General features: G+C 36.2%; 8 protein-coding genes and 1 long non-coding RNA gene across 10 annotated transcripts; 4 read left to right on the forward strand and 5 right to left on the reverse strand.

Moving 5' to 3' along the window:
- Positions 1–2,013: 2,013 nt before the first annotated feature.
- On the reverse strand, positions 2,014–4,606 carry LOC129746915 (uncharacterized). Its single transcript, XR_008737409.1, has 5 exons — positions 3,603–4,606; positions 3,356–3,530; positions 2,999–3,238; positions 2,181–2,254; positions 2,014–2,125 (listed from the first exon to the last, which is right to left on the reverse strand). It is a non-coding gene; the product is annotated as an uncharacterized LOC129746915 (long non-coding RNA).
- Positions 4,607–10,544: 5,938 nt separating this feature from the next.
- Positions 10,545–19,604, forward strand: LOC129742070 (leukotriene A-4 hydrolase-like). Its single transcript, XM_055733916.1, has 12 exons — positions 10,545–10,707; positions 10,796–10,919; positions 10,973–11,127; positions 11,180–11,401; positions 13,378–13,525; positions 17,236–17,313; positions 17,397–17,512; positions 17,577–17,903; positions 17,988–18,139; positions 18,203–18,608; positions 18,668–18,999; positions 19,060–19,604. Exons 1-12 carry the CDS (start codon positions 10,684–10,686, stop codon positions 19,529–19,531), a joined length of 2,556 nt encoding a protein of 851 aa, XP_055589891.1. The 5' UTR covers positions 10,545–10,683; the 3' UTR covers positions 19,532–19,604.
- Positions 19,561–20,497, reverse strand: LOC129746913 (uncharacterized). Its single transcript, XM_055740849.1, has 4 exons — positions 20,238–20,497; positions 20,100–20,164; positions 19,823–20,042; positions 19,561–19,757 (listed from the first exon to the last, which is right to left on the reverse strand). The coding sequence occupies exons 1-4, from the start codon at positions 20,295–20,297 to the stop codon at positions 19,581–19,583; spliced, it is 522 nt and encodes a 173-aa protein (XP_055596824.1). The 5' UTR covers positions 20,298–20,497; the 3' UTR covers positions 19,561–19,580.
- A 7,383-nt stretch (positions 20,498–27,880) lies between these two features.
- LOC129747336 (actin-binding protein IPP) lies at positions 27,881–34,331 on the forward strand. The gene is made up of 5 exons (XM_055741492.1): positions 27,881–28,767; positions 28,955–29,808; positions 29,869–29,987; positions 30,059–30,119; positions 30,177–34,331. The coding sequence occupies exons 1-5, from the start codon at positions 28,369–28,371 to the stop codon at positions 30,565–30,567; spliced, it is 1,824 nt and encodes a 607-aa protein (XP_055597467.1). The 5' UTR covers positions 27,881–28,368; the 3' UTR covers positions 30,568–34,331.
- A 611-nt stretch (positions 34,332–34,942) lies between these two features.
- LOC129747197 (PHD finger-like domain-containing protein 5A) lies at positions 34,943–36,009 on the reverse strand. The gene is made up of 3 exons (XM_055741244.1): positions 35,837–36,009; positions 35,200–35,390; positions 34,943–35,132 (listed from the first exon to the last, which is right to left on the reverse strand). Exons 1-3 carry the CDS (start codon positions 35,886–35,888, stop codon positions 35,043–35,045), a joined length of 333 nt encoding a protein of 110 aa, XP_055597219.1. The 5' UTR covers positions 35,889–36,009; the 3' UTR covers positions 34,943–35,042.
- A 1,754-nt stretch (positions 36,010–37,763) lies between these two features.
- Positions 37,764–39,765, forward strand: LOC129748255 (tRNA pseudouridine synthase-like 1). The gene is made up of 5 exons (XM_055742792.1): positions 37,764–37,881; positions 37,935–38,072; positions 38,360–38,668; positions 38,734–38,989; positions 39,345–39,765. The coding sequence occupies exons 1-5, from the start codon at positions 37,835–37,837 to the stop codon at positions 39,615–39,617; spliced, it is 1,023 nt and encodes a 340-aa protein (XP_055598767.1). The 5' UTR covers positions 37,764–37,834; the 3' UTR covers positions 39,618–39,765.
- A 279-nt stretch (positions 39,766–40,044) lies between these two features.
- Positions 40,045–42,326, reverse strand: LOC129748254 (E3 ubiquitin-protein ligase RNF146-A-like). The gene is made up of 3 exons (XM_055742791.1): positions 42,033–42,326; positions 41,881–41,969; positions 40,045–41,412 (listed from the first exon to the last, which is right to left on the reverse strand). The coding sequence occupies exons 1-3, from the start codon at positions 42,244–42,246 to the stop codon at positions 40,606–40,608; spliced, it is 1,110 nt and encodes a 369-aa protein (XP_055598766.1). The 5' UTR covers positions 42,247–42,326; the 3' UTR covers positions 40,045–40,605.
- Positions 42,327–42,812: 486 nt separating this feature from the next.
- LOC129747192 (tRNA (adenine(58)-N(1))-methyltransferase non-catalytic subunit TRM6) lies at positions 42,813–45,174 on the forward strand. Its single transcript, XM_055741241.1, has 2 exons — positions 42,813–43,022; positions 43,678–45,174. The coding sequence occupies exon 2, from the start codon at positions 43,712–43,714 to the stop codon at positions 45,026–45,028; it is 1,317 nt and encodes a 438-aa protein (XP_055597216.1). The 5' UTR covers positions 42,813–43,022; positions 43,678–43,711; the 3' UTR covers positions 45,029–45,174.
- Positions 45,175–45,342: 168 nt separating this feature from the next.
- Positions 45,343–50,292, reverse strand: LOC129747193 (diphosphoinositol polyphosphate phosphohydrolase 1). 2 transcript variants are annotated; one of them, XM_055741243.1, is made up of 4 exons: positions 49,937–50,292; positions 48,127–48,448; positions 47,263–47,418; positions 45,343–47,181 (listed from the first exon to the last, which is right to left on the reverse strand). In XM_055741243.1, the coding sequence occupies exons 2-4, from the start codon at positions 48,223–48,225 to the stop codon at positions 46,807–46,809; spliced, it is 630 nt and encodes a 209-aa protein (XP_055597218.1). In that variant the 5' UTR covers positions 48,226–48,448; positions 49,937–50,292; the 3' UTR covers positions 45,343–46,806. The 2 variants fall into 2 exon arrangements, with proteins under 2 accessions (XP_055597218.1, XP_055597217.1); XM_055741242.1 differs by having other exon boundaries at positions 49,607–50,292.
- Positions 50,293–69,728: the final 19,436 nt, after the last annotated feature.

A 69,728-nucleotide genomic window follows, 5' to 3' on the forward strand; every position in this document is an offset into this window, starting at 1 on the left:
AAAATTCGACCATCGAAAAGCTGGAATCCAGACCACACCTATCAGGAGGCACGTTCCGGATTATTTTTTGCACAGGTGTGGAATCTGGACAGACTTTCCGTGCGAAGTTGAATATCCATCTATGTGAATGTTCCTCATTTTCATTTGTAGAAGATCGATTATGCATGCTTCGTGCAACTTTCCACAAGGTACTCAGAGATGTTTCCCGTGATAAACCGCCTACAAAATTCCACCAATACGCCTTCTTTTCCCCTTTGATCAATTTTTTAAACTGATTTTCGAGGGTAACATAGGTTTCAAAAAGGACGAGAGTTCCACGTTTTCGAAAATCTTTAAATGCTTTCGATTTGTCCTTATAAAGCTTGGAACATTGCTGGTCCCACCATGGATTAGGAGGCCTTCTAGGAATAGATGAATTTGGGATCGGTTTTGTTTGAGCGCAAAGTGCACTTTCATGCAGTGATTGAAATCCTCACCAATTTTCTCATCAGAGGCATTCAAAATACACACTTTGAGGCCTCGCATAGCTATACAGGAGACGATACATATACATTCATTCAAACCTCCCCCCATGAGGAGGATCTGCTCTGAGAGACACTATTCGTTTGCTGCCCCGAACGAACTCTCTCAACGTTCGGTTGCTACATGATGCATGAAGAAGACGAGGCACACATACTCATTTACGTTCTTGAATTTGAATAACTCCAGCCGATAGCTGTCGTTGAGGAGAACATCTTCAACCTCGCCGCAAAGGTTGAGGCAACAACAAAAACAACCGAACTTATTGCGTTGCACGGCCCGCAACGTATAGTGCAAAGAGGGGGGAGGAAAAAGAAACGAAAAAACTAGCTGCCTGCGTGCGGTTGCTGTGCAATAATAGCAATAGCAGAAAAACCTCACGCATTCGATCCAGACACAAACGAGGAGACTCGGGTTCGCTCTGCCTTTTGAATTCGCTTCTTTCAAGCTTGTAACAGGAGATGAAAGAGAGCCATTCGTTTGGTTTTTTGGATTCGCTGCCTCGAATGTATACTGCTTCTTGAAAGCGGGCCATATTGAGAGCGTATGCATCATCGGTTTTGTCGTTTTCGCTGCCTCAAAGCAACCTTTGCTTCCGAGTAAAGCAGTGAGCGAGAGAAGGCTGATCAACTCATGCTCAGCAAAATTCAATCACTGCTTTCATGTATCATACGTGAAAGAAAATTATACTCCTCTAAAGGGGGTAAAACATTCATAGAATCGATGGATTTTGTTATTTCGTCCGAGTACTTTTTCCAGTCGATGTGTCTTGTAAGGTCATATACCATATTTGTTGAATTTGAAGAGCTGGCCCCATTGGTGATTGTAATTTTGATTGGCAAGTGCACAGCAAAAATTATTTTCTGTAAAATTACGGCAAATATCCTGTAACAAAAAGGAGCAGGACTTTTACCGTAATTTTACAGGCCGGAAAAACATTACTTGACCTTTATTTTTCAGTGCTCAAATTATTTTACAGGCTGTTTGAAAATTACAGGACTGTAAAATTTCAGCTCACTGGATTGTTCAGTGCACTGAATGTTTTTTTTTGTTTTATTAAAAATATGAAAAATTTTTTTCGGTGAAAATATATATTACAAAATAAGGTTCAATAGCTTTATTTAACAGCATACAGTTTTCATATTAGACTTAAATTATCATGAATTCAAAAACTTCGAAAAATTATTTTTGATACGTTAACCTTCACACAAAATTTTTGAGGCCAGAAATAAGCAAAATTTTGCTCAAATTTGACCAGCTAAAAAGTTAGCAATGAAATTAGCAGTTTTTTTTACTAAAATTTAAGCAAAATAGTCAAAAAGTGTCCAGACTAAATTTTTATCAATTTTTCAGTAAATGGAATCATTTTGCTAAAATATTAGAATTTTTTTGCTTTATAATTGCTATAATTTGAGTAAAATATAAAATTTTATTATATTCAATTTATGGATTTTCTTTACCAAAAAAGGAAAAATAAAGATTTTGAGAATTGGCTCCAATTTTTAATTTTATTTTCAATTACGAAGGAATTTCTTTTTACTTCGGAAGCTTTTTCGCCGTCCATGAGTTCGAGATGACGAGATGATCGTTTGTAAACAATAAATTTCTGAAAAAAATGTGTTTATCAGTTTATGAAATAAATATGTTTGAAAAGCCATTACCATAAAGTTCAACTTTTAAAGCTACAACTGCTTTCTCATATTTTTTCCGAGCCTATCAGGACCATCACCAAAATCTGAAAAAAAACATAAATGATCAGGTTTCTTTCAAATCCTTTTTTATGTTTTGATGGAAATTATAATAGGCAGTCTCGGTTCAGTTCAAATTTAACAACAATTGTTATTACCTCATAGTTACTATTTTTTATCTATCAAACCGAGCACTGCTTTTATCATTTTGAAATATCCAAGTGTGTTGCTGTTTGTTAATTCTATTTGACAGTTTATAACTTCATTTTTATCATCGGCGATAGTTAAAGCAAAAACGTACAAGTTAAAGCCTATCGGAAATTTATATAATTATGATAGAAATTTGTTGATAATAGAATTACCTTTCGAAGTCACGGAGGTTGGTCGTCGAATTGGTCGCAATAGACATTTTCAGTTTGTCGTTTTATACTTTAAAATTAGGAAGTCAAATCTCACCTGCTTAAATTTACTAACGCCTATTTAAAAAAAATCGTATTTCTACGACTGGTTTCTACAATTCTATTTCCAATAATCCAAGATCAGTGAAGAAAATTAAAGTATACTAATCATTTACAATTTCGATAGCAGGATTGAAAATTGAATATGTACCTAACATAACATGATAAACAGTGAGATCTTATACTGCGAACTTGTGACATAACAAATGACCTTAATTTGGCGTAAGAGAAAACAATTTCCAAAATTCGAAGGCGATTTTCCCAGTTTATATTTCCCAGGGCAGCTTTTGATCACTTGCTAATCAACCAAAAAAAATATTGATAGTGACTCACCCAGCTTCCATCCCGTATCGCAGATCCACCAGCTTTAATAACCAAGGACCCTCTCTGGAACAGCCAGTCCAAAATTGGTTAACCTATGACTCGATGTCGGCTGTTGACAGGATTCGGTTCTAGAAGTTGCCCAAAATATGCATCTTGACCAGGTCCGGCAGGTTGCCATAACGATTCAGAATCCTTCTTTCAATCTCCGAAGAAGTTCTACGGACGGAAAAAAGGAATCAACTTTCAAACCTGAAACAAAATTCAAAATTAAACAGTTTTCTTTCAAATTCAATATTTGAATTCGATCGCTTCCAATTAGGGGAGACTTCTATCTGATACTAAGTTACACAATCACCTTACACTCACCGAGTAAAACATCTACCAATCTTTTTCTCCGATTAATTCCCGCACAGCCGGTGTTTCCATGGCGCAAGAACACGCTCGGCAAATCGGAATGAGAACAAGAAAAGGAAGAGTTCCCATACTTTTAACGTTCTTGTACTCCCGGAAGATTCTTTTTATTTCATTTTTGCTGGTATCTCTGAAAATATTAAAAAAAAAAAAGCAATGAATAATAAGATTCATAAATGTTATTATAACATAGTAAATTTACATCAAACTCACTATCGCTGTTCCGTTTTTATCCGCCGGAGCTATGATCAAATCCCCATGTTGAGCAAAAACACAGCCTCTGAATGATAGTCGACCAATTTGATCCGGAAAGTGTTAATTGAACTCCCACAATCTGGCGACACATCGGGAGAAGAGCCACTAACAATGGCCACGACCATTCTTCTTCCTGTGGTCAATTCGACTTGATGAATCTGTGAGAAACGGAACTCATCGAACCTGCCACAATTTGATCTGCATGCACGCACCGGAAACAAAAAACGAACACCTTTTCCGCTTCGAAATCAACGCCGACCGAATGCATTTGACCGGAAAAAAAAACAAAACAAAACACACCAACAAACCACGGTTTGAGCACGGACTAAAAGTTTGAGTCTATGCTACTAGAAATGCTGAAACTAGCAAATGGGTTTATTTTACTCAAGTTCAGCAAATTTCACGAAAATTGAGAAATTGCTAACTCAATAGTAAAATTTTTTAGATTTAACACCAGCTTCGCTGTTCGGCACAAACACCATTCTGAAGATTACCTGCGTAGCTTGATAAAAAAATGGGTCACCTTTCCCGACAGATACATCTTTATTAAACATGACACTTTTTCAGCTTTGGTGGCCAACTGTTATCGTGACGCTTCTCCACCTGATGGATTTCCGGATATTCAAGAGCAATTTAACAAAACGGACAGTTGCTGACACGAAATTTTCTTTTCTGTTTGTCTTATTTTCTTTTGTTTTGATTGTAAACCGAAAATTTTTCAGTCCTGTAATGTCAAACAAGCCTGTAAATTATGTGCTAACTTGAAAATAAATTACATCGACCTGTAAAACTACGGCAAGTATCATGCTCCTTTTTGTTACAGAGCGTTTGCTGTAAATTCAAATGATGTTTTATTTAATTTCCAAGAACTCCATTTAAAATTACTTGATTTTTGGATTCCATGCCGTTTTATTTTACAGGTAACCATTTTCAATGACACGTAATTGTCATTATTTTTTTCTGTGTGGTCACTACCATTGAGATCAGGGATTACCTTCCACTGGCAATCCAATGATAATGAATTTGAGCAGAGTGAGAGGTCAATTGCACTTGGTCTTGCAGGAGGTTTAGGTACTCGTGTTTTTTCACCCGTGTTCAAAATTGTTAAATTGAAACTGTCACAAATGTCATAAATAAGAGAAGAACGACTATCGTCAGTTTGTTCTCCCCAAACAGTTCCATGTGAATTGAAATCACCCAGGATCAACCTTGGCTCAGGAAGTACTGAGCAAAGGTCCTCTAGGTGACTTCGATCCACTGCAACTCTATGAGGCCAGTACAAACTGACAACACATAAGTCCTTACCTCTTATAGTTGTATGACATGCAACAGCTTCAATTCCTCCTGATAAAGGGAGGTGGATTCTATAAAAGGAGTGGCGCTTATTGATCCCTAAAAGCACCCCTCCATAAGAATCGTCGCGATCCAGACGGATAATGTTAAAATCGTGGAAAGAGATGTTTGATTGAGAAGAAAGCCATGTTTCAGAAAGGGCAAAAATATCGCAACTAGTTTCATAAAGAAGAAATTTGAACGGATCCAGTTTAGGGATAATACTACGACAATTCCACTGTAAAACAGTGATATCTCCGACCTCTCGGCGTAAATTAGCCATCGAGAGAGATAAACACTGAAAGAATGGGCCAAGTTTGCATCAACTGCTTTAAAAATGTCTTTACTATAGGGAGCATCGCTGAAACGATGTCTCTTATCGATTCAGATACGTTTAAAAACGATAATATTCCATTTAAGATGTCACTCAACTTAAAAATTCCCGATTGAATAGATGGATCAGTTGAGACTGCGGTAGGTTTTGGGGTTTTCGAACTCTCCGCTACTTCTGGTTTGTTCACGGGTACAAAATCCTGGCGGGACTGCTTTTTCTTTTCCTGAAGTAGATGGTTTCTGTCTACCGTTGATTGAGGAGTTAACTGTAGGTATTTTTTTTGGAATTTTGGGGATCTTTGAAGCTGGTTTAGAGCGTTTTCGGGATTTGGCTATAAAAACAATAGGATGATCTTCATCAGTCGTGTCAGTATCTCCATTGTCAACTGGCAGTACTGAAAAAATATTACTAGGCTGAGGCTGAGCCGGGGGAGAAGCGCTCTTCAAAATAGCGGCGTAAGAACGATTTGATCGTTCTTTCAAAGAGCGCCTCTCCTTATCCCAGCGACTCTTAAATGCCTCGCACACAGAGATATCATGAGGAGAGCCCCCGCAATAGATACATTTCTGCTCTAATGCTGAGCACGCTCCTTCCTCATGATTCTCTCCGCAACGAGAGCACCGTGCTTTGTTGCAACAATGGGACTCGGTATGGCCCAATTTGATGCACCTTTTGCAACTCATTGGGCGAGGCACAAAGAGTCGCACAGGAAGCCTCAACATTCCGTCAATCAAGACGTAGTGAGGGAGGGCGGTTCCCGCGAAGGTAACACGAAATGAGGCTGAAGGCGAATACCCTTTAACTCCATTTACGACGTTGGCAGTTTTAAGTTGACGACAATCCAAGATTTCGACCGAAGTCGAATCAAGGCCTTTAAACTTACCAACGCCCTTGGATTTAATGTAGTCTTCCTCCAGACTCATTTCTGTTATCACACCCTCGATCTCTACGTTACGAGACGGAATGAAAACATGGTACTCAAGCCGAAAGAAATTGCTGGCAACAATTTCATTGGCAGCTTTTCGATCAGCCACAACAACGCGCAACTTGTCTGGTCGCACCTTGGTTATGCTGGTCACGGAGGTCCACCTCGCCAGATCTCTGGTTATCTGAACCACGTTAAGTCGTTTTCCACCGGTTTTGGGCCGGATGAAAACCACCCAAGGCCCATTAAAAGTTGAACCATCTGTGTAGGTTCGGAGCCGGGTAGGTCTACTGTTAACTGTGGGTGATGCAAGATTATCATCCATCGGAGCATGGAAAGCATTTGAAGGACCAGCAACAGCTGAATCCTCCAAATGCTCCTCATCCTCGTAGGTGACACTTTCGTCATCCACAGTTAACGGGTGGGGCCCCCCGCCTTCGCTCATATTTTAAAACAGAGACACGAAGGCCTTCCGTGATAAAAATATGAGCGAAGCAAAACACGATCAAAATATAAAGGGAAAGAAGATAGAAAGTAGAAAAAGTTAAAATAGAGTAAAATAAACTTACAGGTTTTCAAGCACTTCTTAAAGATAAATTATTTTCAGTGTTTTTTCTTCTTTGTTGTAAACACAACAAAACCACGTGGTCCTCCGTTGATCGATATTGGCTTCGGCGATGACAACGGCAACAAATCTTTGGCGAGCCGTGCAATGCACCCGCTATCCGTTCACGGTAGACAAATTCGGATCCGCCGGATAAACACCCAAACGGTACACAAACCTTCTTCTTTGTTGTTGTTGTTGATCCAGTGATGATGATGTGGCTTTGTTTGGTGGCCACCCTTCGCTTAGTTGGGTTATATCAGCAGACACCAAACGATGGCCTTGACCAACCACGTGGTTTGGGAGAAACAATGCCTTCCTCGGTTGCCACTAATTGGATCAGCTCCAATGGTCCTTTGGGTAAACGGCAACAGCACGATAATCCGAACCCAATGGTTCGTCAGCAGGAATGCCCAAACGGCGCGAAAAAGTCCGGATGTGTCGGGCTGGAAACGCGACGCGTGAAAAACTAACCACACTTATTGCACTATTGTTTTGAAGAGCGGGTAAAAGTGCGACTGCACGCTACGACGTCAACGTTTCGAATGTTGAACTCTCTTTGTTGGACTGAAAACACTGAAGCGGAACAGCAACCAACGAACACGTCGCAAAATTTTGTCGCTCCGGAACAATTACCGGAAGACTATGAAGAACTTCATAATGAAATGCATGTTCACCGTGTCAGAGTAAAATTCTGTCCGTCATTGTCATCATATGGTGAGCGGCTTGGAATGTCCGGAAACTTCCGGATGTTGTTTGCTTCCCGTGGGAAGTAACATCCGGAAGTTTTCTTTGACCGGGAATGTCAAAACTTTCCACCGCTCTGTAATGGCAATGCAGTGTACCGGAACAGCAACCCCCTGGCAACTTGACGTTTCCCATACTAATCGCGTGTGCCAGTTTTTCTGGTTCTCTGGTTCTGTCAAAATCTCATTTTCACTCAACAAACATATCGAAAGGGTGGATAATGAAATGTTCGACAAATTAAGGTTTCAAACATATTTTTTATTGAAAAAAAAAGTTTTTAAAAACAATGATTAAGAATCACCTATTAAGCGGAAAATGAGTTGATATTTAAAGAAAAACACGATAATATGGTCAAAAAAGTCAGCGTGGTAAATGGCTTTTATTTATGAAATACACAAACAAATTTTAATTCAAAAATCTTGTAAATGTTTTCCCGCATAGTTTGGATATAGTTTTGGATTATTGATGTACGATTAAGGTAGTCTTTTTTCCATGGAATGGAATCGTTTGGACGCACTTTACGATACAGCGAACGGGTCGTTAAGTAGAGTAACCATTCATTTTTTTTGCTTTTTTCTACTCGTTCTAAAACGGTTTGATCATTCGTGTTATCTTTATCTAATGATCCTCTCATAAAAAGGTAACGATAGAGCATATCGTCACCCAATAATGAAAAGATTCAAACCCAATTTGGGGATTTGTTAATTTTATAAATTGCAATTGAATTTCCGCAAAAAATAAAAAAAAAGTTTAATGTACTCTTATTCATTTTATTTCACATACCTATAGTTTATTATTCCTCTAAAATGATTAATTAAAAAAAACAAACCTTCCGCGGATGTTTGCAGGAACAGCTTCCGGATGTTTCATCGCTGCAGCACTTACGAACTGCAGCCTGCTGCTGCATCACTGCCAAACCGGTCGGCGGGTAGTGATGCTTTTCCTTGCATTGGTTCTGCCTCCGGAAGAAAAAGTTTCTTCAGATTTTTCCTCCAGCTTGTGCCTGAGAATAAAAAAACAATTTCAGTTTTCCACAATGAATACAAAAACGTATTTTACTTACCCTCATATATCCTTCTTCGAAGCCTTCGTCTTCCGGTTCCAGTTTCGTAACTGGACGAGTCATAATAAAATTTGCCCGACCTGATCCGGGAGAAACTTTTTTTTACACAGTTTGACAACGCGTGTTGATGTGACAGCGAAGAAGTGTGTGCGTGTTGCTAAAATACTCAATTAATTCTGAAGACCATTAATTGTATCTTTCTTAAATAGTTCTCTATCATTTGATTGCGTTGCAAAATTAATCATTTTGTTCCTAAGAATATTCATCGTATCTTTCGGGAATAATATTTTATCCGTTCAAGCAAAGGCACATTTAGCCAAGATGCAATATCGAACGTTACTATTAATGTTATCAGAATAGAATGATACGGAAGATTCAGCGTACAGTATTGGCTCATGCGGGTTAATGCATGGTAAATTTTAAAAACAACATTTTATTCATTTCTAAACAATATTACCTTTGTTAGTTTTTTTCGAAGAGATTCTTTAGAATCATTAAGTTGCTTAGCGAAGGACTCCATCCGAAACACAATCAACACATAATTTCAACAACAAGTTTCGATGGTTAACTAAAGCATCTTGATCCAAAATGTTTTCGGCTAATCCTCTAAAAACATCCCGTGCATCATTTGAAACCTGTGTCAGAGTTCGATTCATTATGATATCATAATATAGTATACTAAGTTTATACTTTGATGATTTTGTTCTACAATTTTTACCTCCAACTCGGTTATTCTGCAGACCTTTAACACATCGGCATTAACTTCTAATCTGCCAATAAAACTATTGAAAAGTTCATTTCTGCAATCTTCACATTTGATGCTACTTACTATTTTTTTTTTGAATTAAACTTTCCGAAATTTTATCTGTACGTCACTTGTGCAAATGCAAAGCCATCACCTCAACTCGTTTCCGCTTTCATTCTCAGTGTTTACTATCTCAACATATTTGTTAAACTAATATTTCATAACATTCAGCTGGATAAAATTTTACCGTAATAAACTTAAGGAAATAGCGGAACTATTTCAAACCACGTTATGTTTAACGAAATAAACTCATAACTCTATCTGGTGACGCCTTGTAACAAAAACACAACGGATTCGCAAGGAATATTGAAAGATATTCCTTAAAATATTCCTTGACGGATTCGGATGAAAGATGGCCATTTTGTAATCTTTGCTATAAACAGAAATGTTATTAAGTTGGAACCGAGAATGGAACACAAATAGATTGAAATAAAATTACTTATTTCATTGACAACTATTATAAAATTTAATTATAAAGTTATTTATTTTTCTTTTTTGCATCACTTTTGATTATGTGCCCTTTTAAAATGGTATTTCGTCAGTTGAATTGCATCCACGGATGCCGAAACAAAATCAAGTGGTTTCAATGGAAAATGAACGTTGCCGCTGCTAGGGACGACCCAGGATACATGTAAACAAACGCGACTAGTGCGACATCTACCATTTTGAAGACGGCACAGCAAACTCGACTAAACTGTCAAGTTGCCAGGGGGTTGCGGAACAGCAACATCCGGGTACAACAAATTTTAATCATCCTTTAATTCCCTGAAAATCAGCTACCCTCGAAAAAAAGGATAAATCCGAGTTCGGCTGCCGAACTTAGTATTGAGTATGCCTATCAGAACTTAGTTTTGCTATTGCCCAGTCAAACTCAAAGTTGAGGGAAGCCACCGAAGAGCTGTTTTGAACCAAAACTACTTAATTTTGAGTTTAAAAAAAAGAGCGTGTGCTAAACTGAGCTTTGAGTAAAATTTCTTGACCGTGCAGCTACACGAAAAATTTCGCCGCACCCCATTTCTCGTTCGTAAAATTTTGTAAACAGGAGGACATGCGAACTGTCACCACAAAAGGGAAGTGCGTCATCGTGAATCGACCCATTAAAACGAAGAAGAAGTAAATCGACCCCATGGAAATGTGTTTTTAAGTCTCGTTTTTGAATTAAATTGTCCTAAGATGCTCATTTAGTTGATTATAACATTACCAGAGCGTAAAACAACCATGTCTGTTACGAAACGAGTCCAGGTAATTAGAAAATCTTAGATTATCTTACAAAAAATGTAGGCTAACATTTTTCGACATTGATTATGTAAACACCCGGTGTATTTTACAGCAATGGGCAACTTTCGCCAGAACCTGGCACATCTACGATTGTACTTGGCAAAATCCGTTTGAATCAGCTAGTCTGATAAGGAAGCATTTGATGGGCCTGCACAAACCTATATATCACCCAATGAGTACGGTTTAAATGAATGATAGATATGTTGGTACAAAAACTAAATCATTTCAGACGATTGCGGAGATCATGTAGTGGTCATTAATACTGCTGATATCGCCTTGCCTGGAGATGAATGGAAAAAACGGGCCTATTTCCATCACACGGGATATGCTGGAGGTGCCAGCTGGACTTTGGCTTGGCAGCTCCACGAAAAAGATCCAACCATGGTAAGTCATCAATGGAGGCGTAGAAAATCATTTAACACTTAATTATTTTTAGATTATGAAAAAAGCTGTTTACCGTTCCATGCATGGCAACCTTCAACGTCGTCACACCATGCAAAGACTCCATTTATTTGAGGATAATAATGTGCCACAAGAAATTTTGGAAAACATTACCAATCAAATAAGGCAACCTAGACAGGTTCCTGAACGATTGGATCATATGGATCCTAAATTAGTGAAGAGCTACCCAAAAATAATGGATTTCCCTAAAGATTATGTTCTACGATAAAATTATATATGTAGATGCGCTGGAATTCTGTATTGAGATAATGAGAAAACAAACATTTTCTTGACATAACCAAGGATTGTACTTGGAGGTTTTCATTCATTACATTACAAAATTTGTTAACAAACGTGATTCATAAATGCTAGTTTCCCCCATATCACCTCAAATCTAGAGTGATCTTCAAACTACCGGCTCCCAAACGGGTTTAACCGTTAGTCGTCATAAGGCTGCAAAAAAGAATGATATAGGGGAAACAGCCTTCATAAAACACATATGTTAATACTAGATTACATTATTTTAACGCTTTTAAGATATCATCCAAAATAGCTCGAGTCTCTGGAAACTTATCCTTACGTGGTGGTCCCTTGGATATGCCGGACCAAACCAAAGTTCTTTTAACGTCGCCCCTAGACTTAGCAATTTCGATTTCGAAAGCACCTTTTCTCGATTTTCCTTCACCGTTCAGTATCAAACTAAACGTGTATTGCGGCGCAAGTTCGCACAACTCTGCGTGAAGCTGAGTAGCCCGGCGCTTAAACACGTTTCATGATCTGCAGTGTTCAATGAAAATTGTCGGTCCTCCTTCAGCAGGCGATGTTTCTTGTTCGGTAGGGTTAGCTTTCGAATCTTTAGTCGGTTTTTTGCCAACGGTTGCCTGAACAATCGATAAATAATGCGGTTAATGCCTAGATATACTATTACATAGATTAATAAAATAAATACCGGGGCTTCACTGGTAGCAGCTCGTTTTCGACGAGATGCCATGTTTCAATTTAAGACGCTTTAAGCTTATTGAAATGCACAGAATGATTTAAACTGAAACGGTTTCCGCCCGTAAAATATTTATATAGGTAACCAAAGCAAATAAATTTTGAACCAGTTTTTGCTTTTTGGCGCCGTAAAACAGGGGTGCCATAAGAGAAAAAAGTTTTAGCACTGGTTTTAGTACATTTCTAGTGTAATATTTCAAAAGGGCGAAACTGCCAAATGTAAACAAATCGAGTAAACGGTCATTCCGAGTGTACGGGGTTACACCTTACCTAATAAACGCGATTTCATCTTAAAATCACTTGAAACTTTCAAAAAATTTAAAAAATTCAATTGGGCGCAACTTCCTATTGGTGCATTTTCGTTGGAACGTGGAGTTAAGCTTACACGCTCCTTTTTTAGACTCAAAATTAAGTAGTTCTGGTTCGAAACAGCACTTCAGTGGTGTAGTATCGACCCAAGACCACTCAGGAATTTCCTCGACTGCCTAGATTCTTCTAAAGCCTATGCCCACTTTCATATAAAACTTTTTAAAGTAGAACCAATTAATACCAACGAAATATATGTATAAGAAAGTTTATGTTACAACGATACTACATTTACTGTCTTTTTTTTGTTTTTAATTTCATCTTACTTGCGGTCTACCATTTCTAGCGTCTAAAGTGATTTCTTGTACTTAAGAATTTCTATACTCAAATTTAATAATGGCCCTTAAGGCGCCCGCACAATAGCACGTCGGTCGTTGCGTCGCGTCAGCTGTCAACGCCGTCGTTGCACGGAAAAAAATTGCATGGGTTTTTCAAATACAGGATCATGATATTTACTAATTTAGTATTTTCTACCAGAAATCTGGGCTAAAGTACTAAGACATAGTATTTTTACTATGTGAACTTTGACAGCTCATAGTAATTTCCTCGTGTCTAAATTACCATACGCATGATATTTAGATATTGCACTATTCGTGTTCTTGCAATTACTATGCGCATGGTCATCGTCTTTCGCGCGTGAAGTCCAGATTGTATCGACGACAGCCGGGCATGGCCTCAATGAGCCTTTAAACCGATACGCACCCGGAGCCGGACAACATGGTCGGAAAATATATGTTTTCAGGTAAGTGAGATTGTGTTCTTTTTTCACATTTTTTCATTCCTATATGTGTGCAAGATAGATTTACTGTTTTTTTTCTCAATTTGTTCAAGTGTCGGCGAATGCTGTTCTCGAGTTCCCCAACCGTGGGAACGTCCCTGGAAGGTGTAACCAGTAAAGATTTCGCCAATTGGCCAACGTTGGGGAACACTGGGATGAAGGATTCTAACATCTGCCGGGCCGTTGAATGCAGTCTTTCAGGTGAGTGAAATTGTGTTTTTGATTAATCAATCTACTGTTTATTGAATAAGCAACCTGAACAGTTTTTCTACAGAAAGGACCTTCTAGAACAAAAAGAACTGAGAAAGTATGTAGTTTCTGTAACTTACTTCTACGTAAAAGCAGTGATAAAAGTTTTCGATCTTCAAAATATGTACATTTTACGGTACCAGTATGTATAATTTTCTGAGCGTGTAGTTTGACTTGATTTTTTGTTATCCTTATAAGGATACTAGCAGACCCGGTAAACTTCGTCTTACCATTTGGCGTCCATTTTCTATTTTTCCTAGTTTTCTTTACATTTCCCTTCTTTCCCTTTACTCGAATAGTCCCGCTTAATTCTATCAAAATTAAACCAAAGAATTTAAACTCAACGGGTCTTTAAAAATCCAATTTTTGTAACTTGTTCAATGAATAACTATATGTTGATAATTTGTATGTTTCATTTGCTGTATTACATTCAGTAGATTTATTTCGTTTTGTTATATTGTTTTTAATATCGGGACAATTTTTGGAGTATTTGCCGAATATTTTGCTAAACGCAGCGCTTTCAGCTCCCAATTAGCTTTGGATGGTGTATTTTTTAGAACTGTAGAAATGAAACACATAAGAAAAGATTTTTTACTAACCATTTTCAAACAGCTTATTTTTCACTATCCTCATGCTTCGAAGCAGTTTGAATTAAAATCCATATTTTCATCAAAATCATTTCCAAAAAGTTTCACCTGATACTTAAGTTATAGACTTTTCACATTTCAACTTAAAGTGATTGGCATTAAATCTGGTGATTTTGTGTATTGCAAATTCCTTTTTTTTTATTCAAGCAAAAAATGCAAATTAATTCCTTTGAACTTTAACCCAATGAATCAAAGAAACGATTGGTTTTGAAAAGAGGAAAACATATGTTTAGATATATTCACCCGTTATTTTAAAGATTTTAATTGAAGCAGTTCTGATTTCAAAATTTCCTATATTATATTAGTTATGTTGACAAAAAGAAATATCGAAGTATACATTTGTCCCATTTATTGGGGCATGTGAAAACACATAGGTCTTTTTCAGATGCGTCAGTGAAAAGACTTTAAAAATAATTTAATACTTGTTCTTGTTTGTCTGTTTTATTAACTTTCATTGCTATATCCTAAGTTTTTCTCCGGAATAAATAAATGCATGGTACTTCAATTTCACTGAATGCTGTTCAACCAAAAGACCTTGATTTACAAAGACCTTTATAATAATTTTGAATATCAGCTTCAGATTCAACACTCGGGATATCCTTTCTGGCCATTTTGAAGATAAAATTCTTAAATTGTAGATGTTTCATAGCTAAATGGCGCGTTTTCACTTATTCCACCTAAGAAATTACAGGAATCAATAATATTTTGAACACTTTCAGGTCATATTAAAAGTTCATCATAAAAATCTGCTGCCCCTGGAATATCAATCACAAAAAAACTTTTCAACAAAAAAGTGAATCAAAAGTATCTTCTATATAGCCAAAATATGTAAAACAAAAACACACTTTTCATGTTAAGTTTGTACTTGATTGTGTGTAAACGAACAGTAAACGTGTAAAAAGTTTTTTGGTGAATGATTTTAAAAAAGAGTTAAGTTTATCAAATCTGAATTTATTTTTGGGCCCAACAATTTTTAGATGAAGAAATTATGTATGCATTTTTTGTAAAAGTTGGTAGTTTGCACTTGCTCTAGTCTACTTTCTTAATTGAAAATTCTTCCGGAAAATGCATATCCTCACTTTTTGTTATTAAAAAGTAAATTATTTTATTGATAACTTCAATTTAAGTTTGCAAAAAATCAAATAGTTCATTCGACCTTTTCAAACTTCAATCCAATCTAATCTATTTCAAAGAATAGACTCTTGTTGAGAGGACGAATGACCAAGTTGGTTAAAATCCTCTATAAATAAACAAAATAGAATAAAATAGACTCTTGTTCAGTTAATGTGTCTAGCGTTCTAGGCGTATTGGTTTATACGAAATGGAATGTAAAGCTTTCCAATTTCTTATTTTCAAACGTCCGCAAAGTGGCATAACATTATTTCATATTTATCTTTACCAAGTTCATATTTTTTGGACAACAATTTACTACTTACATTAATACGAATTAAAAATGGTTTTGATATTTGAAATCATTTATATGGTTTTGATTCGATCGATGAAATATCAATCCGTGTCACATCTAGGCGTCATTTATTACCATGTGATGTGTACAAATAAGCAAGAAAAGAAACACATCTAGGTTGCACATCGCACGTGCATTGCCCACGTGCATAAGAAATATATAGGTACTTGGTTGAGAAATAGGCGCCTAATTTTGAAATTTTCCAGCGATCAATGAACAGTATGCTTTGGTTACTATTATCTTGCAACGACGTTTGCTAGCGACGCCTCGCCCATGCAGACGAAAAACAAACCCTCGAAGAAAAGAAAATCTCTAATAATGGATGCCCGACTTTTCAATTTCAGATTTTGGCAAAACAAATATTATATGTTTTATTCGATCAGCAATATGTCAACCTGAGTCACATCTAGGCGTCATTCATAACCATGTGAGCTAGGAATCAAGAACAAAAAAAATCACCTCAAGGCATCATATCGCCACCACTTGCATTGAAAATATGCTTGGTTGAGAAATACGCGCCAAAATATTCTCACTGATCAGTATGCTATGCCATGGTTACTATCTTCTAACGACGTCAGGTCGCGACGCCTCGACCTTGGAGACGAAAAACAAACCGCCCAAAGGAAAAAAAAAATGTCGAAAAAATGGAAGCCATGACTTTCATTTCATTCAAAAAACTACAAATTTAATTATTACGGACAATTGATGCGACTTTGTGTTGTTTTTATTCGATATAAACCGATTCGCATGGCTACAGAATATTCTAAAAATAATTTCATTCTAATCGTTTGGGTCATTTCGGAGGAGTAGTACTACAAACACCGTTACAAGAGAATTTTATATAATAGATATAAACTGAGTTTTGAGATAAATTTCTCGACCGTGCAGCTACACGAAAAATTTCGCCGCACCCCACTTCTCGTTCGTAAAATTCTGTAAACAGGACGTGCGAACTGTCACCACAAAAGGGAACTACGTCATCGTGAATCCATCACTGGAAAGTTAACTTGGTAACTGGCAAGTCTCTGCAAGTTAGTTATTTGTGTGCTGTGTTCGTGTAAGGTGGTGCCGGAATTTTGCCAAGGTGTCGAAGCGCAGGTTAGTTGAAATAAAATAACACTATTTATTATAGTTCATTTTGAAAAAGACGTTTTATATTGCTAAATTTTTAGATATGATTGCGTTTTACGTTTTGTCTCGATCACACTGTAGATTACAATATTAGGGAGATGTAACTTACACCTTCATGGTTAACCAAAAATGTAACAGGTGATGAGATCATTGCCTTATACGATTTAACTATAGTAATCGGTGTGTAAATCGGAGGTTATCAGATCTCAGCATGTTAAATAATTATCTAAATGCTTAAACTCCATGCAATTCTTATAGAAAATATTCAGTTTCCCTATACACAATATAAACCATAGATAGATTTATCTGCCCTATCAGTTTCGATTGTTTGACCATGTTATCTGAAATGGTAACTATGTGATGATAAGTCTGTGGTTTATGTGGAAGGAATAATATACCATTGTTATTAATTTTTCTAGATCCATTCACTAGCAGTTCAATCATCAGCCTCAAGATGCGCTTAAGTCCGACCGACCCCAGCTCTTACTCGAATGCCCGTAAGTGTTATTTTATTAGAGAGACCTATATCTGGTTAAACCAGGCTTGGTAAAGTACTTATACACTTTTAATCACTTTTTAGATGAGCTGGTCATCCATCACGTAGACCTTCATTGGTCAGTGAATTTCGAAAAATCAACTATTTCTGGAATTTCAACCTTGCATTTCAAAACCTTGAAGGACGATGTTGAAGAAATTGTATGCTTAATTGTAGTATGTAACTGTTGTAAAAATATCTAATTCGGTATATTATTTTTTACAGTTTTTGGACGCAAGCGAATTAAGTATTGCTTCTGTTTCCCTCAAGGCTCCTGCTGGCGATATACCCCTTAATTGGGATGTTGGCAAGCATTTGGAAAACTTGGGATCCAAAATAACTATCTATCTGCCCACAAAAACAACGGGGGTATTCAACGTGGCTATCGAGTATGAAACCAACCCGGAAGCAAGTGCCCTACAATGGCTAACAGCGGAACAAACTTGTGGTAAAAAACATCCGTTTTTGTTTAGTCAGTGCCAAGCTATCCATGCGCGATCCATTCTACCATGCCAGGATACACCGGCTGTTAAATTTACCTACAATGCTACAGTAAGTTTTGCATGATCTTTTGAATGGGTTTATTTGCTTAATTTGACTTTATAATAATTTTGATATTTGATTTAACTGATATAGTTACACCATCCGGAGTCTGTAGTGGGCCTAATGAGTGCTATCAGAAACAAATCAGAGCCTGGTGTATCATATTTTGAGCAAAAAATTCCCATTCCTAGTTACTTGCTGGCGATTGTGGTAGGATCTCTAGTTGAAAAGCCTATAGGTCCCATGTAAGTCTAGATATAAGCGCTATTATGTACATAAAATAAATTTTTTAACCGTGTTATTATTAGTTCCAGCGTATGGGCAGAAAAAGAGCAAGTTAATGAAGCTGCCGAGGAATTTTCTCAAACGGCTGACTTCATTGCCAAGGCGGAAGAAATCTGCGGACCATACGTGTGGGGTCGCTATGATCTACTCGTAATGCCACCAAGTTTTCCCTTCGGAGGAATGGAAAATCCTTGTCTTACTTTCGTTACTCCGACCTTACTAGCGGGAGACAAATCGTTGGCCACTGTCGTGGCGCACGAGATTTCCCACAGTTGGACCGGCAATTTGGTAACGAACAAAAACTTTGAGCATTTCTGGCTCAATGAAGGCTTTACAGTTTTCGTAGAGGGGAAAATCGTGGGTCGACTGTCGGGAAATGCAGCTCGCGATTTTCATGCTCTGCATGGCATGAGTGAGCTAACTGATTGTGTGAGTATTATTTTTTCTATGTTAAAATAGTAATTCGCAAAGCAATTTTATTCTTGCAGATAAAAACACAACTAGCATCTACACCAGAACTCACGAAACTAGTTGTTGATTTGAGTGAATGCTGTCCGGATGATGCTTTCTCCACTGTGCCTTACATCAAGGGATCAACATTCCTACGCTATTTGGAAGATTTGTTAGGGGGTCCCGAAAAGTTTGAACCCTTTTTCCAATCATATTTGAACCAATTTAAGTTCAAATCTATTTTGACCAACGATTTTAAGAAGGCTTTATACGAATGGTTTCGTCAGGATCCAACGAATGAGGTACTTTTAGAACGTATCGATTGGGACAAGTGGCTATTCGGCGAGGGACTTCCACCAGTTATTCCTGAGTATAACTCATGTTAAAATATATTTTTTTTATTTATTGATAATGTTATGCTTGTTTGCAGATACGACCGTTCGTTGTTGGATGCTTGCAAAAGACATGCCACTCTGTGGGCAGAGAATGATCTTGATACCATAAAATCGTCAACTATACTATCAGAACCGCTTAGCAGTATTCAAATAATTGAATTTTTGGCACAAATTCTGGAGAGAAAGGTCATCAAAGATTTAAACAGAGACAAGGTGTCACTGCTGGATCAGACATATAAAATTCATGACACCAAGAATGCAGAAATACGTTTTCGTTTTGTACGACTCTGCATTCGTGCAAGGCTCATGGACAAGATGGATGAAATTTTAGCTTTCGCCAATAGCAATTTCCGTATGAAATTCGTTCGACCCGTTTACAAAGAACTTGGTTCCTGGCCAGAAGCAAAGCAGATAGCCATTGACAACTACAACAAAGTCAAGAACCAAATGATGTCCGTTTGTGCCTACACCGTTTCCAAGGATTTGGGAATTGAGGCATGCAAATGAGCTTTGTATTCATTGTCAAACTTTGCATTTCGTTATTCATCAATAAAAACTATACAAGAATTGATTTTCTATACGTAGTTGGATTAATAGTATGGTGGTTTGGTTGCGGTCTCACAGGTTCTGCAAAACTCATTTGTAAATGTTCTGCATTATCTCCAGAACGCCAATCCAGAAAAAGGAGTGTTGCTCCTATTGCTAACAGAATGGCACCGATAATGGTTAGTGGCTGAAAATTCATTTAAAATTGGTAGTCATCGATATCTTCGTGTATGTTTTGTGTGTTTTTCCTACCTCTGGGACGAAGTCGATGGCATATTTTTTGTTACATGAAGTCGTCATCAAGATGGAAGCAATCAGAAGTACCAAAAATACAATATAAGCGAATGTTATCTCTACCATATTCTGCACTTTCAAGCCTTCGTCGCTTTTGATCAAATTCAAGGCATACATCGTATAGGAGAAAAAAGATAGTAAGGCACTTATTGTCGTAGAACTTATGTAGAACATTGACCTAAAAAAAATTGTCTCTTTACATGATTTTCTATTTTTTGTAAAATAAATTCCTCACCAAAATGAAGAATCAGTACAATCTCCAGCAACAATAAAAATCAGGCCCCCGACAATCATACAAATCTGCATGACAGAGAAAAAACAAGTGGTTCAGTTTTCAAATGTTTCGCGTACGTATTTCACGAAATATTCCTACCAAAGAAATCAGCTTTGAAATGCCTGCTGAGGATAATATAAATTCGGCTCCACTTAACATACTTAGGTTATTCTGAAACACTTATTGAAACAAGATTACAATTGAAAATCAAGTGCTATTTTCGATAATATTTTTTCGCAGGAAACGAACCGGATGTAAGGAAGGCTCGACGGAAACAACCAACATTCAATTAAAATTCACATTGTGATTGCTAGGAGTAATACAGTGCGTTCTCCTTATCACTTGTATCTATTTCAGTGAAGATAAGAATCGGTCAACTACTTTAATAGTGAGTAGGGCTTCTTTCCTATTACAAACAAAGAGTTGACTTGCCCAATGAAAAGTTTTTCATAAACGTGGGTTGAAAGTAGTTTAAATTAATTCGATTTTACTAACATTCCAAGTAGGAGTTCACTCTCTGCTTTCGAGACGATCAGTCGCACTTTCAGAAGATTGCTTGGTTTAAATTGAAAAGGCAACTGTTTTTTCTCTATTGGACACTGAAAACCTGCGAGGATGACTATATTAGTATATTACATGTTTTTACGGGCTACACGAGGCCACACACTTCCCGAGAACACGTTCGTTATTGGAAAGTCTTCTTCTTCTTCTTCGTTTTAACACCAGAAAGTCGGTAGAGGAGTATGCGGAAATGGTGGAAGCAGGCTACAACGTAAAGCAAAAACAATGGTAAAGCTTAGTTCTTTTAGAATTGGGACACTTTCTTTTCCTGATATGTAGCTCATTTCCTATAATCGGAAATTCAAAATTATAACAGTATTTTGTTGTTTCGTCTGGCATCGCTTGTCAAGTACAGTCGCGTGTAATGTTGCTCGATCATCGCGAATTAAAAGTGCGAGACTTGTCCAATAAATCCGGGTGTTTATGCCGTTCGGACAGTAAAAACGGTGTTTTGTGCCGTGCAATTCGTTTTCCAGCCAAAGGCAAGCGAAAATTAAACACCCCAGCTCACCAAAGGGGTGCCATTATCGATCACCACGAGGCCGCCGCCATTGTTTGACCAACCAAGTTCCTCATCATCATCGTTTCCATAATCATAATCAATCTGGTCGTTCTCGCACGAGCCAAGTCGAGGCGTGGCAGCCATCCTCGAGGAAGGATCACGTGGTTTGGGCCATCGCTGAAGGAGTCGTTCTGTATGTATGTATGTATGAGAACCCACCAGTGGCTGATAGGTCTTTCGACCCGAATCGGTACGTGTAGTCTCGATCGCATATTCAAATATTGTTCATGCTTAACCTTCCCATGCCGTTCGGGTCAATATGACCCGAAGCGCACATTTAAAATCTCTTTATCATCATTCCAATATACTGAAGAACTTGGAATTTTGACAGACCAAGTATGTTCTATGAAAATAATGATCAAGTTAACGTCAAAAAATTGAAATTTGAGTTTTAAAAATCTGTTCATTGGGAAATGAAATACAGCTAAGCAAAGCAAAAATTGGATATCGTTTTTTTTAAGTTGGATTTTTTTCAACCGGAAAATCTGAGATTGCGGTCAAAACTTTCATTAGACCCCAACATATCTATACACTGTCGGATAGATGGATTCTTGACGATTTCAAACATCAATTAAAAACTTAAATACAGAAAAGCTGTCAAAAGTTATGAGCATTTTAAAAATAAAATTGATTTTTCGGACTTTTTACTTTCTGAACCAATTTCTGATAACTTGGTAATACATATCGACTTTATTTTAAAATTTTGAGTAATAAGAACAAATTACCTACACAATGAATATAATATCATCAAAATCGGTTAACATTTACAGCCAGGAGAACGAAATCAAACTACAACTCAAATTTCCCCGAAACGGATATTTTGCGAACGGCATGGGAAGGTTAACTCATCAACAATATTTTTAACACAACCAAGGGGTCCTTTGGGATAGGTTTGACTCATCACACTCCGAAACAAATAAAGAATCCTGAATAGGTACCTAAGTAACCTTCTCATGATTCTAAATTAGCCGAGATACTCCGGCTGGTTTGAACCCACAATCCATTGTATATCAGTCTTTTGATCGAATGATTACCTATCCAACCCCCCACAATTACCATTTAACCCTCATCCGCATTAGATTTCATTACCCTAATCAGCACTAGGAGTGTCAATTTGACACTCCAAGCTAAAATCGTCATAACTCTTTTTATATCTAACCGATTACAATGAAACTTATATCACTAAAAACCTTGTAATGTCAGTAAAATATGTTTAGAACATTATATATAGCTAAAGCTTCTAGTTTTCTCGTTATTCAGCATGAAAGAAAAAAAAATCCGAAAAAACATGCCTCAGGAAAACTGCTGTAGTTCATATATTACACGTCCAAAAAAATATTTGCCTGATACATATGAAAGCTGAAGTTAATGTCTACATCATGGAACAAAGAAATATTTTTTTAAATTTTTTTTAATGAAATGGTCACAAAAAGTTAAAAAAAAGTGGTCTGAAAAACCTACTTTTCATTCGATTGCTAGTAAATACTGTTTGAGCGATGGTAGAGTTTTTTAAAAAATATGACTACAAACTTTATTAAAATTCTAACATTTTGCTGTCTTTAGATTTTCGATACAACAAAAAATGAATTTACTGGAATTTTTCAAAGTTGACTACTTTGCGCGATTTTTTCACTAATTGAAATTTAATCTGTTTTTGTGGTCCACCGTCAGGTTGTACCCGGATTTTCAGTGCTTTCTCGCCGTTTGAAGCAATCAAAACTATATCCATTGAAAAGGGAATTTAATCTACAATCTAGAGAGGTGCAACAAATCACGCTGTGAGATTTCACAAAAATATAAAAATTATATACGTAAAATCATTCCTGAATTTCTAGAACTACAAGCAGCGCGTCCAGCAAAACGTGTTTGTTTGCTCTCCGAGTAGGTACGGTGGGTGGTGATTCGGGCAGAGAGCCAAGCCGACAGACGAAATAATGATGCGTGTCGTACGTTTCTTGGTTGGAAATTTTCTATTGACAGTAGTTCACGTTTGCTAGTCACGACACGCTATATATAATGTTCTAAACATATTTTACTGATATTACAAGGTTTCTATTGATATAAGTTTTATATGAAGTTCATAATAATTCAAACGACTTGAATGGATTTTATTTTTGGAGTGTCAAAATGGCACTCTAAGTCGGAAAAGGGAGTTTTTTTTGTCCAGGCTTCCAGGGTTCGTCCATAAATAAAGTAAAGATGCAAAATTAAAGAATTTTTCAATTCATTTAGGGTCCCCGAAGAAATTTTTGTTTTTTGAAGCTTCTGAAAAAAGTTACAAGCATTCAAACTTGAAATAGTGTCAAAATGACACTCTAATGCGGATGAGGGTTAATAGAGTTAGACTATTTTGAATTTGTAATCATTGAAAAAGATCGATTATATATGAGGCCCTTGGAGCCAAAGGGGTATAAGTGACAAAATGGAAAAAATCGAGATAACCATCTAGAACGAATCCTTGACTGTCAATCATCATATGCTATTTTAATCATAATTTTATTTCACTATTTTATTATGTTTAGATCTCGTTGAAAAAATCCTGCTTACTGAAATTTCCTTTTTGTTTGGAGCCAAAGGGGTATAAGTGCTGCACTTATACCCCTTTGCCTCCAAAGTCCATTAAACTGATGTACTTATACCCCTTTGCCACCAACCCTTACTTGATTTCATGAAAGTAATGTTTTTTCATCGGGACCAAAAATTTTTAAAATAAATGTAATTCACTTTTCTTTTGAATAGCTGATGATGTTTGAAAATTTACCATCAACTGTGATTCATCTGATTGCATTTAGTGATAATCCTAGTAGAAAATAAAATTAATATATTTAATTATTTTTTCTATTTCAATAACAAATTAGCGGATCAAAAATTCCTGATTTCTGGATATATGGAGTGTGTCACGGATTAAAGGCTTATAAAGTACAAAAAAATGTATTTGTACGAGATAATTGGGTTAATATTGAAGCGCCTATCGTTACTTTACTGTAAAAAACCAACTCAGAGTGATCGCAAGTCCCATTCCAATACCCAATTGATTAGGCAAAGACGTACAAAACACGTGGTGATTGGAATTTAGTGGAAAATACCTTTCACAAATTATTATAAATTAATCCTGGGGAAAAAAACGTTGTTTGGAGAGATTTACTAGAAGTTGCCAAGACCAGGTCGATCTTCAGCCATGAAATCTCTTAACCTACTGTACCAGAGTATATTTCACATCAAAACAACAAAAAATATATTCATATGAAAACTAATTGACTCTTGCAGCAATGAATATTTATGGTTTCTTACCCATATCAACAAGATAAAAAAACATGGATGTGAAAATTTGTTGGTGGCAAAGGGGTATAAGTGAATTTATTTGGTGGCAAAGGGGTATAAGTGCATGTGTTTGGAGCCAAAGGGGTATAAGTACCAAATTTAAAAAATATGTGTCGCCTCAATAAACGTCAAATTAACGTTGTTTTTTGGGAAAATCTTGTAAAATGCTTTGTTTTTATTTAGGAAAATCATTCACATGAAAAAAAATCATAAAAAATATCTATGGAATTTAATGGAACACAACGAAGTTCAAGAGCTTTTTTCTCGAAATCAGCTTTTATGCACTTATACCCCTTTGGCTCTAAGGGCCTCATATACAAGAAAAGAAAAAATAATGGAACGAACTCACGAATCTGTAGATATTTAGCTGAATTCACGATGGACATCGTGCTATGAAAGCGGTGCATATTTAGTGATTCAGTGGTCCTGCATCATCCGGCTTCTTTACAATGTAGAATGATGGCACTTTGAAACGTGAAGGAATCATAAAAAATGTTTCCTGATTTTGTGAATATCTTTAGCCTGGTACGATAAAAAATTCTTCATTTTCTTGTAAATTCCACATCCATTATTTTTTCAAACTTCTTTAGAAAAACCGGAAAACAACGCAAGCAACAAAACGACAGAAAAACGCGTCCGCACTCGACCAAGGCCTACTCAGAACTCCATCGCTGAAGGAGTCATTCACATTCTTTACACAAATAAAGTTTGTAATACTGTCTTTTTCTTTTTCCTGTATCTTTTGTCTCGTTTTTTCTCTATTAATTATTTCGATCAAATTGTACTTCGCCTCTATTATCATAAATATTAAAATATGAGCGAACTGGGCCTTGCGTGGTTTTTATCCGGCCCAAAGCTAATGGAAAAAATCTTAATGTAGTGCAGATCACGAAAGGTCTGGAGAGATGGCCCTCCGTTACCAGTGCAAGGCCGATGACATAGTGAGTGCGATGCGATGCGAATCGGCGGAAAATTTACAGACGCAGCCTATGCAAACTCGAGCAGCGGAACAAATTGACATCTGCTTCGCCGCGTTGAGCAAGGTGTGTATATATTCAGGAGTGGTTACCGAATATCGAATTCCCGATTCAGCCATTTTGGCTATGTAGGCTATGCAATTATGCGGAACTCATGAAGTTTGTTTACCAACAAACCACCGAAAAGCTGAACAAAAAATAAACAAACTCATTGAGAGCCCCGCTCACTCCTCGCCTACTTACTGTGAAAGTCGGAGAACCTAGTGTATCAAAAGACCTTGGCGTTGAGTATGTCAGCACTGACAAAATTCTTCACACATTAGTGTGTCAAATTTCACACATTTTGGAAATAAGTAGACCAACACATTAAATGTGTGAAGGTACTGCTGCACATTTTTGTGAAACACCGCTTAAGAAACGAAATGTGAGCGTTTCACACATTATGCTAAAAGCGTTTTAAAACGGGAAATTGTGTGAAATAATGAGGCGCTTAGAGGGGAAAGTGTGTAAAATCAAGAAATATGGAAGAGGGCCGCTATTTTTATGAATGATTGGAACCGAATGAAATGCTGGTGGGTTTTAAAGTGCTTTTATTTATTAAAATAAAGAAAACTCCTTCAGTTTCTGCCAAACAATTCCTCGTCAAATGGCACCGACAGCAAGCAGTTGGCTGAGTTCGAAATCTAGAAAAAGGAACAAAATAATTTAATAGTATGATGTTTATAGATTTAAATAATGGTGGCAACTTACATTTCACTCGTTACGACGATCCAGCCGTAGAAATTCTTCGACGTATTATGGCTGACACCAATTTGATTGAGAAAACAACAAGTGTGATTTCACACACTTTTATCTCATAAAGGCTGATCCGGATAATGTGTAAATTTTGAATCTGCATGGTGTGTAAAAATCACAAACCGGTTTGACAGCTCCATATATTTGCCGATAATGTGTGGAATAATTTGAAAAATGTGTGAAGTGATTTATCAGTGAGGTTTAAGCGATTCACATACATTTTCATCAAATGTGGTTCACCGCATCGCACTCACTATGTCATCAGCCTAACCAAGATAAGGCCGAAAAAAATACGCGTTGTTGTGGGCGACCGAAAGGCCGCAACAGGGATTCTCGCTAGCAATTTTTTTTTTAATTTAGAATTTAGAGTATCAGATATTCTATCTCGAGACGTAGAGATCGCGGGTGTGATCACCGAATCGAGTCTGGAGGCTGAATACGTTAAATTCCACGGCGTTGGTAAGTTTGAGAGCCTTCATTCGACTTCGGTCAATATCTTGGATTATCGCCAATTGAAAACTGCCTCTGTCGTTGATGGAATTACAAAGTATACTCCTTCAGCCTCGATTCGGGTAGCTTTCGCTGAAATTGCCCTCCCTCATTACGTCTTGAATGACGGAATTTAAGGCTTCAGTACGCCTTTATGTGCGTGCAACAAGCAGCGATTCATGCATTGCGGGGAGAATCATGGGGATGGAGCATGCTCGGCAATAGAACCAAAATGTGTCTATTGCGGGGGCTCACCCCATGATACATTCAGGCGATCTGGGATAAACAGAGGCGGTCTTTGAAAGAACGCTCTTAGCGTTCTTATGCCGCCATATTAAAGAGCGCCTCTCCACCGTTCCTAACTCCGACTAATAACATTTATTCTGTGCTGTCAGTTGACAATGAAGACACAGATACGGCTGATGAAGATCAACCAGTCTTCGTTGCAGGAGACTCTCGAAAGCGAACAAAGGCGTCTTCTCCGAAAATACCATCTAAAATCCCAACGGTTATCTCTTCAAAGTTGAGAAAAAAATCGACTGCTGCTGAAAACGAAAAACAAGTTCCTCATGGCTTCCGTGGGAATGTACCACCACAAAAGAAATTTACGAATGCGGGAACCTCGAAATCTCAAATCTCTAATGTAATGCCCAATCTGGGATTTTTAAGCTTACTGACATTTTGAATAGAATTTTCTCGTGTTTCAACGTATCAGAGGCCATCAAAAGCATTGTTTTCGCGATGCTACCTGTAGTAGAGTAAAGAAACTTTTTTATGCAAACTTGGCCCCTCCTTTCAGAGTTTGTCTCTATCGATGACTAATTTAAGCCGAGAGGTCTGAGATATCACTGTTCTACAGTTGAATTGTCGTAGTCTAATTCAAAAATTGGATTCATTTAACTATTTACTTCATTAAAATCTTCTCAATCTAACATCTCTTCCCACGATTTAAAGACTATTCGTCTGGATCGTGACGATTCTTATGGAGGGGTGCTTTTGGAGATCAATAAGCGCCACTCCTTTTAAAGAGTTCACCTTCCTTTATCTGGCGGGATTGAAGCTGTTGCATGTCATAAAACTATTACCGTATTTGTTTATGCCGAGTGTTGCAAGAGTGAGACCTCTTTAAGTGAGAAAAAAATTCTGTCTCCTGGACTCTCGCTTATCCAGGTTTGACTGTATATGTATACATTTTCACTCCAGAGCGACTGATTGGAGTGTTATGTTTCATTCTGTCAGTGCACTTTCTACCATTTCTATACCTATATGTTTCGAGTGCCATTTAGGAGAATAAGGGCGTAGACCTGACAGACATTCAGCAGTGATATCTTTTTTATAAGCGGATAGACTAGCGAAATAAGTCACTATCGATAGTGAAAAGGGGTGCATTTGAAAAGTCATGCAAGGGATATGATCCACTATTCCCAAAATCCCTGCGAAGATACTGAAAGTCCCTAGAAGGTGTTTAGTGCTGTTCGGTATCTGGTTACGATAAGCTGTATAGTATTTATCGAAGCGCTACAATATGCCTCCCTTGAACAGCTTTGGCGTAAACGGTAACCCGGGAGATATTATCTGCTCGCTAACTCAATCGCAGATGGCCATTAATGAAACCGCAGGTGGCCCCAGTGCCAAATCACCCATTTACAGCTGCTCGCATTACGCACCAAAGGTATTGTTGAATCTCAACGCGCTGCGGCAAAATTCACGATTTTGTGATGTCGAAATTGTGGTCGGAGGCACCGTGATCCAGGCCCACCGGGCAGTACTAAGTGCCGCATCGGCCTACTTTGAAGCCATGTTTCGTCCGGAATTAGGGCTTAGTGAAGGCAAACAGAAATCTGTTACGCTTCATTCGATTCGGCCGGATATACTAAAGCTGTTGATTGATTTTGTCTACACCGGGACGGTAGAAATAAAGCAGGTGAGTTTCCCTTTGTCCTCATGTACCTACCACCTTTAAATTTGAATGATTAAGGATATATTTACAATTTCAACTTTTTATGTTACTGTTGTGGTACAACTGGGTTCCATAATACGTCTAGGGTATTTTCAATGTTGAACATGAAAAATGCATCTTTTCAATCCTTTGTTATCTGTCTTATTTGTAGAACAATGTTCAGGAACTGCTTGCCGCGGCAGATATGATACAGTTGCCGGAGGTAGTCGATGGATGTTGCGAGTACCTTTGTCGTGAGCTTCATTCCTCAAACGCACTTGGAATTTTGAGATTTGCCGAAGCGCACAATTGTCGCCAGTTGGCGGATGCAGCTGCCACTTATGTGTACACCAATTTTCCGAAAGTAGCCCTAGAAGACGAGCTGTTAGATATACCGTATCAAATGCTTATGAAGGTTATTTCATCGGAATCTCTGCGGGTAGATAGCGAGTATCAAGTTTTCAAAGCTGCATTAAGATGGATCAAACACGATGTTGTTCCCCGCCGACGGTATGTATTCGAAATTTTGTCTCACGTGCGGCTAGCACTCGTACCTGTGGGCCTCATTGATCAGGCCATCGCCGAGTGTCGAGATGTTTCCCTGAAAATTGCACTCCGATCTGTTCGTAAAGATCTCACATCAAAGCGTGGCCAATTAGTCCCACTGCGTGTTTGTCCAAGAGTTTGCGCCAAAAAAAGTATTTACATCATCGGAGGATCCCGACGAGAACAGTCCGCAGGCTGGACTCCAGCTGATTGCATATTTGAGAGCGTAATAAAGTATGATATCTTCCGACGTGAGTGGATCGAATCAGCACCGATGCAAATTGGTCGCATATTACCCGGTGTTGCAACGCTTGGTGGAAAAATTTTTGTGATTGGAGGTGAACGTGGTAGTCAAATTCTTGCAAATGGAGAAGTATATGACACTCAGAACAATAACTGGGAACCGATGGCTCCTATGGTAGTACCACGTTGCGAATTTGGACTTTGTGCCCTTGGTGGAACATTGTATGCTATGGGAGGGTAGGTCGCTAAAGTTATAGATAATTCTCGAGAAATATAAACTTTTTTTTATTATTCTAGGTGGATTGGAGAAGATATTGGTGGTTCAATCGAATGTTATGATCCAATGAAAAACCAATGGAGAATGGTAGGAGATTTACCAGAACCTCGTTTTAGCATGGGTGTTGTTAGTTTTGAAGGTAATTTGTTTTTTTAACTAGATAGTTTAACACTCCTATACAAATGATATGTAACGTACTCTTTATTCCAGGATTAATATACATTGTTGGAGGCTGCACAACTTCAAGTAGACATTTACCAGATTTGATAAGGTTTGTAGCGAGAAATAGTTTGACCTATAACTAGACTAATGCTTCATTACATTACAGCTACAATCCTGTAACGCATGAATGGAACTCGCTTGCTCGCATGCAAACGGCACGTTGTCAGATGGGTGTTGCTATATTGGATCGCTTTCTTTATGTAGTCGGGGGAAATAGTAGTCAACAGGAGGTCCTATTCACAGTTGAACGCTACTCGTTCGATGAAAATAAATGGTCAATGGTAGCGCCTATGTCAGTGAGTCGTGCTAGTCCTGCGGTTGCCGCTGCAGATGGACTATTATATGTGGCTGGAGGTGACCAGCCTTGTGAAATAAATTTCTATCGCGCCCAGGTGACCATTTCTTCCTTTGAATGTTACGATCCAATGAACGATCAGTGGAAGGTTTGTCCAGATCTCCCGACGAGTAGATCTGAAGCAGGTGCAGTTGTAGTTTAAAAATTTTCCTTATTGTTATTTTTTATCATTTGACGCGCACATTTTTTTTGCTATTATTATTACCACAAATTATCTAGTCTAGTTTTATAAATCGGGAATGCATAAAATATTACTTCTGTATTGGTTAAACATAACAATTAAGGAGTAACTTTGTCATAAATCGATTTATTTAAACCAAAGATTAAAGGATCAAGTAAATAATGTGATTTGACGATAAAGATGTTTTACTTTAATAAAATTGCCGAATATGATCGTCTTATGCCTGTTGATATTTATAAGGAAATTTTTATCTCTACTGCAATTATTACTCTACTGCAATATGATCGTCTTATGCCTGTTGATATTTATAAGGAAATTTTTATCTCTACTGCAATTATTACGTATTCGCAGTGTTCGGCACAAAAGCGATAATCCGCTATTCGCTAGTTAGTCCGCTAACTTTTTGTTAGCGGTTTAACTTTGCCGCTAAGTTTGGATTGATTTAGCGAATTGGAAAGTTCCGCTATTTTTTGGTTCCGCTAATTGAAGATCGCTAACTTCCATATATTTGTATCAATCTCTCGAATTTTTAGTGATAGAATAATCTTTTTTTTATTAATCACTAGCTGATTTTACCCGGCTATGCTCAGGTTCATATAGAACATAAATAAAAATGAGTCGTTTTACTTTAAGAATTTTTATATTAAACTATATCATTATAAGCAATTTTGCGCATCTTTGGTTATTGTTCAGTTTTTTATTGGGATTATTCACTGTGTTTATCGTTTTCATTTTATGGAAAAATTTAAAGGTATGAGCTTTAAATTTAAAGACATACAAAATAATTTCCCTTGAAAGCTTATTCATCACGATAAACATTTTTTTTCATCCACCATCTTTTAGGAAGTTCGAAAAGATTTGGACTTTTATTTGTTATCTTCAAATGATCAAATTGTTTTGATATCTTTCCCATCCTGCCTCAAATAAAAATCTCTTTTGGATATCATTCCACTTTTCAAGACGGATGATCTCCCTGTACAATGGTATATTAGACTTTTATCTACTTTGAAATTTCTAAACAAACATCTGAGTCTGTAAACCATGTTGAAGACTCACATTGCATGTTTTAAACTATTTGTGTACATTTTTTTGCTTTTTAATTTCACACTGTTTTATGATTACTTGGTCTTTAATGTGATAGTTCCACATTTAGTTTTTTGAAGTTTTTGATAACAAACCACCTCTGAGCCGAAGCTACCATTCTAATTTTATATGTGATTTACATTTCAATGTTACTATTCTTGGACATTCATCCCATTAATGCTTGTGAAGTGTGATCAACTTTAAAGTTTTTAAAGTTTCAGTTTCATTACTAAACGGTTCTACTATAAGTTTTATCTAAATTGGATGGTTGAATTGAACAAATTGACTCAAAAGTTATAAATTGGCCAAAGGATTAGAACTGCATAAAACTGAAAACCTCAGATTTAATTACTTGAAAGTATCATGTAATGGATTTGTTTCAATACACGGTAAATTTTCTAATCCCCCGTTAAAATTCCCCGACGGCTATTAAGGCGTTGAAATCGAGGCCTTCAACTTATAACTCTGAATCTTATTATTTTTTTCTTTCTCTGTGAGAGATTCTAAAAATTCGACAATAGTTGGTTCATAAAAGCTGGAATTGATGAAAATCGGTTCATTCAGCTGAAGAAGTCAATTCACTGTTCATTGTTCAGTTCACTGTATATTTATGTAGACTCTCAAAGCACCACAGCGGAGGTAGGAAGCACTTTGAAAATCACTACAATTCTGTTCATTATATTTCTAACAGGCTAGTTGTATTTTTCAATCCAAAATGTAGGCTCATTATTGCAATCAAATATCTCCTACCAGTACCACGTGCTTAGAACAGAAGAAGGAATAAAAATACCCGCCAAAATTCCGCCTTTCAAATTTTCAATGATCAGCAAGCTTTGATTTGCTTTCCAGTATACGTGAACTTTGAATGGTGGTTGCTAATGGTCGGCCCGTAATGATGGTGAAAAAAAAACCCCGCCAAAGGAAACGAAAATCGGCTGCCAAAATGGGTGCCATGACTTTTGGTTCGTGGGAATAAAATAGAACGTTGTATGGCAGGGTCCCTTTTCTTAGATGGGAGGGGCTCAGAACTATTACTAAAACCTTACCCTGGTTCAACTACATCTCTGTACCAAATTTCAGGCTGATCGGTTCAGCGGTGTGGATTTGTATAAGGTGCATACAAACAAACAAACATATATAGTCCAACTCATCTTTATATATTAGATGTCAAAGTAACATTATTGTGCATCATTCTGATTGCTTTATTGGATTCATTGAAGGAATGCGTACTATTTAGAGTTAGAGAAAATCAAATTAATTTCATTAATCATGACAAAGTAACATTGTGCATCATTCTGATTGCTTAATTGGATTCATTGGAGGAATGCGTACTATTTAGAGTTAGAGAAAAGATGCCTTTAGTATCATTTTTCTCTCTTTAAGCACTTTTTTTAGCAACTTTTACAGAAGAAGATAACAATAAAAGGTGTTTTTTTTATAATTTCTTTATTTGAAACGGCTCATACCTTTAGGCTTTAAGGAGCCAAATTCGTTTTGTATTTTTACAAATAAAAGGTGTTAAACAATTTAGAACTATTCTCAACATCTCTTCATCAGCATTTGCTTTCAAGTGGTTGAGCTATTTATTTTTGACAATACAGTTTTTTAGAGATTTTTCAGATCAGTTAATATAAAAATAAGATAAAATCACTACTGTAGCCTTCGTTTTAAGTTCAAATAGAAATTGTATAAATGTTCACGTTTAACAATGCTCCTGCAAATTTGAAAAGGGGAAAACAGGTTAAAGATTTTAAATGAAGATTATGTACAATAATGCCAAAACAAGAATATTGCAAAATTGCAGTGCAATTCAACAGATTATTTGCAACAAAATGGCATACTATCTACTTTGCACAAAACCGATAAATCGAGTAAATTTTGAACCAAAATTTAAACTAAAAAAAAGAAAGATATAGCTCCCATTTTCCATATTCTGTTCTTTTGTTCTTTCTTTAATTGTTCGAAAATCGCTTGTTTTATTTTATAAAACACAAAGACTTGCTAAAACTCCTATCTTTGACAGTTTTGGTTTTGCTCATATAATTTTATGAAAACTCTATCAATTTATCGAATTTTAAATTAAATACTTGAAACTTCATCAATTCCCTCTTTGGGGGTTGGAAAATCGGAAAGGGAAGTGCGTATCTAAAAAAAAGACATATGTTCCGGCCTTAATATTGATAAATAAACTGTAAGCGATTAGCGATTAGCGCTTTAAGCTTAAAGCGATAGCTTTTTTCGCACATTTAGCGTATTTAATTAGCGATCGCTAACTTTGTATGAGTTAGCGATTTAATTAGCGGCGCTAGTTTTTCAGTTAGCGATGCCGAACACTGCCTATTCGAGAACTTTTATTATGATGTAGTATCCCATCATATATATGATGTTTGGTAATGCTATGAGAAATAAATCCAATAAAAATAATGTTTAAATCCTAAATTGTGTTGTGAATTCAAAGAAATGGAAAGCAATTTACTATACAATGACAAACTTGATGCTACTAACTTGCAACAAATTTAGACGCCATATTGAGGTACAGATATCAGAAATAACCGTTTTCGAACATTACTTAATTATTAATTCTGCACAACAAATGACCAGCTAGCCAAATAAATGTGAGTTTAAAATTGCTTGTAAAAATGAATTACAGAGAAACCTGGATAAGCGATAAACTTTTATAAGGTGATTTTTTATCATAAACAGAACTGATTAAGTTATCATTTAAGGCATTATTATGCTCTAACATACTTCGTTCAGTCAAAATATTTACAATTACTTCATTAGAAGGTAGGTATTTTGACTGGATTTATAAAAACCACTTAAGGAAAAATTTTTGTTCCATAACCTCTATAAACGAAAACCTGGATAAGTGAGAGACCTCTTTTATTTAGGTGAGAAAAATAAAGTTCGGTCCGCTGGACTCTCGCATATTCAGGTTCGACTGTATTTATTAGAAAAAGGCGAAAAACGACTGAAGGTGCACATAAGACATCCAGTCGAGCGATAGCTCCGGTACAATTCAAGTAGGTACATACCCATAAATACTTCCGAATTGGGATTCCAAAAGCCTTTTAACGCTTTTTTCATTAAAGAAAATATTAATTTTCTGAAGCTTAAAAATAAATGTAAATGCCTATTGATCAAGTAATTATTAATATTATGCAGAGTGTTTGTATTAGAGCTGGAATGTTTTGTTACATTCCTATCATACAGAGTCGCACAAAAGGATGTGATAAAAATTAGCTGTAAACGATTTTGTTAATACCAGAATCATATTTTGTAGATTTCGGTCGAATTGGAATCCTTTATCAATACAAAGAATCTAAAAGTTAAAAAGACAAAATGTACCTATTTTATCGCTGTTTGAACCCGTATTTTTTCCTCTCGTAGAACAGATCCGTTTTGGAACTTCCAAGATTGACAATTTTGGGACAGCCGTCTCTCTGTGAGGCAAAAAGAAGTAAATTACTATATTTTAAACACAATCATACTGAAGCATTTTCATCTTACATCTTTTTCCTGAATAGTGCATTCTTTGCAGTAATAGGCGTCCGATACACCCGGACCACCACAAATGACACATCGCCCTTGGTAGGAACCATAGTTGCATTCGTCACAGATTCTCACCAGTGTACAGGGACGCACATAGCTATCGCAGATTACGCATTTGCCGTCGCATTTCTCGCAAAGACGACCAATTGCTGAAATTGATAAGGAATATTTAACTTCTATTTAAGCATTAATTTTTGCTGTATACATGCAACATATAGATTTTGATTTCAGTTTTTTTTGTTATATTAACTAACCGACAGCAGAAGACACTAGTTTTTGTTTATTTTAAACAATTTGAGAATCCAGCCGGATCTTAAAAATTCGTAAAAGAATGATTTAGTAATCACACAAGGCAATGATAATCCTCCGGCTGTATTTTTTAATTGGAATAACCCAATTCAACGCTTTATTTTGTTTCGATCTGGATGTATCGATAATAATTATTGGGATTTTGCCCAAAATAAAAAAAAATTTCAAGTTTTCTGATTTCAATCTGAAACATCTGAACAAAATTTGTGTCGATTAGATAGAAAAAAAAACAAACCCGATGAGCCAAAAAGTGGCTGTTGCAAATTAGTTTAAAAACAGAACTTACCGACGCCGGGTTGCTTACGACAGAAAATTAAATCTGGGTGATGTTTCGCCATTTATCTAGTAGCTATTTGATGTACTAACAAAACGCTGACTTAGATTTTTTTTACTTGTCTTGTATACAGAAACATGCAGTGAAAACGCTTCTTTGCGCTTTTGCTGAAATGTTTGAGTTACGTCCCTCGCAGAGCGACTCGCTCGAGGGATAACACGGTGGCGTTACTTGATGTTACGCTTTTAGTTTATCTTTTTTTTTGTTTCTTTTTTCTCACACTCAGAGGAAATCTTATTATAAATTTCATAAGATACATCTTATGAACCACTTTTTTGCGTCCAAACTAATTTTTCATAAGAGTCTTATGAAATTCTTTCAATTTTCATACGATGTTCATATGAAAAATAGAAGAAACGGCATTGTGAAAAAATGATGAACACATTCATTCATAGCATCAGTTTTTTTTCATCATCTAACAGTACGAAGCAATCGCCAGTTCATAGTTATTATAGTTTTCCTTCAATGTTAAATGTTATTGTTATCTCCGGAATGGTAAGTTCGATTTGATGTTTTTGGTGTGAACGTTGAATATATTAGTAAACCAAAATGCATTATTTGTTTACTTTTCAGCAAGCTGATCGGCAAAAAACGAAAGGTCGAAGATGACGATGCGGCAAAAAAAAACTTTGATGGAGCCGTCTGTTGATGCGCTGCTGATGGTGACCATGAAGGATTTAATTTTAAACAAATTTGGCAAACAATAAAGTGAATGTTTTCAGCATGAAATATCGAGAATTTTTCTTATTAGAAAGTGATTTACTGTTTCCATAAGAATCTCTTATGAAAAGCAACAACCTCTCATTGAAGTCGGCGTTCATCTTCAGAATTCATTCGCGTCATAAGACAATCTTATGAATTTCAATAATTTTTCTTATGGCGCCACTTCATAAGAGAATCTTATGGCATACATAATAGTATTTTTCTGAGTGCAGGGATTTTAAAACCAGGTAGGTTTATTCATCCTGAAGTGGTGCGTTTCAAGGGTTTCAAGTAATTTTTGAGTAAATATGAATTAATTTGCTTGTTTCGTGTACGCACACTTCAAATCATTTATGAGAGAATGGGTTTAAAATAAAAAGTGTTTGCCAATGCGCTCATATTCTCATATCGTATCTTAAATATAACGAAAAATATTCAATGTAACACGCCGGTTGACTATTACTCTCCATTATCTTCCCCGTGCAATCCAGGAGGGTAATGGGGCGGCCGGAAGTTGTTAATAAGATTTGGATTCTTTTTGGGATTCTGTTCAGGGATTACAAGACCAATTTCCAGGTCTCTCCAGCAGTCGGGTAGGGATCCTGTTGTCCGGAACTTTGCTATGCTGCTGAAATAAAATGAATGAATATAAATTCGGAAAGAATACAATTTAAATTATCAACAAAACGCACTTACCACAACTTCTCTATCATCATTCCAAATAAATCACTTTGGGTATACGCATTTAAAACTACCCCTTTTGAAGGCGAGCTTTTCAAAATAATTAAGGGGTAACATTAATCCGATAAAATGACCCGTTATTTGACATATTTTAATTTAATTTTAATTTATTTTATTAGAGAGGCTTGCTTGGAAGATTCGCCTCTATGTTATTTGACATATCGTGGAGGTTCTCAATAACGGGCCAATATTGGGCTTGGACCTGCTAAAAGAAATAAAGCTTGCTTTTTACTCTTACACAGATTCCCATAAGAATGATAGCTAATCGGAGTGAAATTGGAGTGAAGGCTATTGCTTTTTCTGTTTAATCTATGAGAAATCGTATACCGGGATTGCGAGCGCGCCTATCGCCGATTACGTCTTTGAGCTAGCCCCTATGGAGACAAAAGTTAGTTGAGTTAAAAAAACAGTGTACTATCTCGGTAAATTTTACCTTTTTATTATTTTCCGTGTGTTGCATCGCCCGAACTAATATGTGCATTTCCTGGTCGCGAGTCAAAAACATCAATGAATCGTTATCTAATTCATTTATCCTATATCGGAACGCAATTCAGGTATGTGTTGATCTTAATATTGATGTACTGTTGAAGTTAAACATAATTCATAGGGGTATCCAGAAGAACGTTTACTTCAAAGGAAATGAGTTGGTAAATCCGGTGGATTACAACTCGGTAGAAGGCCTGTTGGAGATTGCATTGAAAAAGTTTGATCCGATAAACGAGTTCAAAATAAAAATATCTAGCAGGTGCGTAAAATAGTTATAAGGAAACAATAGTCGATTTGATGAGTGATTTGAAACAGAACCTCATCTTAATTTCACACTAGTTTTATAAATGAGAAAATTAAAGTTAAGTCATATTTTCAAAATTGCACATATAAGACTTTGAAAGATAAAGGAGACACGAAATTCCCCAATCCATTTTTTAACGATGAGGGTAAAGTTCTGCCAATATTCAAGTTTAGAATGTGTATTTGGAACAGAACATCACGCTTGTCTAGTGTTCATGTGACGTTTATATTTTATTTATTCAGAACTGATGCAGGTGTCCACGCGCTACACAACACAGTGCATGTGGATCTGGAAAGACGTAATGGCCGTACGTACCCGGAAGAAAAAATGACACAAAAACTAAACCGTTCGTTAGGTGGACAAGGGTTACCGATTCGGGTGCTCAAGACCCAATTAGTTCCCATGACTTTCCATGCCAGACTGTGTGCCAAATCTCGTACATACCTGTACCGGCTGGGAGCATTGCGCCCGGAACATTGTGACAAATATCAAAATCAACCCTTCAGTAGATTCATTCCAATCGAAGAGCATGACCGCTGCTATTTTATTGCGTAAGATTTGAAGCTTCTGTTAAAATTACAAAATACCTCCTATTAGATAGATTATAAAATTTCAGACACCGAGATTTTAACATCGATCGACTGAGACGAGTGGCTAAAATGTTTGAGGGATACCACGATTTTCGTACGTTCATGGCCACTAGCCGAGGTAATTCTCGACAAATTCACGCTTCACATACGTTGAGAACCATTGAGAGCATTTGTATTGAACCTGGCCAATCCATGGTTAGCTTATTCCATAAACGTTCAGCCGAATATTTTTACGATTATTGGGATATTCAAATTCGTGCAAAATCGTTTCTATATAATCAGGTAAGACATCATATTAAGATAGCTCTTTTCAAATCTTCCAGTGAATACTTAATGTCATTGAATAGTAAAACCGTTTAGATGGGATATACTCTTAAAATTTACACCCAATGTAAAAAACATCGAACTCAGTGGTATCCAGTAAATTTTCCTCGTCACCAAATAGGTAACTTCAATTAAAATTAAGACCTGTACGACCCTTATGGTTATTATGGTCTATAATAATTATTATTAAGTACCATTCAGTAATCAAAGATAAACTTTTCAGTATAATAATGGAAGATTGAGCATTCTTTATCAGTGTATCCAACGTCAGATATCGAAGTTATATTTAAAAAATTGCTTTTTTTTGTTTCAGGTTCGTCGCATGGTAGGTTCCTGGATTGCTGCCGCAGAAGGACGAATTTCAGAACGAGACATCTACCAGATGCTCACCGTTCCTTCAAAGCAAACGTGGTGTGATAAAGCTGTGGTAGCCCCTGCTAGTGCTCTGTTTCTTTGTAAGGTTGAATACGATCCAGCCGATTTAGCGTTTCCTGTCGATAGTGATGAGCTTCCTAGAGCAATTGAAACGGGGGAAAACGTCCCTACAGCCGACGGAAACCACCGTTACCTACATGGACGGCAGTAGGAAGATTTTTCGCGGGGAGATAGAGAAAGATGCTCCTGCTCGATTGGGTTTTATTATTGACACCAGTCCAGATCAAGTGCCGGCTTGCATTCTCAATGAGATTCTGTACCTTGGCTCACAGGACTGTGTGCGAAAAGAAGTTCTTGCAAAATATGAAATCACTCATGTCTTGAGCGTAGGCATCGAAACACCTCCCGTTGAAGAAGAACTGCCCGTAGAATGCCTTTCAATAGAATGTCTCGATTTACCTGAAACTGATCTGAGAACGGTCGTCGAACAATCCACTCAATTTATCGAACGCAGTCTTGCTCTCGGGGGTAGAGTTTTAGTGCACTGTAATGCAGGGGTATCACGTTCTACCTCAGTAGTCATTGGTTACCTGATGCTGAATCGTGGTTTCAGTTTTCTTCAAGCCCTCGGACTCATTAAAAGCAAAAGACCTTCGGTGCAGCCAAATATAGGATTTATTGATCAATTGAAAAGATTACAACCGAAATGATCTTCCTGCTCCAAGATATAGTTCTGTGCTTAGTGTAGAAAAATAGATTCCTAGTCATATATATTTTATTTTCTACATATATTTGCGAGGATACTTCCTCTTCGTGGATTATAGTAGGTATGAATAATAGCTTCGACTCTTAATCTAAAGTACATGAAAAAGAAAAAGAAAATGGACCTATTTTTTAATTTGATAGAAATAAAAGAAACCAGTTTTTTCTTGCATTAAGAATAAGTTTGCGCTTGAATTTAAATCATAATCTTAACATCAACGTATCTACAATAATTTCGAGAATTTTGTCGAACAAGTTGTTAGAACTACCTTTGAAGTAATTCGAGATATATACTTATGTAATCGATCTTCAAGACACTACCGTCAAAAAACTTGTCGAACTTAAAATTTAAAAATATTCAGTTTTGAGGAAAACTAATAAATGCGTTCTCAGGATAGTAGAACATTGCACTCAAAAGATTCAATGCAAGTGCTAGTTTAAAGGATGATGTGATTACTGTCCTCGTTATCATCGTCACTATCGCTCAAAGAAAACAACTCTGTCACAACGCGCCTTCTTATAGGTATCGATTCTTGCACACGGTCGGCTACTCTCTGTTCATCATTGCCCAGCGAAAGAACATTGAGATCATTGATAGCTTCGTTCAATTCGACGTTAGCGTTGTGAAGCACGGAACTTGATGCCTCTGTTTCTTCGAATGCCTCTCCAATACTATTGTTTGTTTCGCTACTATTACTTCCATTTAGATTGATACGACGGATTAGGCGTTCTTCTGATTCTTCTTCGGATTCTTCAACGACAATGTTACGATGCATTTGCATAAGATTTGTTTCCGCCTGGAGATCAGCCGAGCTAAGTGTACCATCAGAATTGGGATTAGCGTTTGCACCGGAAGTAAGATCATTCGTTTCTAATCTAAGACCCGCTACGCCTTTCTTAGCAATTGTTGCGAGATCTCGTTTAACCCGTCGAATACGGGAAGGGTCGTTCTGTCGAATTTGACACTTGTGCTCGAAATCTACAATATACAGGAAGCCAGCAACCAATATCTTGCAAAACCGCTCCTTCTTCTGGTACGATTCCTCCAATTCCTGACTGGTCCGTTCGTCATACTGCCACCAGCCATTACGACCTTCGTAGTACCATTGATATTCGGCACCGTCATTGGATTTGGCAGCTTTCTCAACTTCCCGTAAACCGTTAACCAGCTGAGGGTGTTCCAGGTAACTAGGAGGAATATCCCGACGGCACATAGCACATCGACGACTCTTGAACGCAACGCCCTGTGTTAAGGATGAAAGCAATTTAGGGGAACTTGTTGAAGGCATTTCTTTAATGAAAGCTAGTTCAAATTGAATTCCTTCGTTGACAGATGGCGTTAGTATACGTATTAAAGTCATAAGGGATCGCGATAATCCCGATATTTTCTATATGAATTCGATATCTGTTAACAAAAATTAGTCAACTTTTGGTATCAAGGTAATTCTCTAGCTCACGGCAAGGCGGGCGGCAAGAATTGTTAGAGATGTTCACTGATTTTGGTTAACAAAATGTTATAATTATGAAAATCATGAGTCCACATGCGCTCACTGCCCACTGGCACCATCTATGAGCCACCTGCTATAATCAGGTTCTTTTGAATAACTAAACACATTGAACATAATCTATTTTCAGATAGCTTATAGGGATCGCAAATTGACCAGAAATTTTAAGAACAACGCTAAACTTACTGCAAGCTTGACCTATATTACCTTGACACATAGGAAGCAGAATACGTGTCCACAGGGCAGCCTTGCTGGATGGATGCAGGTTTGCAGGCACACTGGACATTCCATTTTGACTAGAAGAGCGTAAAAGTTTTGCATAACAAAATGAGCTTAGTGGTAAATGATTTTTCACTCACCCATTTCAGGATCCGAAGGTTTCTGTGACGTCTGATCAGCTTGCTGCTGATTATTATTGTGCAATATTGATGCAGCCATCGATTCAACAGCACTGCTGGAGGGTTTGGCTTCTTCGCCTTCATCACCACCAACATTGTTGCCTTCTATCGGGAGTGCAGCAACCCCGGATGATGTTGAAGCTATTGAACTACTATTTTCTAATGATTCAGCCATTTTTAAAGTGAAAAGTTGAATTTATTTAAAGAATATTTTAATCAAACGCGGAAGAAAGTTGTTTTGTAAAATATAAACAAAAACAGATGACAGCGGCGTAACGCTACACTGAAAATAATAAAAAGGTGAAATTTATTTACTACAAAATGTTTCCTGAGAGAAATCGAAAGCTCCATTTATATTTATAAACCGAAATGTAAACAACCAAAGGGCTCCCAATCATGTTGCCAAAGTAGCAACAAAGACTGATATAGCTGAAAATATCGATATGTAGTCTAAGTATTATATAATAGAATAAAAATAACGTCGGATAGTTTCACTTTTAAGCTTAAACCCATTTATTCCAATGTTTCTAATTTCTGCTGGATTAACAAACAAAATGATTGATTTTTCATCATTTCACAATAAAAGCATGCAATTTCTTAAACAAATAATTTCCTTTTAAATTTCTTTTATCCCAAAACTGAGCTGAGAACTAAAATAATTATTGCTAAAAACGTGTGAATGAGAATAAAATGAGGACCCAAATGTTTTCTTTGCTTCCTCAGCGTGTAGAATTGGAAAATAAGGAATCAAAACAGGAATCGCAAAATGTCAAAAAATGGTGCGAGTCGACGCCTGCAGGAGCGCGTGAATCGTGATAGCGAACAAAACGAAGAAGAGAAAGAATTGAAATAAAATTTATAATAATATTACATACATGTGGACGGAAATCCTTAAGGATTGTTGAGTAAATTTTACAATTCTGCGATCGATTGCGGATCTTGAAGATTCAGGTAATAATTGTTAGAATTAATTTTTCAGCAGTAGCGCACTAACATATTATGAAATTTAGGTTGAATAAATAACCATGAAAACATTCGGCATTCGCTTTGAAACGTGGAATAAAAAACATTATTTGATAGCAGTGTAATCGTCTGTATGTATCTGCAGTGTTTTTCAAAGGCTGCAAAGAAACCGGCTCAAATGGTCACACTTTAAAATTACCCAAATATTAATCAAATTTTAAAAATTTCCGACCGAAAAAAAATAATGTTTCTCAACCATAAATATTTAAAAAATGGTAGCACACTAGTTCTATGAAACGGAACATTTTTAATGGATATACCAAATTAAGAGACAAGCTTACACGACTTTGCCTAGGACTTAGGATCAACTGAGGCCCAGCTTGGCTAATTTAGAAATTCAATAATGTTTTATTTGTCTGTGTAATTGAGAATCTAAAAAAAAACTTTATCGTACAGGATACTTAAATAAAAGTTTAATGGCCAAAAAATTATCATAATGATTTTTAAAGAAGTACGTTACTAGGAGCTGATCTGCTGAAATAATACAAATCAAAATGTACCATTACTGAAAAAAAAATCACAATAAATTATTATGTTGTCTATAGTAACAAATTGATACAGAGAAAATTCTTATAATTTTCAGATCGATTTTTGAAAATCCATTTAAATAAAATAAAATGGAAGGCACAATCAAGCTTGGTGATTTTCTGGTGATAAAGCGACAGAAGTACACCAAACTACAGAAATTCACTTCACTTGATACGGTTGTACATTTAGGCAAGGATCAAATTGAGCTGCGTGGAGCAGAGAATCAACGATACCATACAACATTTCAACTGCTGCCTAAGGAGGGTCGCGGTCGACGTCTCCATATGCTAGACCCTGTGCAGACGGTTTCGGAAATCCGTAATTTGAAAGAGTTACTTATAAAGGAGAGCGGAACAGATAATCGTAATATCATTGACGATGGAACCACGCAAAATTTAACGACAGATGAAATTTTAAAACTGCGAGAAGAGTGTGAATCATCGTCCGAAGTCATTGGTAAACTGGTTGAGAATTCAAAAAGTTTTGCTTCCAAAACTGAGTATTCACAGGAAAAATATCTAAAACGAAAAGAAAAGAAGTATTTTGAATACGTGCAGATTCTGCGCCCTTCTATACGTTTGATTTCAGACATTTACTGGAGATTAGATTCGGAAAAAGTGATGGGCGTACGTTTTGATACACTTTCGCAGATTATATCCTACAGTGGAGTTTGCGGTGTGGGCAAATTTCTGCTTTACGAGTCTGGAACCAACGGATTGTTACCGGCAGCGTTTCTCAACTCATTGGGTCTAAAAACACAGGCCAAAATGGTTCATATGCACCCAGGGAATGTCGCCCAGAAGCAGGCGCTTAATGCCATGAACTTTGATTCCGAACAACTCGCTAGATGTATATCCGTAAATATCTATTCTGTGTTGCGCCACTACTACCAAGACGGCAAACCTTTGGAGGATGAGAAAACGACAATCGACGAGGTAGTTGAACCAACGCCATTTGAAAATGGAAATGGAGAAGCTTCGAGTTTGAAGAGAAAAAATAATTCTCCTGAAGCGGATGGTCCTGAATCGAAGCAAATAAAATATGATGAAAGCACGGTTGAAACCCAAAAGAAGCAGCAACAATGGGAGCTGGAAAACGCCGCAGCTTGTGACTTAATGAAAGAAAAATTTGACTGCCTAGTCTTAGTGGCAAAGGAGCATCCTCAGAACATACTTAAGGCTTTGCTTCCATTTGTGAAGCCTAGCCGACCGGTTGTGGTATTCAATACAGCCAAAGAAATTCTTCTCGAGTGCTACATGGATATGAAAATGGCAGCAAATGTCACTTATCTGCGTGTCACGTCCAATTGGATGCGTCAGTATCAAATATTACCGAATCGTACCCATCCGGATGTCAACATGTCCGCCAACAGCGGGTACTTATTGACCGGGTATACTATTAGATAAGATTAAGCATTTGATGATCTTTAAATGACACATAAATAACCTTTTCGAAATATTCACTTTACTAAACACTTATAAACTTAAAGCTGCCGAAAGTCCTTGAAATTCTGTTCAATTACTTACACTCGACTGATAAAGAATAAGCAAGAGTTTGACGTTTTTTATAAAGTTTTGGAGAAAAATCGCGTTCAATAACATCTTTAAAACTACGAGCCTTCTATTAAGACCTTCACCTTGGGATACATAGAACAGAAGATGTTGATTTTATTCGTGGTATAGAGGAACAGATACTTTCGGATGAGAAACGAAACCAAGCATTTTAGTTTTCTTAGTAAATTCAAATACATGCTATGCATTCAATTTTGCTTCAAGAAAGTTTTCATTCTCCTGATAATAATATTTATATTACATGTTTTTATATTAATAAATTATCATTATGTGTAGTATCCGTACAGTATATAAGTGTTGAAAGTAAAATTCTGAAATCCTTTCTCTCGTTTGACATCTCTACTGCTCCCATTATCTTATCGCGTTCACCAGTTACCTACTTCTCACCAATTTGTTTCGTCGATGGTTCTGGATTGAGCTTACTCCAACAGCAAAATTGAACATAAACAACGGCGCCGGTGTTCATCAATACTAAATATCCGTCTCGTGTGAATTTTTCGCCAACCAATAACCATTCTTATGTCGCGGTGAAATCACTTTATATTCGTTCTAGTACGATGACATTTGAAAATTGGTTTGAATAGTAATTGATTCCAGAAAGTCATATTAAACTTGAATATTTTCGTTGCAGAAATTTCAGAACTTATGCTCTTGTTTCTAAAATAAGAATCTATTTTCTCTCTTGACTCAAATTTAAAGATCTATCTTTTTCGACTGTACGATTTTGAATCAATTTTATCCTTCTCTTTCTAAACACTAGTACGTGGGCTGCTTTAAGCGTTTACAAAAAATCGTTAGGAGCCGGAGAAGATTTTTTTTTTGCCAATTGTTACTCATTCTCTGAAGCTTTTTATTTTACCTAATATTTATTGTTAATAATATTTTTCATCTATAATTTTAAACCTTATAGGTTGGGTTGCAGTTTTAAACTAGTTTTAGTTTTTTTTAGTGTTAGATTGATTCATGTATTGTTATCCGATCGATTTACTTTGTCCCCATAGTTTGCGTATAAACTTAATGAATGTTTTTAAAAAGTATTCATTTCAGCCTAGTTTTAAATTTTTATTATTGAATATTTATTTCTTGCTTCTTTATTGATAGTATACGCGTCCCAGGGCTATATATTACTTTTTGCTCTAAGTTTGCGCGAAAATGTTGAAAAATTTGGAAAATTGACCTTGGTCTCGCAAAAAAAAAAAATTATAATGAGAGCTAAAATATCGGTGTCACCTTATTTGTAAAGATTCGATGTGTCCAGAAAATATATGCGTGTCTCACAAAAAGTGGGTTGCAGTTACTTACTTGTTAGAATCCTGTGTGTGGTTATTTCATGTTTTTTTTAGAAGAGACATTCCAAAAGGTTTCCCAATAATACGATTGATCCGCCTGCATGCTATGGATGTTTCCCAGATGAATTGTTGATGATGTTTAATTTCAACGATGCCACAAGATACGTTATAGTTTGCAGTCAGAGTAATCAGGGCGGAAATGAAGGCAACATGGAGTGTGTTAGTAGAAAATATGAGTTTTGGACATGCCCTTTTGCTAGCCGAATTCTTCGTCCCATCATTGGAGAAAATCACTTCGTGCTTGTTCTGTGTTAAGCACTCGATTTAGGAAGCATCTTCCGCTGAGTTGTCATTTATAGCAGACCCCAATCCGGTTTCCTTAGTGTTATCCAGCTGTGGTGTCGTCCATGTTTCTTCGTTGTTTGTCTGGTTACTAGTTGATTCGCCAAATTCGCCATCTTCGGGATCATCCGAGACCAGGTGTATACAGTTAGCAGTCGATGTTAGACTGTTTTTCGAGTGACGAAGCTGCTGCAAGTAATGACGTTGAGTAGGTTTATGGAGGGCTAGCTGGGACAACGCCTCCTCAATTGTAAACCATTGGCGCTTTCGACCAATTGTTTTGGAATCTTCCCATTCCTCGAGTTCCTCTGTAACTACCATGACGAACACCTCAGTCCGATGCATATGTTCCGTGTTCTAGAAAAAAAAATCGTAAAATGTTAATAAGATCCTAAATTGAAGGTGGCAAGTTTGATATTTTTAAAGCTAGAACGTTACCTGGAAAATACCCAGGCATCGACCGAGTTCGCCAATAACTCCCGCTTCTTCTAGTACTTCACGAGTTGCCGTTAGCGATGGTTCTTCGTCCGGTTCGACGCCCCCACCTGGCACTATCCACAGCTCAGGACGACGTGATGAAGTCACCAGCAGTACCTGTATAACAATGAACAACCTTTTAATTTTCAAGCATTCTTAGTAATAAGAGCATACCGTTATGGTTCAAATTATTGTAAATACGTTTTTAAAGTAAGAGCTAGCAAGTGAGCAGAATTGATCGAATACAAAACTGTATCTAGTAAGTTGTCGCCATGCTCGGATTCTGTGTTATGGGCACTAGGTAAATACAATCTTTAAACTAAATTATTACTTGAGTTTTTATATCCAAAGATAGCTCCTTTATTTTTACGAATTTTCATTGAGGTGACAGATCGGTTTGTAAAAATAAAGGGTATACTGTCACTGACTGCCCCAAAGAAGTAAAGAGGATTATTTGTTATGTTGCTGGAGCTAAAATTGAATGTGCGGATCTGAAAATAATAAATTTATTGATCTCAGCAAATTTGTTCCAGTTAAATGATGAATGTATTTATCTGCAATCTTTCTAGATCGTTTTGAGGGAGGGTTAGAAATTTAAGTTATTAATTAGAGTCTCAAAATGTCCTTTAACAACTTAACGACGGTTATCATTATTGAACAAGGTTTTTAAAGTATATGATTTCAAAATTATACTTGACGCGTAACAAATTTCAAGCAAAACCGCTGATGCCAGAAAACATGAAATGTGAGTTAAAAGTAGAACAAGATTTGAAAGAGAATGTTCAAATAAACATATAAGGCATAATCAATTGGCAAAGTACGTACCTCGGCCTCAGCTTCCGATCGCACACAGATACAGGCCGCGCGACGCCTGAATCCTTCCTTGTCGTATATTCTAGTCGAGTTAGGCTTCTCCTTTACCATTGTGGCCGATTTCTAAACGAAAGCTAACTGAACGGTATCGGTACAAAAGTGTAACTGTACGATAGCAGTGTGTTTAATCCTTGAATCGCGTACTCGTGGTTTCACAGACCGTCTCACAGTGTGGAAGTTCGATGCCCAGTTGTTGGTTCTTTCTTTTTTTAAAGGTTAAAACACGTAAGTTGCTCTATTTGCGATATGATTCGATTTTTACTTTCCTCTATACCTGCAAAACAGAAACCAAACAGATTTTTTTTTCCTTTATTTATTTTTGCTACTAGGTATAGCGTATCAAACTTAGATTTGTTTTAATGTTGGAAAGTATTATTTACAACTAAGTTTTAGCGTAATTTAATTCCTCTAATTCTTGGACAAGGACTTGAGGAGGGTAATGATGAAATGAACCAATAACTTTATACCCATCTAACAATTTCCGTATTATTGACGTTGTCTATTTCTTCATGCGCATTAATATATTTATGAATTATAATCATATGATAACAATGATGATGTTTACAAAATTCATATAATCTAACACATTTTTTTTCAATTTAACACATTAAGAACTGCGAAAAAATCTAAGCCGAGAAACATAGAAACTCGGCTGTCTATATCTCAAAACTCACAAGACCAAATTCCGCAAATTTAGTATCGTTGAGTTACTAAAATTGTTGTGTTAAATTTTGTAGAGCAGTAGAACAAATTTAAAACATTTGAATCATGCTCCCAAAAGAAGAATATTACCGACGACAAGTGTAAAAACGAGAACCTTCGTAAGTATTTGGTTTGCAATGTATGATTAATTTTGTTCATTGAAACAAAGTATCCTTAAAGTTACATTTAACTGTTGCAGAAGATCAAGGAAGTAGATAAAAAACCTGAAGAAAAAAGCCTTATAATAATTTAGTTAATAAATCATTATCAATTATATTAGACAAATTTCAAGGACGATACTTGCAAAATAAAAAAAAAACTAATACGATTGATATGCGCGATATCAACTTTGTTGACATTATCATTTTGAATTTTTAAAATGTATTTAAAATTGCAAAATTACCATTATCAGTCGTTTTGATAGGCATGCAATTTACAAAAAGATAAACATAATTCAGACTATCTTTGCACAGAATTCGGATACTGTAATGTTTCATGATTAATAATTATATGGATACATAAGTTATGCTACATAAAAATTGAATGATCAAGTTTAGTGTCTGTGACACTGCTGAACAGATAGTTTTTAATAATGATGCATTCGAATAGAGAAGTGAAAGCCATTTCGGCACCTGTTGACCAGCGTAAGCAAAATAAATGTGGAACAATTTGGTGAAGTTATAATCCCGCAATAATGTGCGATGACACGAAACAAAAAAAAAATCATTACCTTCAAGATGAAGAAAAAGTACGTCTTGTAGAACTCGCTTAATCCGATGAAAATACGGCTAGCTAATAACCATAATCAGAGGCTGAATGTAATAAATTTTGGTAGAGTTGGGCAAAAAAGCATCCATTTTGAATGGTTCTTTCAGTAGGTTTCTTGGATATCTCCTTTACCGTGACACCAGATATTCATTGTTTTCCAAAGGCAATTCAAAATGTCAGAGCTATTGGTGATGCCAACAAGGTCTTCTGGCCCAAGCGATGACCAATAACATCCGGAATGCTTACAAGCAAGCCACTGGAATCATTAAACGAAAGTCAACATCACACTCACAATGGACACTTCCGGAAGGTTGCGGTCTGTTTCCAGATGTATGTCCCCACAGTACTTCACCAAAGTTCAACCACACTGTTGCAATCTTTTCACCGTCGAATGCAGAATCCTGCCGAGGACAATCCCCCGGCTTCTGACGATCGAATTATTATCGCACAAGGGTAATTATTTTTTGTTATAAAATTGTACCGATTCGCGATATGGTGGAAGAAACACTCACACAAAACGGGACAATGAGCGTGAAGAGACACAACACCGATTCCGAGACCGAGGAAAGCCGACCCGCACAACCCGTTCCGCACCGTTTTGCCGTGATGTTGGTGGTTACCGCGGTTGAACTTTTTTTTTATTGGATGGATGAAAACGTCAAACAAGCTGGGTTGCCAGGTGCCCAGATTTGTCTGTAAAACCAAGACTTTTGACCCTTCGTCCAGATATTGGTCAGACACAGATTTTTCCCAGATTTTTGCTCAGAGTGCCCAGATTTTACAGACTTTTGAAAATGAGTGATGAAATCAATATTAATGTATCGGATTTGATCCGTAAGTGCCAGATTTGACTGTAAATCTCGCTTGTATTCATGGGTATTTGACCAATCATTCATTAACTTTTTTTTTTCGGCATGGTACGTGGTAGGAAACAGTGTTAGTTTATAGTTCTCAACTCGAAAATAACCTGAATACAAGAAACCCCCCCCCCCTCCCCCCCGCTCACACGCCAAGAAAAAAATCTTGTTCAGTACCAAATTTGTGATCTTCCTAGTGCACAGACACACACAGACTTTTTTTCAAAATTGCCCAGATTTTTTATCCTCAACACCTGGCATCCCTGCAAACAAGCAAAAATGTCCGACAGTTTTCCGACAGCGAAAGCAGAGGTGCCAAGTGTTCTGATTTATCAAGATTTGTCCTGATTTTCGAGAGATCGTTCTGATTTTTCAAACACTCTCGAATTGTCCAGAGGACTGAACCAGCTGTCAAATCGTATACAAACGCACCGTATCAAATTTTTAAAACCAGAACGTCAGTGTGGTTCCCGAAATTAAACACTTCACCCCATAACAGACTCGAAATAGGGTAACATTTTGGTTGCCAAACGCATCTGTTGTTGTCATACTGCAGATTTAGAATCAATTTTAACAAGGATTATACTGAAAACTCTGCATTTTGTGCCCGACCATAATTTATTAATGTTACCAAAGATCCCTTTGATTGGTATTCCCGAGCCGCAGATATCATTTTAAGGATTATTAAAAAATTGCCTCTGGTTGAAATTTTTGCAATGAGGACGCCATGGTGCCCCTAACGTGTTTCACTCGTTTCATTTTTCTTCTTCCTGCGGTTTTCTTGACTGCAAACTTGGTACGGGAATTTTTATTTTCTTCAGCCGCTTGGAATTGTCCTGATTTTTGAAAATGGGTCTTAAAATGTCCTGAATTGCCCTGATTTTCAAAAAACACCTCAATTATAATTGAATTTGTAATCAAGTTATGAGAATTTCTGATCAAATCTGTAAAAAGAATAGTTGAACTCTTTTAACTGATAGTAATCGTCGGCTAAGATGATATTTCAATGGTGTATTTCGATATGAAAAGCTACTCACGCCTTTTTTATCAATAAAGGCGTTTAATGCACATGAATTTGCCTACGCAATATTAGCAGATCTGTATATTATTTCCATGAATTCAGTGGTGTCCTAAAAAAATCTTGATTTCTGACAAAACCACGTGGCACCCCTGAGCAAAACCAACGAACTCCGACAGAAAGTGCACCCTAAAAAAAATCCTACACAAAAGTAAGTGAAAAGAAGCCAAAACAAACCGTATAGAGTTGTTTTTGACATTTCTTACGCACACTTGCTGAGCGTGTACAGATTAGACGGGACAATTAACCTCAAAAACTCTCGGTATAAAAAACGAACAGCCGGTCGACACACATGGTCGTTTTTGAGGTTAATTGTCCCAAAACTGAAAAGGCTTGGTGAAACAACCAGCATAATATCACGAACACTACCAGCGGCAAATAGGACTATAAGACCTCGTAAAAGGCCGGTCCTACGCTGTTTTGCCTAAAGTTATTTGGCATAAAGCCGTTTGGCATAAAATCATTCGACATAATGGTCATTTGGCATAATGGCCATTTGGAATACTGGCCGTTTGGCATAATGTTCGTTTGGCATAATGACATAAAAACAGTGTCCGGCATTAAAACGCTAATCGCTAATTTGCCTGTTTCGTTTTTGTTGAATAACGGCGCGTTCGTATTTTTTTTCAGGGAGGTGGCAATCTAGTTCTTCTTTCGAACAAGAATCTTTTTTCTTTTATTCTATTTTATGGTGTTTTCCTCTCAAAGCAGTACGAAGTCTCAAAAGTCAAAATTTCAACCAATGAGGAATCAGAATGATTGATGTATTAGTGTGCTATCAACCATACTTCTCTAGCATTTGACATTTAGTTCGGGTCCTTGACAGCAAAATGTCAGGTTTGTTATGGGCCCACAAAATCGTGGGCCCGTAATTTTGATGGTTGTCAAATTCAATGACAAAGGATAGGGATGCCATCTCCCTGTTTTTTTTTTGCATCAGTCGATCGATTTGTTTGGTAGATGTCAAATCACTTCCCAATGCTTTTGCATACGTTTGTTTGTAATTTACGAACGCCAGCATCGATAAAAAAAAATCACTTCGATAGAAAAAATCAATTTACGAACACGCCGTAATTTTCGTTTGTAAACAGACTCCACCAGGGGGGTGACAATCTAGTTCTTCTTACGAACAAGAAACTTTTTCTTTTTTCTATCCATCGGGAGAAACGTTTATGGTGTTTTCCTCTCAGCACAGTACAGAGTTGAAAAAGTCAAAATTTCAACCAATGAGGAACCAGAATGATTGTTGTGTTAGTGTGCAATCATTCATAATTCTCTAGGATTTGACATCTAGTCCGGTTCCTTGACAGCAAAATGTCAGGTTTGTTATGGGCCCACAAAATCGTGGGCCCGTAATTTTGATGGTTGTCAAAATCAATGACAAAGGATAGGGATGTCACCCCCCTGGACTCCACCAAAAGCAGTCAGTCAAGGAAGAATGTTGATACATGCTTTTTTATAGTGTCTGGCGTTAAATCGCTAACTAGTCCGCTACTTTTTTGCTGACAAATTTATTTTCTCACGAGATTTCTGGTGAAGTAACGGATAAACAAACTCCACAAAGTGTAATTTTTCGAGAAAGATTGCTGATCAATGTTATTCTCCACAAGGTGATGTAGTTTGCTTATCCGTAATTTCTCCCAAAATTAAGTTAAAAAATAAATAAACTAACAAAAATGTGGCGGACTTATTAGCGAATAGCGTTTTAATGCCGACCTCTGCATAAAAATATAAAAACTCATATGGTAACCTAAAATGTTGCTAAAAATTAAAATACATTTGTTTTTTTTTTTCAATTTACCGTCTTTCTAGGTATATATTTAAAGCCGTGTTTCTAGGTTTACCCAAAGCTATAGGGACAATCCTTTAGCCCGGTCCGCAACGTGAAGCGTAAGGACCATACATCATTTTAGTTCGAATGCGAAGCGTGAGGAGGCTTCCTCGAAATTTTGATCTATTATTTTAAGATGGCCCCGTCTTCCAAAGTTTATTCAAAGCCCTAGGAAGGCCCCGTGTTTCTTGGTTATACCCAAAGCTAGGGAAAAATCCCCTAGCCCGCTCCGCAACGCGAAGCGTTAGGACCATATATAAATCATTTTAGTTCGAACGCGAAGCGTGAGGAGGCTTCCTCGAAGTTTTTATCCATAATTTTAGGACAGTCCCGTCTTTCCAGTTTTATTCAGGCCTATTGTTTCTAGGTTTATCCAAAGCTAGGGACAGTCCGCTTGTTCGGTCCGCATGCCACATGCCCAAAGTAAATGCATTATTTTATGCCAAACGGCCGTTAGGCTAAATGGCCATTATACCAAACGTCTAATCTGCCAAACGACTAATATGCCAAACGACCTTTATGCCAAACGACCATTATGCCAAACGACCATTATGCCAAACGGCTTTATGCCAAACGACTTTTATGCCAAACGGCGTTAAGCCAAACGGCTTTATGCCAAATGACTTTATGCCAATCGGTATACAATCGTAAGGCCGGTCCCAACCAACCTGTATACATATCTCAGGTGTGTAGTAACCGCGACCGTTCACCGATAAGTTGGAATACAGAATGAAATTGATGCATCTCATCTGATTTCACGCACACTTTCTAATCCCAATCATCAGTAAATATATCTAACAATCATTGATGACTCCACATGCACGGAGGGCAATGCAATAACTATATTTTCATTATTGCCATAGTAACAAACTTTTGGTTATATTCTTATTTAGAATATTTCTACAAAATCTTTTGATTTATTATCTTATTATTATTCATTTCACAATCCTAGACTATAACCACCACGTTCGCCTCCGCCTGTACTCTAACTAAATTTTCAATGTTGCACTTTTTCGCTTAAAATATATTATAAAAATATACATTCCCGTAGTTTTAAAACTTGCGAGAATTTTTTTAAACATTTCTGACAATCAACATTAGCAATGAAATATTCACATTAAAATATGTATCTTCTGAAATATTCATTTCCCAATTTTTGCACTTGTTCTTTTGCTAACTGTAAATTGAATACCAATATGCAGCGCTAAATTGCACATGTTGCTTATTGTATTTTATTTTTATTTTTTTTCTCATCTCATCCAGTCATCTTTTCTTCCTCGGTTATGTTATCTTCTTAATTTTTCTGTTTTCTCCTAATTTTCTTAAATTCTTATTATAATCTATTAAAATTCATTTTTTTTCATTTTTTTTCATTGGGGAATCTTTTAATCTTCTCCTCAGCTCAGCTTTTATCTCGTCGTTACGCACAATTTTAATTTTAACCTCACCTCATCTCTCAAATGTTCTCCTTTTCTAATCTCTCAAGCTGCTCATTTATTTTTGTCTCTGTAGGGAATAGAAGTGGTTATAATAATTGATTACAGCATAAGTTAAGATTGTAGCAAACAGGAATGGGTAGTAGAATAGAATAATAAATATGTTTAGATTATTAATGAATTATGTTGAAAGTGTAAGCACAAACAGATGGCTGCCTAGTTAAATGGTAGTGTGCAGATGAACTCGTGAGTGCTATATACAAATGGCAATTCAAACAAAATAGCACGTGAATGTTCGTGAGTGTGTGTTTTGGTATAATTAGATCAGTGTGCGTGACTTTTCAAAGCGCTTTGGGAGGAGTGAAAAAAGGCAGTTAAGAAAAGATATTCGATACGGACAGACGCGTCAAATATAATTAGTGCGATGAAAAAAGAAATGTGCCCCCCAGAAAAGGACTTCCGGTCACTACAGTCTCATCTTTGTATCACTTTCGCAACTTTTATATTCTCCTCCGATAGCTTTTCTTTTCCCATTTCCAACCATTATCATTTTCTCATTTCCTCAACGTTTTTCATATATTTTATCATTTTCTCCTTATTTTCTCTGCTGCCTATATATCCTTCATTTATCTCATTCCATTATATTTTTTATATATTTTTTCTTATTCTCTTTTACTTTCTCATCTAAAAGGATCATCTTCTCATTTTCTCTTTCTTTTATTACCCCAATTTTAGCTTTTCTTTTTTTTATATATTTTTTTTCCAAATTCTCTTTTTTACTTCCACTCCTCTTTTTCACATCTAATTTGAATTAAATTTATCGTTTGAAGTCAAGTATAGATCTTATAATCTTTTTCCTGTCATGTTCAGCTATTTTGCTTCTTCCAATTTCTGTTCTTTTGTTTTCAACTAATTATAGTCATTAATTATACGTTTCTCAGTTTGCGTCATTTATACCTTTTCTTTTTCATATCTTTTCATCGTATCTTATATTTAGTTTTTCTTATCTATTTGAATTTTTTTTTTCATCATTCTTTTTATTTGATTTTCACGATCAAAATGTCTTTTTTTTTAATCTCCCAGCTTCTGGTCATCTCTCCCATCTTTCCTCTTTAAGTTTATTTTTTTTTACTTCCTTCTTCTCTTTAATTTTATCTTTTAGTTTTTCCTCTCATTTTTTAAAACACTTAAAAAAACCCTAGACCAGATCTATCACCTCTATCACCTCTCAATATTGTCATTCTATTTCTTTCTATTCCACAGTTACAAACTTTGCATTCCCTCTCATAACTTAATCATAATCCGATTCACGTCACTCCAGTTTTACACTTATCTCTTCATGATCTCGTATTACATCTTCCTCTGTTCTTTTTCCTTTCTCTTTTTTTTCTATTTTTTTTCGTCATCTGCCTTTTTCATCTCCTCACAAATTTTTCAATCATTTTGTGCTCTTATCATTACTTTTTCATTTCTAAATTTTATTAATTGTTCTGTGTTTCTCTCATCTCTTCATTTCATGTTTTTTTTTCCATAATATTATAAATTAATCTTCTCATAATTGCATCAGCTTAAGCTTTGCGCATATTATAAGTTCTTATTTTTTCAGCTTTTCTCTTATCACTTCCAACCAAATTTTATTTTTGCATCTCCTTATCGTTTCTCGTAATTTATTATCTTCTCCTCATAACATCTCTTCGGCTTCTTATATTTTGTTCATTTCATTGCATTTTTTTTCTTGTTTGCATTTTTTCAAGTCTCAAATTATCATCTTCTTATTTTCTCTTCCTCTTATTATCCTAGTTTCAAACTTTTACCTGGTATTTATAATCACATCTTTTTTTATTTTATTTTTTTTATTTACGCTCTATTATTCCACATCTAATTTCAACTTTATTTGTTGTTTGATGCAAAGAATAGATATTACTGTCTTTTTTTTTCATCTTCAGCTATTTTGTTTCCTTCAATCTTCTCTCCTCGTTTTGTTTTAATGTTATCATAATAAAATAAATACACTTCCCATTTTTCGTAATTTTTAACCAATTTAGTTTTTTCATTTCCTCATAGTTTTTCATGTTTTATCATCTTCCCTTCATAATATTGTCTTTTTTCTTCTGTTCATCTTCTTGTTTTCTCCTTATTTCTCACCGTTATCTTCTCATTTACTCTTTTCTCTTTACTTCAGTTTTACACGTAACGTAACTCTTAATTATTTTTATTCTTATTTTTATCTTGCCGTTTTATTTGGCTATTCTCTTTTTGCATCTATTTTCGATTTAATTTATCCTTAATTGACAATGTCAAAGAGAGATCTTATTTTTTTTTATTTGTCTCATCTTCTTACTTTTCCCTCTTCTATTATGAAATTTATCAATATTTTTTTGGCTTTTAATAATCTTTTATGTCTTTTAATGAAAAACCTTCTCCTTTTCAAATATTTCCTTGTTCTTTCTCTTCTCATTTTTACTTCTTTTCAGTTCAATTGTCTTCTGTTTTGTGTCTTCTTTTTTTTCTCTTTTCAATCTTTTCTTCTCGATTTTTATATCAATTGCAGGGCCTAGACCACATCTTTAATCGGAAATATCCCTACTTAACCTCTCACACGTTGTCATTCGCTTTCTTTCTTTTCATTCGTTCATTTCATTAGTTCTATTCTATTCAGTAACAATTTTTGCTTTTTATTTCGTAGCTCAATAATAGTCCAACTTATGTTCTCTCACATGAACCGAATTGAACTTGACCTCTGGCAAGTTTTTTTCTGTTCAACATGTTATCATCTTTGACCTTTCGCATGAATCGAACTGAACTTGTCCTGTCGCAAATTGTCTTTTGATTGCTTGCTTTTAAAATGTTATCATCTTCCATTTCATCTCAAAACTCAATCATAATCCGATTCATGACCTCTCGCATGAATGGAACTGAACTTGACCTGTCGCAAGTTGTCTTTTGATTGCTTTCTTTTAAAATGTTATCATCTTCCATTTCATCTCATAACTTTATCATAATCGGATTCATGACCTCTCGCATGAATCGAACTGAACTTGACCTGTCGCAAGTTGTCTTTTGATTGGTGTCTTTTGAATTTTTTATCATCTTTGCATTTCATCTCAAAACTCAATCATAATCCGATTCATGACCTCTCGCATGAATCGAACTGAACTTGACCTGTCGCAAGTTGTCTTTTGATTGCTTTCTTTTAAAATGTTATCATCTTCCATTTCATCTCATAACTTTATCATAATCCGATTCATGACCTCTCGCATGAATCGAACTGAACTTAACCTGTCGCAAGTTGTCTTTTGATTGGTGTCTTTTGAATTTTTTATCATCTTTGCATTTCATCTCAAAACTCAATCATAATCCGATTCATGACCTCTCGCATGAATCGAACTGAACTTGACCTGTCGCAAGTTGTCTTTTGATTGCTTTCTGTTCAATACGTTATCATCCTCCATTTTATCTCATAGCTTAATCAGAATCCGATTCATGACCTCTCGCAAGTTGTCCTTTGATTACTTTTCATACAACATGTTATCATCTTTTTTTAAATTAAATAAAATGCTGCAGCTTTGTTGTTTTCTAGTTTTTTTTTAAACTTATAATTCAAGAATTGAACGAAATGAAAATCATTGTTGGAAAAAATATTCCAGAGCGATTTTCAATTCATTGCTGGGTTAAAATGTTATTGAGAACATTGATATCAATCTATATATATAAAAATGAATTTCTGTCTGTCTGTCTGTCTGTCTGTTCCCTATAGACTCGAAAACTACTGAGCCGATTTGCGTGAAACTTGGCAGGTGGGGGTATTGGAGGCCGGAGAAGGTTTCTATTATGGTTTAAGACCCCTCCCTCTTTCATGAAGGGAGGGAGGGGCCTAACAAACAAAAGACAATTTTTTCCATAACTCGAGTACCAATCAAGTAAATGGTATCAAATTTGGCATGGGAAGGTATTTGGAAACGAGGAATATTTCTAGGATTATTAGGTACCCCTCCCTCCTCTCAGTGAGGTAATAGGAAGGGGGGAGGGGGCTATCTTACAATTTTTCATATAACTCGAACACTAATAAAGATATTGGAACCAAATTTGGCATGGGATACAAAAAATATTTCAATGATTATTTGAGACCCCTCCCTCTTTCCATTTGAAAGGAGGAGGGGGCTTATTTCATATTTTTTTACATAATTCAAAAACTAATAAAGCAAATGGAGCCAAATTTGCCATGGGAAGGTATTTGGATACGAAAAATATTTCTAAGTTTATTTGAGACCCCTCCCTCTTTCCAATAGGGTGATATCAAGGGGGAGGGGGGCTCTTTTATATTTTTGACATAACACAAAAACTAATCAAGCAAATGTAACCAAACTTGGCATGGGCGGGTATTTGGGAACGTGACATGTTCTAATGATTGTTTGAGACCCCTTCCTTCTTCCAGCGGGGAGAAAGGAAGGAGAGAGGGGAGTTTCATACAATTTTCACAGCATAACTCGAGAACTACAACATCAAATGGAACCTAATTTGGCATGGAAGTTTTCAAGTTTATGCATAACTCAAGAATTTACTACGCTAATAAAACTAAATTTGGCATGGGATGGTATTTCAAAACGAGAAATATTTCTATGTGAAACAATTCCTTTCTTGCTGAAGAAGAATAGAACTGAGAACATAGGAAGAGAAGAGGAAAGCTTAAGTTTAACTTTTTTTTTTACAAAATCCGAGAAATGTGCAAAACTTAACATGGAAAATGATTCTGATGTGATTCTATGATTATTTGACACACCCTCCTCCTTCCAGTGAGTATGTACATAGGTAAAGGGAGGTGGGCCTAATGAAATTTTGTACAACAAAGCAACGAAACAAATATGGCATAGAAAGGTATTTGGATACGAGATATATTTCCACGATAGTTATAGATCCTTACGATTTACAATGTAGAGAGTAAAAGGAAGGAGGGGGATCCATATAATTTCGTTGTAAAGCTCAAAAACTTATCAGCCAATAGAACTTTATTTGATAAAAGAGGATTCTTGGTTAGGAAAAATATGGGTATGATTACTAAACACCACGACCTCCATTCAACAGGGGGTGATGGGAAGGATAGCGGGGTCTCTTATCACTTTTTTAGCATAAATTTAGAACATATCAACCAAAAACAACCATTTTTTATAAGTTAGATTTTTTGCGTACGATTGATTTCAGACCCTCATATTTCAGGGCGAAGCTTAAAAAAAAAGATTATCGGAACTTTAGCACAAATTTATAGATCAAAATTCAGAAAATTAGTTCTTTGTATTGCAATTGTATTGCAATTAAAAACTCCAGCTGCAGCTCTCATTTTATATGGTTAATTTTGAATTATGTTATAATGGGCCAACAAAACAATAAAAATTTTAATAATTTCTGATAATATCATTTTATTTGGAAAGGTGTAGCAAAGCACACCGGGTCAGCTAGTACATATATAAAAACTTTAATATCAATCAGGTTTCATTTACAGTGTGATAAGATATCAGCAGATAAGATTTACTTACCAGATCAATTTATGAATTTTCTTGAAATTTTTTTTGCACAATTAATTACACGTCGACGCCCACCAACTGCAAAGTAAACCACGCACTCAAATTGCTGCGAACGAATCACGCTCCCCTGATCTCAAAATAAATTCGATTTTAAAAGAACGATCAGTAATAAAAGATTTTTTTTTTCTTCCAAACGTTTATGCCACACAACTTTCAATCCGAGATCTGTATAGGATATATTCCCTTTTTACCAACTTTTTATCGGCACTATTGCGTTCCAATATTTTTTTTTCCAGATGAACAATCGTTTTGGAAAACGAACAAAAACCTAACATCTAGCATCACTGCCTCGAAAATCAATCAACAGCACCGGTACTGCATCAAACGTATGATTACCCACACACACATATTCAAGCTGTCCTCTGCGTGTCCTGAACAGAATCGAGTAAACGAGAATTCATCTTAAGTTTACGCATAATTGTTAAATCACTTACCCTCATTGTTCTCCGATGGATCCCCTCCGACGAGTACATCAACCGCTGTTGCATGCTCAAATCTTACCTCCGCCGCCTCACAGCGAGAGAAATCCAAACGGCTCACTGCACCTGAACGACTTAAACAATCGTGTTGCACCGCTCAACGTCCAGCGACCGGGGAGGGCAGCTCCTCAGCTGGAACAACCCAGACACAACGCACAGTAACGCATGAAAATTTCGAAGGTTCGCCAAAGTTTCACTGTCAATCCGAAGCACAGAAATTCCCTTTTGGGAGCGCTAACCACGCCATTGTAGTAACCGCAACCGTTCACCGATAAGTTGGAATACAGAATGAAATTGATGCATCTCATCAGATTTCACGCACACTTTCTAATCCCAATCATCAGTAAATATATCCAGAGTGCCTCCAGTAGGGTGGGTGCATACTGAGGAAAAGTAGGCAAGGGGTACTAAAAGTTTCTCATTGGTGGGGGGTGGAGACGGTGCGCTTTTTGACAGCGAATTGTTCGCCTACCATGCCTACGATTACGATTGCCTGTCACAAGGGTCACAAGATGGACGATTCCGTGCATTGGTATAAGAACACACCTAGCTTTACCCGCCTTGAATATATCTAACAATCAGGGTTGCCAACATTTATTTTCAAAAATCAGGGAACTTGCGAAATAAAAATCAGGGAAAATCAGGCAACGTAAAAGTAACGGAAATTTCGCTCAAAGTGATTACCTTTTTTTTGGTCATCGCTCCACATTTTCACTCCAATATGTGTTGTGAGCCTACTTAGTTGAATAATTCTGCTGCATCAAAGCAATCCCTTCAATTCTCTTTTTCAATAAAAATTAACGGGAATCTTTCGATTGCTTTGATTCAGCCTCATTTTCACTTTTTCACTTCAGCTATGGTACCTACTCCAGTTCCTTACTACCCATTTTTCATGACATTCGCAAAAATCAGGCAAAATCAGGCATATTTTCAAAAATCAGGGAAAATCAATGGCTTATCAGGTTGTCAGGCAGAGCCTCGAAAAATCAGGCAACGCCTGATAAATCAGGCACATTGGCATCTCTGCTAACAATCATTGATGACTCCACATGCACGGAGGGCAATGCAATAACTATATTTTCATTATTGCCATAGTAACAAACTTTTGGTTATATTCTTATTTAGAATATTTCTACAAAATCTTTTGATTTATTATCTTATTATTATTCATTTTACAATCCTAGACTATAACCACCACAAGGTGGGGATGGAAATCCCGTGCTAAGTGTTAGTAAAAGTTTTTGTGACGTCAGTTGCATTTTCAAACAAACAACAAACGAATTTCAACAGCGAAAACTAGAGAAAAAAATCATTGCCAACAGCTGTTTACGATTTTTGCCTAGGATACATAAACATCCTTGCAAGTGACGTATAGGCTTCGTTTACCTTTTAACTTTTTGAATAAGAGTTATGGAATAGTGTGCGTGTTTGGTCGTCACCTTTCTTTGTATCATTGGGTCCCAACGGTGTATGCAAAACACAGTTCTGGATCACGCTATATAGAACAGTCCATCAGGCACCGGTGGTCTATATATTGCTGTTTTAGCACAGTTATCGATTTCAACATTCCCACGCCTTCGTGACATTCTAACCCCTTTCCTCTTAATTTGTATAACTTTGCTATCTTCTACAAAATTGTAGCCAGAAAAATTCCCTCTTAAATCATGTTATTGAAATATGGAGTTGGATTAACGCTAAGGGTAAAGACGAGCGTTCTCACAGTGATTAGTATGATTTTGTCTTCGAAAAACCATAAAAAGATTAAAAAAATCTTCAAAAAAATAAATTGTTCTATACTCCCGATGTGTTATTTCAAACTAGGGCTCAAATTAAAGGGTAAAGTCCCAGCCCAGCTTTCGAATGGTGCAAAAATTAGCGATGCCTATTTTCGAAAAATTGAGTTTCCTCCCAGAGACACCGTGTTTTAGAGCGCTGCAGGATCAAGAATTTTGTTTCCTGTGTTTACCTGTCGCTTCGTAAAAGTCAACGATAAACAACCGCATTGACATTAATGTGTCACTGAGAAATAATTACTGCCGTCTTCCTTCGTCTCCGTCCTGCTTCATGGTAAATGCATTATTTCTGATCCATTTTACAAGTAGGCACCTTCCTCCACTCTATATCGCTGACTCCTTCGAGTGTCCTTGGGCAAAGAAGAGCTGCGATGGGCAAGCGTCCGTCGTCGCTCCGGTAATGTTGAGCCAGTTCATGAAACATTGCTACATAAACCCTCCACCTGCAAACCACGCAAGAGCGACCGACACAGGTTGATCCGAAGGCGCACAAATTGCAAAACCTGAGTTGTAGAGTTTGGCAAACGCATTTAATCAACCGGAGCCAGGGCCTCGATACAGGTTTAAGGTACATGGCGCGATCGAAGGCGTTGGTCATCGCGTCGTCATCGATGAATGGGACGCGTGTGGCGCAAAATGGATTGTCGCCGCCGTCGTCGTCGTTGCTCGGTCGATTCAGTCGCCAGCAGGAAATCAACATCTCGTCGATCGGCGGCAGATGCTCTCCCACTTGCGCGCGCACCTGAGACTGAGACGCGTGTGGATGGTAAGATGTCCGCAGGTCCAGGGTCTGCGGCATAATATATACATGATGGTGCACTAATATCCAGCAAGTTGATTCAATTGCCGCTGCACCGGCCGGGCCAGGAGGACTGGATTGGGCAAGCTGACCGTCAATGAATGCTCCAGCCGTGCCACCTCCGTCGTAATCAACAGACCGACAATAACTACATCTCAACAAACCACCGGGCATCTTGGCCATCGACCAATGTATACCAATCTATGTGTATCTCGACCGTCAGCCTGTATCATGTGCAGCATGTTGATGATACCAATAAGGAGGAGGTATCAACCCTCAACCATCAACCCGGTCCACGTTGCAATGTGATAAGAAGGAAACCTGATATACATAGGTGATTATTATGGAGCTGCTGCTCAAAATGTTTTAAATTTACATATCACCTGGCACTGCGCGTAAAAATGCATAATTGCAAAGGAGTTGATATGTCGCCAAGGTATAGTTTGACACTTTTGGTTAGCGATATTTTGATAAATTATGACTCAATGTTGTTGACTAACTCTCTTTAATCTTCTAATATAAATATAAAGATGAGTTGGAATATATATGTCGGTCTGTCGGTTTGTTTGCACCTTATTTTAAGGTTGTCAGATTGCCCTCTTTTATCCGGGTTTGCCCGGACTTTTGATAAAAATTTTTGGAACAGTCCGGCCCAGCCCGGTTGCACGGATTTCATTGAAAAAAGCCCGTCTTTTACCTGGATGAATGAAAAAAATCAGCTTTAAAAAGATCTACCTGGTAATTTTCGAGTGTTCAAATGATTGGCATGATTTTTATTCGACCGGTTTATCATATACAATTCTTATGTGGAACAATTAATATAAATAAATGATTGTTAATTCATTTTACTATAATACCAGTAAAAAAGTGTGGTTTCGTCAATAATAGTTGTTTTTTTGGTTACTTTTTGAAATAATAAGCTAAAACTGAACAGACTTGAACATTTTCATGGAATATTTTGAACTAATTCTAAAGTTTTTCAAATTTCAATAGAGAAAGGGGCCGTTCACATACCACGTGGACAACTTGAGGGGGGTAGGGGGGTTTGGAAATGTCCACGCTTGTCCACGGAGAGGGGGGTAGGGGTTTGGATCATGTCCACGTGGACATACTTACTTTAAAAATATTTTCTAAATGTGAATAAATATTTAGAGGTTTAAATCAAAATCTTAAAATAGCAAAGCTTTCCAGTTTAAGTTAAAACAATTAGTAGCTACTTAAAAGCAAGTGGTAAGTATAATAATTTACAAATTTAATATTTTTAAAAATTTGTGATACCAGGAAATTCATACTCATTTTTTTCAAAATCAGCCAATTCTATAACAAGGCAAAAAGTGGTGTTTCTAGCTGTCAAATTATAGGTATTTAAAAAAAAAAACTATTTCAAATCTGTCCACGTGGACATCCGGGGAGGGGGGTAGGGGTTTGCCAAATGTCCACGCTTGTCCACGGAGGGGGAGGAGGGGGTCAAAAACCTCATTTTTCTGTCCACGTGGTATCTGAACGGCCCCCAAGTTTCATTTTTTAGAATAATTACTCGAAAATCTAACTTTTTCGATAGTCATTTTGAAGAACAAGAATCATAATAGAATAACATGCTTACATAGCGGAAAGTATTCAGCAGATTCTTCGAAATATCCGAAAAATTGAAGTTTCTTGATTAATTTTGTGAAACAAAGTTCTCGTTTTTTCATAGCTATTCCATGTATGGGGAGATAAGGGCATAACTAGCACCCGGGGCATAGTAAGTATTAACTTTTCAGCGAATCATAAATCTCCTTATCATCTTTACAGAAATATTTAAAAAAAAACAAGTAGGTTCTCATATAACGAAAATATTATAATTTTTGAGTACCATAAAACGGGGTAACTTTGATCACCGGGTTAAATTTGACCAACAATAAACTTCTCCACATTATCATCAATAACTCAGTCTATAGTTTGAATTTTTGAAAACTTATGAAAGCTTATTAACCCTCCAAAGCTGTTCGGGTCAATATGACCCGAAGCGCTCATTTCAAACAACTTCATCTTCATTCCAATATACTGAAGAACTGCGAATTTTGACAGAACAAGTATGTTTTATGAAAATAATGATCAAATTCACGATAAAAAACTAAAATTTGAGTTTAGAAATTCGGTTCATTGGGAAATGAAATACAGCTAAGCAAAGCAAAATTGGATGTCGTTTTTATAAAGTAGGATTTTTTTTCAACCGGAAGATCTTAGATAGCGGCCGAAACTTTCACTGGACTCCAACACGTCTTTTCACTGTCCGATAGATGGATTCTTGACGATTTCAAACATTAATGAAACACTTAAATACAGAAACGCTGTCAGAAGTTATGAGTATTTTAAAAATTAAATTGATTTTTCGGACTTTTTACTTTTTGAATAAGTTTCTGAAAACCTGGTAATAAATACCGCCTTTATTTTGAAATGTTGAGTAATTAAAATAAATTACCTACACAATGAATATAATGTTATCAAAATCGGTCAACATTTGCAGTCAGGAGAACGAAATCAAACTACTACTCAATTTTCCCCGAAACGGATATTTTGCGAACGGCTTTGGAAGGTTAATTAAGTATCAAATAGGCAACATTTCGTTTGTATTGAATTTTTTTTTCTGTTAGTAAAAATCTTATTTTAAAATCTTAAAATATCTACATATATTTCCAAAGCTCGCAAATAAACAGCTCTCCTGATGATATCAAAAAGAATTTTGATGCAAACCGGTTGTTTATTGTGAAAGAACAACTTTTTTTCTTTGTATATGAACAGTTATAGTGCTATTTTTATAGTCATTTTATGATGAATTTTTAATTGGACAAATGGATACGAACCCTATCAAATCGTTAACTTTGAAGAAAAAATGAAAATAGTGGGAGAGCCTAGGAAAATGTGTGAAAGTAAAATTTCATTTGTATTTTGAAGCTCAAACTATTTAGCAATTATAATTATTTTTGCCCCTAAATGTAGGCAGCATTATAATAGAGAGGAAAACGATTTTTAAATCAATTTTAACGAGTTTTACTAAATTTCTGCATCCATGTTTTACCTTCATAGGAGTCCAGTACTGGTTTTAAAAATATAAAACATGCCACATTCCCCTTAACAGAAAAAATAATCGAAATATATTGAAAAAGTGATCAATATTACCCCGGATTACGGTACCGTAAAATAAGCTATTTTGATCTTTAAATCATCTTAATCTTGTATCATTCAATTTTTCAATTAATTAAATCAATTTTAATAATAAGTAATGTCTCGGAGAGGTAATCAGAGGACTTGAGCTCGATTTCTGTTCGAGGTGTTTGTTTTTTCCATTTACCATTCATGATCGACTATTTTGAAAAAAGCTAAAAATTTAGGATGATAAATAAAATAGAATGACTTCAATAAAAAAAAAGTCTGATTAAAGTCAAAACTGTAAAAAAAAACAAAAATTACCAAAATTATAAAAATTACAAAAATTACAAAAAATTACAAAAATTACAAAAATTACAAAAATTACAAAAATTACAAAAATTACAAAAATTACAAAAATTACAAAAATTACAAAAATTACAAAAATTACAAAAATTACAAAAATTACAAAAATTACAAAAATTACAAAAATTACAAAAATTACAAAAATTACAAAAATTACAAAAATTACAAAAATTACAAAAATTACAAAAATTACAAAAATTACAAAAATTACAAAAATTACAAAAATTACAAAAATTACAAAAATTACAAAAATTACAAAAATTACAAAAATTACAAAAATTACAAAAATTACAAAAATTACAAAAATTACAAAAATTACAAAAATTACAAAAATTACAAAAATTACAAAAAATTACAAAAATTACAAAAATTACAAAAATTACAAAAATTACAAAAATTACAAAAAATACAAAAATTACAAAAAATTCTTAAATTTGGTTGCTATATTTGCATTGCCATTGCATATTGAATGGATTTGAAACGATCAGTCAGTTATAAAAATTTTACATTGGAAATTTAAAAAAAAAATTGGAACATTTTGTGGCCTTTTATTTTTATTAAGTAAAAAATGAACCAAGACTTCATGCAGGTATGCTTAGAGAGAGTGGGTCTATTTATAAGTAACCGAATAGGTAAAATAATGAAGCAAATGCATCAATCTTTAAATTTTATAAAAAGGACGATAGAAATTTCTCAATAGCATGCCGGAAAATCTCAATAAAAGATATTAGGAATAATTTGGTTAAACGTTTGTAGTAAAAAGCTTGTGAATTCCTAGTAAATCTATAAATTTAAAAGTATGTAGTTTGTAATCATATTTCTTATGGCATGTAGTCCTTTTCCAAAGAACAGATGCTTCCAAGATGGAAAACATAACGCCGGCTTCCCTTTTTAATCAGACAGTAGCAGCAGCAGCCGTTTATGAGAATCATCTGCTCGCTGACAAATGATGCTGTAGGTATCACAACATAACAATAAAGTGATATCTTCAGTTCACTGTAGATTTTTAGTACCTGTCGAATTTTGTGTCATCCATCTGGAATTACTTTGTTGTAGGAAATGAAACTATATAGGTCATTCTTCTTCGAAAAATTCATTTGTATTTTCTGGAAAGAATTATGATCAGTGTTAGAAGGTTTAACTTATCAATTTTCGGTATTTTCTAATGTAAAACGACAGTATTACTGTCATTAATTGCGTCCCCGTTCAATTCAAGTCTTTTTCGATGACAAAGTCTTTCGATTTCTTCATCATCGACAAGCTTCGCCATCGCAAAAAGCCCGTTTCCAGAACGCTTAAGTTTGATGCGAGAAAAATGATGAACAGTTGTTGGTTCCATCCATTCCATCCCATGAAACATCAAAAGAACGGCACCAGCCAAAACATTGAAACATGCCGAAGGAAGAATGTTTTGTTGCTACTGCCTGATGCTGAAAAATACTGATCCTGAAATGAGCTGTGTCTTTGCGTCAAGTTTCACCGGAAAACTAAGGCACGGAATAACTGGAATGAGGAAAAGAAATATTCATTTTATAGAGGTCCTTTAAAAAACCACAACCAATTTGGACAGGAGATTACACTATGAAATCCTGTTAACCCTGTTTGTGAATTTAGGATTTTGCTACAAAATTGATCTGATAAAATTAAATGAATATCCTTACTAAAACTTAATGTTAAAAGCTTAACTTCGATATCATTTACAGATCAGTTTGGTTTTGTTTTTTTAATCTCTATACTATCAATTTTACCGTGTTATTAAATGAAGCGTGTACGAGAAGTTAGCAGCGTGATGATAAAAAATATGGAAAAGTCATTGTCCTTGTGTCATTTATTTTCTTTTTTTTTTGCTTTACTACCTTCCAGTATCTATAGGGACGTTCTGCATTCGAGAACAGGTTGTTGTAATGATGTTCAATGTTGGTTATTTGTCTCAACTTCTTTCAGGTATTTTGCTACATGAAATTGAAGGTGGCACCGGAAGGAGGCTGGACATTGAATGATGTACGGTGTTCTGGAACTAAGTTAACAAAACGAAACACCGATGATGGTCATTCGGCTGTAATCATTTCAATACAATGCGCTTATATTTTTATGTTTATTTGGATATCTATTATAGAATGTTGATTACGAAACTAAAGTCATAAAATCATTAAATATGAGCTTTTTATTCTCTTGAAGTAATCCTTTCTTACATTAGAAAATACGATGCAACAGTATCACATGGCGGCGCAAAATCCTAATTCTAAATCGCTAAGAGCTGTCGACATTAAGTCCTCAGATTACTGAAGGCCTTGTTCTTAGGATTGAGCATGGTTGTGTTCCCCAGCTTTTCGACCTTTGAAATCCTAGAATAGATCCCCGAAATCAACCATTTTCAGCCCTTAATGTGTGAGAAAAGACCACCCATTCATGTCCCGAAAGGTTTTTTCGACCTATTCGAAGCACTAGCTTGAGACGCTCGAAACGAACGGTAGTCGTTTATGACCACCCGGTAGATTGGTAGGTTAACCGGCCAGTGTATGTTGGTGCGGGATCACCGAAAGACCATTTTGAGTAACGTATCCCGATCTGAAGGAAAGATCAAAAACTTAATTAGGGTAAAATACCTAGATTTCGACAGTTTTTGCTTGTTTTGTTAGAAAAACCATGTCAATATATTAATTGACTTAGGTTTTTCATCTCAAATACGATTGGTTCACTGAATCAGACTTTTTTCTTCATTCTCTACCTTTTTTAT

Source organism: Uranotaenia lowii, chromosome 2, assembly GCF_029784155.1.
Source record: "Uranotaenia lowii strain MFRU-FL chromosome 2, ASM2978415v1, whole genome shotgun sequence".
Classification (NCBI taxonomy): domain Eukaryota; kingdom Metazoa; phylum Arthropoda; class Insecta; order Diptera; family Culicidae; genus Uranotaenia; species Uranotaenia lowii.

Excerpts from the sequence above, each read along its gene's own strand:
- LOC129742070 (XM_055733916.1), top strand. The coding sequence starts at position 10,684 with ATGTCTGTTACGAAACGAGTCCAG. Across the intron at positions 11,402-13,377 it reads TGGATTTCCCTAAAGATTAT|TGTCGGCGAATGCTGTTCTC; the intron begins GTTCTACGATAA and ends AATTTGTTCAAG. Across the intron at positions 18,609-18,667 it reads TGAGTGAGCTAACTGATTGT|ATAAAAACACAACTAGCATC; the intron begins GTGAGTATTATT and ends TTATTCTTGCAG.
- LOC129746913 (XM_055740849.1), bottom strand. The coding sequence starts at position 20,297 with ATGTTAAGTGGAGCCGAATTTATATTATCCTCAGCAGGCATTTCAAAG. Across the intron at positions 20,043-20,099 it reads TGTACTGATTCTTCATTTTG|GTCAATGTTCTACATAAGTT; the intron begins GTGAGGAATTTA and ends AATTTTTTTTAG. Across the intron at positions 19,758-19,822 it reads CCATCGACTTCGTCCCAGAG|CCACTAACCATTATCGGTGC; the intron begins GTAGGAAAAACA and ends ATGAATTTTCAG.
- LOC129747336 (XM_055741492.1), top strand. The coding sequence starts at position 28,369 with ATGCCTCCCTTGAACAGCTTTGGCGTAAACGGTAACCCGGGAGATATT. Across the intron at positions 28,768-28,954 it reads GGACGGTAGAAATAAAGCAG|AACAATGTTCAGGAACTGCT; the intron begins GTGAGTTTCCCT and ends TCTTATTTGTAG. Across the intron at positions 30,120-30,176 it reads CATTTACCAGATTTGATAAG|CTACAATCCTGTAACGCATG; the intron begins GTTTGTAGCGAG and ends ATTACATTACAG.
- LOC129747197 (XM_055741244.1), bottom strand. The coding sequence starts at position 35,888 with ATGGCGAAACATCACCCAGATTTAATTTTCTGTCGTAAGCAACCCGGC. Across the intron at positions 35,391-35,836 it reads TCGTAAGCAACCCGGCGTCG|CAATTGGTCGTCTTTGCGAG; the intron begins GTAAGTTCTGTT and ends TATCAATTTCAG. Across the intron at positions 35,133-35,199 it reads GCACTATTCAGGAAAAAGAT|AGAGACGGCTGTCCCAAAAT; the intron begins GTAAGATGAAAA and ends TTTGCCTCACAG.
- LOC129748255 (XM_055742792.1), top strand. The coding sequence starts at position 37,835 with ATGAATCGTTATCTAATTCATTTATCCTATATCGGAACGCAATTCAG. Across the intron at positions 38,073-38,359 it reads AAAATAAAAATATCTAGCAG|AACTGATGCAGGTGTCCACG; the intron begins GTGCGTAAAATA and ends TTATTTATTCAG. Across the intron at positions 38,669-38,733 it reads GACCGCTGCTATTTTATTGC|ACACCGAGATTTTAACATCG; the intron begins GTAAGATTTGAA and ends ATAAAATTTCAG.
- LOC129748254 (XM_055742791.1), bottom strand. The coding sequence starts at position 42,246 with ATGGCTGAATCATTAGAAAATAGTAGTTCAATAGCTTCAACATCATCC. Across the intron at positions 41,970-42,032 it reads ACCTTCGGATCCTGAAATGG|TCAAAATGGAATGTCCAGTG; the intron begins GTGAGTGAAAAA and ends ACGCTCTTCTAG. Across the intron at positions 41,413-41,880 it reads TCTGCTTCCTATGTGTCAAG|GGCGTTGCGTTCAAGAGTCG; the intron begins GTAATATAGGTC and ends TCCTTAACACAG.
- LOC129747192 (XM_055741241.1), top strand. The coding sequence starts at position 43,712 with ATGGAAGGCACAATCAAGCTTGGTGATTTTCTGGTGATAAAGCGACAG.
- LOC129747193 (XM_055741243.1), bottom strand. The coding sequence starts at position 48,225 with ATGGTAAAGGAGAAGCCTAACTCGACTAGAATATACGACAAGGAAGGA. Across the intron at positions 47,419-48,126 it reads GATCGGAAGCTGAGGCCGAG|GTACTGCTGGTGACTTCATC; the intron begins GTACGTACTTTG and ends ATTGTTATACAG. Across the intron at positions 47,182-47,262 it reads GATGCCTGGGTATTTTCCAG|AACACGGAACATATGCATCG; the intron begins GTAACGTTCTAG and ends TTTTTTTTCTAG.